This window comes from Microtus pennsylvanicus, chromosome 8, assembly GCF_037038515.1.
Source record: "Microtus pennsylvanicus isolate mMicPen1 chromosome 8, mMicPen1.hap1, whole genome shotgun sequence".
In the NCBI taxonomy this organism is placed as follows: Eukaryota; Metazoa; Chordata; class Mammalia; order Rodentia; family Cricetidae; genus Microtus; species Microtus pennsylvanicus.
The window spans coordinates 16,502,837-16,567,668 of record NC_134586.1 but is presented as its reverse complement, the minus strand read 5'-3'; the positions used below and the strand labels follow the sequence as shown (position 1 = coordinate 16,567,668).

Sequence of the window (64,832 nt, the reverse complement as noted above, 5' to 3'; positions counted from 1 at the left end):
TCTCCTGAGTAAACTGGGAGCCAGGGGACCTTGGGAGAGGGTTGAAGGGGAGGTAAAAGGTAGGGAGGGGAGCAGAGAAAAATATAGAGCACAATAATAAAAAAGAATTATAGGCAACTAAGGAATGCTCTGAGTTAGTAAAAACAATCTTCCCAACAATAATTAGTGTGCCCTAAAATCATATACACAAAAGTAACTTTATACTGACTGATAAAACTATATTTCTATAAGTTAGGAATATATATGTGTACCATGTATGTAACAATGACTAAAGAAATTCAGGTTAGATGCTCTGAATTTGAGGAAGGACAAGGATAGACACATAAGAAGGATTTAAAGTAGAAAAGAGATTATAGTGTTATCTCAAAAGTAAAAAGTAATTAAAATCTTTGCAATGTAAAAAATATAGATACAAACATTTCTGATTGATTGAACTATCTAACATCTATGCAAGTATATATGTATCTATTAACCAAGCATTTGTGTATATTTGTATCTATATTTATAAAAATTTATTTGTGATATTGACAGCTGAACTTCTAGTGACAAGGTAATTGGGGAAAGTAAATAAACTGGATAAAAACAGTTACTATGAAAGAGACAGAACTGTGTTTGACCATGACTTGATCTTAAATCTCAATCTAACCTGACTGTTGTACATCAGCATATTAAGATTTTAGTTTTTGGGAAGCTGTAACATAGCTATAGAGTCATTTGAGTCATGTATGGTCTCCTACATGCTCACAGAAAGGCATTTTATTCTCATTATAACTCTATACCCTTACTGAAAAGAAATAATAAATTATTTGTACCAACTTGAAAACTAAGCAAAAAAGACAGTTTCATTATTTTGCTCAGGACTTCTCTGCCTATGGAGTACATATTTATACTGCTCTGTGAAAAACCATTATTTTGACTTTACTTCAAAATTAATTTAATGTGCAGTCCAATTTTAAAGGTTTTGGTAAATTTGTATACTATTATAATATTTATTACAGTATTTGCTAGATATACAAATTATAAGAAATGGCATTTGAACTTTCTTACAATGATATTACAACAAAGCTTTCCCAGTATTCTTTCTTTTTTTCTTTATTATATACTTAATTATTTGTTCCCCTACTCTCTCTCTCTACATAGAATTTTTCTTTCCCTTCTGCCACTTCCCAAATAACCAGCATGGAGACTCAATATTAATTATAAATCCTCAGTCAATAGCTCAAACATATTACTAACTAGTTCTTGCAACTCAAATTAACCCATATTTATTATCTAAGTTCTACCATGTGTCTCATGGCTTGGTAACTCAATTCATACACATCCTGCCTCCTTTGTGTTTGGCTGGTGACTACTGAGAGTCTGCCCTTCTTCTTGCCAGTGTCCTCCTTGTCTGGCTCTCCAGCCCAATCTTTTCCTGCCCAGCTATAGGCCAGTCAGCTCTTTATTAGACAATGAGAGTAATACATATTTGTGGTGGGAGCACATTCTTCTCCTTCAGCCAATAACCTTTAAGAAACCAGACCACTTGAGTATAACCTCTTATAGTTTAAAAAGCAGCAGGAACTGTGAGCCTGCTCTCTTGTTTCTGGCTCCCATTTCAGCTTCTAGATTCTGTTTCCTGCTTGCACTCAGAAGACTGTTGTTTAGGATGGTGATCTGTAAGTTTCTCTCCCTAAATAAATAACCCTTTTTATAATCAACAATTCTGAACTGGTATGGGATTGTTTTACGGCATCATCTGGCATCCAATGTTTGGTTTTACAATCCTCGGCTCTACTGTTGTTGCCAGCTAAGAATGCATCCAGCTTGGCATGAGCACACCCTCAGCAGCCACAGCATGTGCGTGAAGCCAACAGTTCATACAGAATCTTGCTCCAAGGCTTTTTTACAGGTCAGTTCTTGTTCTTTTCTCTTTACATGCCTTGGATTGGCTTCAGGTACCCACACAACCTACCTTTTGCTTCCCACCAGGGTGCACCACAGACATTTCGGTGAGTCAGCTGTTCTGCAGCATTCTAACTATTTGTTTGCTTTTGCCTATTCCATTGTTCTAAACATCTGCATAGCACACAGTCAGTGATTTATCTTTCAGCATTTCACTCTAAACTCAGAATTCAGATGAGCCACATGAATTCACATGTACTGCTATGCCCTGCTGACTTATTTTTGGAGGTTGCTAATTTAAGGGGGCAATATGTCGAAGAATTTAACCATCCAAGGTTTCAATAGCATCTTAACTTACACCATGTGTGAGTTTTTATAAGACTTATATGACGTCCCTTCTATATCACTATTTTTGTTTCTGGGGATTAGTTTTGTACTCAATATTTTTTCACAAAAATATGGTTTGACAATATGGGTAGGAATTAGGCATTTTTAGAAATGGTATAGTCTTTTCAGACTGAAACCACACTTCTCAGGAAAGAGGTTGGAAATCTGAAGAAGTATATGTCCAATTTAACTAACAAAACTCAATCAACTGTGATACTTTTGGAAATGGTACAGACTGATAGTAATTTATTTAAAGGAAGATTCAGCACTCTAGAAAAAGAAACATTGATTTGGCACATTAGACCCATTCAATGGCAGTAGGTGCTGAAATATTATTTGAGAGTATTTGCACTGTTGAATGTCTTAATCAGACTCTCTCAAAGGGGTATGATAGATTGATTGCTAGAATATATCTCCAGGAACGTAATATGCCTGATATAAAGATTATGTCCAAGGATGAGACATTGTCTCTACTAGACAGACTTCATAACTTGGAATCCTAAATGAGGGGTTTAGAGCAGACCACTGGACAGGAGATCCAGATGATACAAAATGCAGTGGTAAACAGACTTGAAAAGATTGAGGAAATTATCGAAATTGATGACCAGAAACAAAATGTAAAAAGGCAAAATTTAACCTTGTCGATATGTAAAAATCTCTTCCATAGCTTCCCCAGAGTTCTTCCTGCCTTTATAGTAATAACATCAGAAAATTATCTGACTCCAAATTCCCTAAGGTTGTCAAGGAATGTGCATGGGAGCCCATACATATGACTGATCAAAAGGAAATAAAAGAAGCAATTATAGCTTATGGACTACATTCGTATTTTGTTAGGGAAATGGTCAAATGTGGGCTTTCGGTAGCAAAGCCATGGCTAAAAATTGCATTTAGTTAATCTCAGCAGTCCTATAAAGTGGACCACATATGCTTTGGAGGTGCTATTCAAAAAAGAAAGTGAGAAATTTAAGGCAACAAGGAAAAGCAAAAGGACTTGAGATTTCTTTAGTTCAAATTCTAGGTGAAGGACTTTACTCTGATCCTCAGTATCAAACTCTTTGTAATGACCACACCTTGTCCCTATGAACCACAGAAGCTTTAAAGGTTTAGAACCAAGAAAGAAGTTGAATCATATATTAGGGTTAAACAGGGTCAGAGAGAACCTTTTAGTGATTTTTGCAAAGACTAACTAGGGCTGTACAAATAGGGGTAACTGAACTAGAAGCTAGATGTATAATAATTGAATCTTTAGCTTATGATAATGCCAACAATGAGTGCAAACAGATCCTTGTGCCTTTAAAGATCAGTTCAGCACCCATGAATAAATGTATTTTGCATACAATGAATGTTGACTATGATACTGAAACATGGGTAGGAGAAGCAATTTCCAACGGTAAGATAAGACATCAGAATACCAAATGTTTTCATTGTAGTAGAATGGGACATCTGAAAAAAGAATTGTAGACAACTCATTCCTATAAATAATGCCTCCTCTGGGAATGGCAGAAATAGCAGGACTCAGCCTTCAGGTTTATGTAGGTGGTGTGACAAAGGTCAACATTGGACCAATGAATATAGGACAATGACAGATAGACAAGGCAACCTATACCATTGGAAAACACTGTGGGGGGCATCTTTCAGGCCCCCATGATGAATATGGTTCAATCATTCCCAGTTACAGTGGAGAACGTGTCTTGCCAAGAAAATTAAAAAATCCAATGCCTAGTGTAAAAAGCAATACTGGTCTAAATAATGGGTTAAATGTGGAGAGTGAGTTAAAAACACCAGAAGGACAGAGGAAATGTATATTTTGACAGACTTCTATAAATCATCAAAAACCAAAGCTAAGAGTTTGTAGAAATGGCATTTTTATTGAAGGCTTATTAGACACAGGTGCAGATGTATCATTACTCCAGAATCTTGGCATCTGAATTGTCCAGTTCCTGGGAACTGAGACCCTATCTGAGGTAAAACAAAGCATGAGATGGGTAGAATACATAGTGCCATCAGGGCAAATGAGAAAACTAAGGCCATATATAGCCGATAATGCAATGAATTTGTGTAGTCATTACCTATTACAGCAATGGAATACCCAGATTAACATTCCTGCGGCCCCCAAAACTTATGTTTCTGAAGAAAATACTAGTAGTTATTACAGATAACAGACACCAGCCATTCAGGCTGTACAAGAACACAAAGCAGCTGATAAACCTTCAGAGGTACCCAAAGCCCTACCTTTAAAATGGTTAACTGAGAAACCAATATGGGTTAAGCAGTGGTCTCTAGCTGAAGAATTCAAGAAGTTCTCTTTATGAGGTTAAGTCTATCACTTTGGGGATAGTTGCTCTTAATTTCTCCAAAGAAATTAGCACAAGTTCTTTGCCATGATTCCTTGTCTTCCAGAAGTTTTTTTTTTTTTATTTTATCAGTAGTAAAATGCACTATAATTTCTGCTGGGACTATAACTATTAGTTGACAGAGTCTCAGTTTACCTTTTATAATTACTTCAGAGACTTTTCCACATTAGTTTTTAATTTTTTACTTGGTTTATGTAACATATAATTTGTCAGCCAGCCATTGGAAATAACATGTAAGCAATTTCCTAGGTCTATAATTTACTATTACATGGATGATATTTTGTTATCTGATTCAAATGCAGATACTTTAGAAATAATGTTTACATTCTCCATGCCTGTTTTTGTCTATATCATATTCTTCATTGAATATATGTATATAAGAATGATGTTTAAGTTTTTCATGACGAACAATAGATTTTCCTACAGATCCTTTTCCTGCAATGATCTTTGACATTTTTAGGAAGAAGATGGGGCCCCAAAGCAATAACTCTACCTAGTTGAGATGACACCATGATGCAGACAGAGCTACTATAAGACCACTTCTTTATTTGGGTACCAGCTGCTGAAATGGTGCACCTTCTCATGAGATTTGGCCATGACTCCAAATAAGAACTTTGAAGAGAAACCTATCTAACAATTGCTTGGAAATTGTTGGCAACTATACTAGACAGTAATTTTGAAACTTAACCATTACTTTAATTTTGCAGGATCCCATTAAGAGAACATTGCCCCCATGAAAGCGAGAAGCAATTCTAGGAGATGACCTCCCCTATCCCAAAAAAGTTTGTCCATAGGGTTGGGAACACTGTTTAGAGGTTGTTGATTATCACTTGTATTAGATAAAGGGTTGGGGTGAAAACTATGTTTGTTTAAAAAAGGTAGGATAGTAATAGTATGAATACTTGTGAACTATTACTTATGGATAATTTACATTGGTATAATTTTGTATCTTGATACAAGTTCAAAATATATGTTATTTTTGTTTATTTGTACACCTATACAAAGTTATCTTGTCAGATTGTATATATGTATGTTATTATCTCTGTTTAGGACATTGTTTATACTGATACAACTTTTAGGTTATATTTTTATATTGCATAAAATATTATTCCTACTTAGACAGATACTTATATATTGTTTACATTTTGAGATCACTGACCCCATTTGTTGCCCATTTCTTTACAGGTTATTTAATATTCTGATATGAAGTTTGAGTCTTTAAGTTATAAAGGTGTTAATTATTATAAGTCAATAGTTGTTAATGCTTGATGTACATACAGTTAGACCAATAAGGTTCTTTAGAGACATAGAGATTATACTCTGTATAGATAGGTAATCTTCAACCATTTCAAGGTTCTGCAGAATATGGTGTTTAAATAACTTAGGGTTCTTTTGACAGGAGACATGATTACTTCTGACAGCACCAATCTATTCCCAAGAGAATGTTGAGCACCAAAGATTGATATATGACACTCCCACACCATAGCTAACTCTTACACCTTAATTTAACCCATCTCCATTAATCTATGCATCACCACAAGGTCGTGGAATACCAGCAAAGTTTCAGCATGTCTGTTTCCGGTAGCAGTTTCATGTCTTCTGCTCTAACTCCTCCTTCTTTCTCCCAGCATTCACTTTAGTTTTCCCCATCTACTTCTATTCCCTGTGCAGACCTAAGACAATTCTTTATTAATCAATGGTATTCACAGCATACAGAGGGAAATCCCACATCAAGCAGGCTTTCTTTTGGGTCACCAACCAATTCCCAAATAAAGAAATGGATAATTAGTGTTATTTATGAATGCTTAGCCTTAGTTTATGCTTGTCCCACTAGCTCTTATAATTTTTATTTAACCTATGTCTCTTCACCTACATTTTGCCTTGAGAATTTTTTACTTTTATTCTATATGTCCTACTTTATGTTTGTCTGTATGGCAGTTGCCAGGCTGGTTGAGCCCAGGCATCTTTCTTTCTCTCTAACTTATTCTTTTCCCTTTTTTCTTGAGCCTAGATTTTCCCCTCCTTCTTATTTTATCTTCCCACCAGCCCTCCTGTCTCTCTGATGCCTAACTATTGGCTGTGCAGCTCTTTATTAGACCAATCAGGTACCTTAGTCAGGCAAAGCAATACTTATTTACATCATTAAATAAATGCAACATAAGCAAATGCTTTCATTGGTTAATTAATAAAGAAACTGCTTGGCCTGATAGGTTAGGGCATAGGTGGGTGGAGTAAACAGAACAGAATGCTGGGAGGAAGAGGAAGTTAGGCAGACACCATGCCTCTCCTCTCCAGGGCAGACGCAATGAAGCAAGTTGCCAGGTCAGACATGCTGAATCTTTCCCAGTAAGACTGGTGCTACAAAGATTACTAAATATGGGTTAGGCAAGATGTGAGAATTAGCCATTAAGCGGCTAGAACTAATGGGCCAAGCAGTGTTTATATGAATATAGTTTGTGTATTGTTATTTCGGGTGTAAAGCTAGCCTTGCAGGAGCCGGGCAGGACGAAAAGCAGGCCTGCCCGCAGCTCCTTCTACAAAGCTAGAGCTAATGGTCCAATCAGTGATTTAAATAATATGCTTTCTGTGTGTTTATTTTGGGAGTCTGGTCAACTGGAAAATGAATAAGCAACCATCCTTACAACACCTGCTACTCACTGGCTGTGCAGTTCTCAACAGAATCCATGTGAGGGTCATGTGCATTGAATCCATGGTCATGATTTCTATTAACATTCTGGTTCCTGAATTCTTATATGAACAGACAATAACTGTGATATCTGAAAAGTAACAAACTTTTCTGTATTTTTCCTAAAAACTATTCCAAAGTCATGGACACCACGTGATCAGTTTTCTAACAAAAACAGCCCCATTTCTCGGCATCATAAAATTTCTACATTAGTAATGTTTTTATTGCTTTGACAATATTACTGACATAAGCCTACTAGAGAAATGAAAGTCTTGTTTTAACTTGCAGTGTGAGGGTATAGGTCATTCTAGTGGTGAAACCATGGTGATAGGAATGGATAATTTTATAACAACAGAAACATGACTGCTTGTTCTATCTTTTTAGATCAGAAAGCAGAGAAAAAAATGAACATACTCAGATGGTTTTCTGCTCTCCCCCTCTTTCTATTTCTTCCACCCAGAAATCCATTTTGTGGAATGGTGGTAGCAACATTTAGTGTTAGTCCTTTGACTTCAGGTTATTCTCTCTTAAAAGCCTTCACAAACATTTTAGAAATGAAGCCTCACTGAGGAGCAAGGTGTTTATTAATCCCATTAGGCTGAAAATGGATGTTATCCATCCTAATATGCATACACTATGTCATTTCACAAGTACTTTAGTGTTCATATATTTTTGTGCCCATTGACAATAATGGAACCAATACTTTGACATACCAAATGATCATTGTCTATTCAATTATAATTTAGCTAAAAATGGGAGGTAGGATATCTGGTTAACACTTTTAACAATCTTTTTAATATTTGCCATTTTCTAGCTATGAAATGCAGGATGAAGTGCCTATGGTATATTTTAATTTCTTTTTTCCTCAAAGTGATGTTTTTTTCATAATTAAACGTGGACAACATTGCCTAGTATTCTGCATATAGCATACTTAAGCATTTTCTTCCCCATAATTTCTATTTTTAAAGGTTAGTTTCCAACCATTTCTGTCAAATAAAATCATTTTACTCACTTGCCTTCTATTTTTTTTTACTAAATGCATTAACAAATGTGAATGTTCCATATTTCGCTGAAATTTTCAAACATCAGTTAAGACTGCACTATAGTTCAGCTCTAGTTTGAGAATTGGTTGAAATATGTAGTCTTGATTTGATTTTACCAACGATTAAGTATCATTTATTTTCCAAATTCATGAAATATTCTTATTATTTATATTTTATTAATGAATGATTTAATTTTGACAAAGAACATATAATGTAAAACAACAAATCTATTAGCTAGAACAAGACCTTTTGTACTCAGTAGTAGCCTATACAAAAGTACATTCTTCCTTGAAATTGTTGTGTATTCTTTACTGGTAAAGAATTCTTTATTTATAAAGTTTATTAAAACATCATTGACAAGTTTTATCTCTCTTTTATTCTATAATTCCATTCCCTTTACTCCCTCCAAACCCTACCATATACCCTTGTTAGTTCTTAAAATTCATGACCTTTTTTCACTAGTTATTACTGTATGCATATATGTATAGTCATATACATATATATTCCTAAATATAAACTCTTCAGTCTGTACAATGTTACTTGCATGTGTCATTTTGGGATGATGTAGCCTATTCTGTGAACTTGTAAAATAATTAAATTTTTGTTGGTTATTGAGCTAATACTTTGTTAAATTGTAATAATTTTGGTCCTTTATTTTTGAAACTAAATTTTATGTATTTGTTCATTTTGTAAATTTCACTAGATCTTTGAAAATATCATAAAGTAAGCATCTACATTCACCCCCTTCCATAACTCTACCCAGATTCAGCCGCCCACTTCTCTACCCACAAGTTTTATGTCTTCTTTTATGTTTTTAACCCTTACTAAGCACAATTTGTGCACTCATATATCCTTGAATATATGGTCTGCCACTGGCTTGTGGTTGGTTCATAAGAGGCTATATTCTTTTAAGAGAATGTCCATCTCCCCACAAGCAATGATTGCCAAGGATCCTTGATTTGGCTGTGGGCCTCCATTCCCTCTTCCCCTCTCCATGCTGGGATTTGTTCTACTTTGAGCTTACATGGGTCTTGTATCCATTATCACAGCTACTATAAATTCATAGCATCTGCCCTACAGTGTCCAGAAAACAGTTTCCTTGAAGTCATCCACTTCCTCTGGCTCTTACATCTTCCTTCCTCAACCACTCCAATGATCCCTGAGCATTATGAGAAGGGCATGTGGTAGAGCTGTCTCATTTAGGGCTGAGCATCCTACAGACTTTTATTCTTTCCTCCTTGACCAGGTGTAGGCCTCTGTGTTAATTGCCATCTATTACAAACAGATGCTTCACAAATGGGGGTTGAGAGATGCATTAATCTGTAAAGATAATCACGAGGAGCTGTTTTATTACCATGTCCATTTAGCAATTTAGCAGAATCAGAGTCCTTGGTTCTATGGCCTGTATAGCCTCAGGTTCTTGGCCTAAAAATGGTGTGAGGTCTGCATTTCATTTTGCCGTGCACCAAAGCCCCCGTCTGTGCTCTATGCGCTAGAACCCAGTTAGTGAGCTTCGGGCAAGGGGCTGGAGGTTGAGAATACACACACAGAGACAGACCGACACACAGACCTTCCAACACTGGTACCAAAAACCCATCTTTAATAGCATCATGGAGGCTTAAATACACTGCAGTCAATGGCCAACAGGTGAAAATTCCATCCTCTGATCCTCTAAGCTAGGCACAGCTTTTAGTAACTTCAATTAGAAGGCTCTAGACAGGGAAGAGCAGCTGAAGGCGAGGACTTAATTGGTCCCAGCACATTTTATAGTGAGGAACTTATATTCAGCCAGAACATGCTTCTGAGACTATTAGACAAGTTGGCATCTCTTTGCCAGAAGAGCAGTATCTCATACTGTGAAACTTGCCCTTATAAAGGAAGTTTTCAGGTAAGTATCAACTCAGTCTCTTGATGTTTCATCTGAATTTGGCAGTCTTTCCATTTATTGTGTTGGCTGGGCATTCCCAGATAAATCATCCCACAACTTTGTCAAGTTTTTTTTTTCTTAAGCTGTCTGCTAGCAACTTAAGACCCTTCTAAGTCTTTTTAGATCTAAGAAACTAGGTTTCCTCTCATGAAAAGTCACTTAGTCAAACATGTATAAGGGCTAAAAGATTATCTACTAATTTAATATAAAAATCAGCATTTATATTTAAAACACTCATGTTTTATTTTATGTCATCTGTTTCTGTTTAACTGTCTGCAAACAGTGACAGAAAAATAAAAATAGATATCATTTCTTGACATGTTATAGTTTTTTAACAGATAAACAAATGAAAGCATTGCATAAGGAGAAAAAAGAAAGAACCATACCAAAGCAACAAAGAAAAGAGGAATTTGAAAGAATTTATATATTTGATGAATTACAAGTCTCATTTTTAAAATATTCAATATGTCTATCTTCTCCCTAAATATTTAAACAGCGTTGAACACACATACACATGTGATGCTTCCTTCTCCACATCACTCTTGCACCTAAATCATTTTAAAACGTCTGATTTTCTTTATAACTTCACTTACTAATTTTGTTTACCTCGTTTTTGTACTATTTAATTAGTACTAACAGTATGTAAGCCTAGAAGACATTCACATTTATCTAATATAGATCACTGACAACTTCCTCTAAATTTCTTTTCCTAAGACAACCTGGTTGCTTCAAACCTAGTAAAATATAGGTGTGTGATGCCATAATGAGTTTTGCAATTTCTAAGTTGACTCTCATGTTTTAAATGATAAACTGAATATTTTATTTCTACTAATCCATAACTTATATGTCAATTCTTATATAATATTTACTCACAGTTTCTATATAAAAATACATTTTAAGTGTGTCCTAGTTTGCTTTCTAGGGATATGGTAGACAGCATGACCAAAAGCAACTCGGAATTGAAAGAATCTATTGCAGCTCATTGTTATAGTCAATCATGAAGGGAGGGCAGGGCAGGAAATGAAGGCAGAAAGTGATTCAAAAGCCATGAAAGAGCACAGCTTACTGGCTTGTTTTCCATGATTTTCTCAGCTTGATTTTTTTTTATGCAGCCTAGAACCACCATTCCAGGGGTACCACTGCCCATAGGAATTGGGCCTACACATATCAACCATCAATTAAAAAAATACTCCACTGACTTTCCTACTGCCCAATTTGATGGAGGTGTTTACTCAGTTGAAGTGTGTTCTTTCAAGATGATCCAAGCTTGTGACAAAAAAAACTAACCAGCACAGTATTTAAAATTACAAATTCTACTTTAGAAAACACATGTAAATACATATCCTATATTTAGATTTCTTGTTCTGACATGTTTAAAAGGAATTAACTGGTATAAAATTAAGGTTTGCTATAATCATTTCTTGCATTCAACTGATCTACATTTATACAATTTTAGTATCTAAAAATTAACATATTTTATATGTTCTAGAAAGACTGTGGAATGCTTAGATAACATTTCTTCAAAATACTCTTTTGCAAGTTGAAAAGAAAACATACATTTTTTTATAAAATTCAGAAACTGAATAAATTTAAATACAGAAATTTTTGTGATCCAATGTTCCTTTAAGGTATGCAGGATGATCTACACAAGTAAGTCCTGGTTCTTTGCACCTCAGGGTCCCTGTCTTCCTGCCTGCATCTTAGCCACAGCAGCACAGAGAGGGAAGCCTTTCTCAGCTTAGTATTTCCCAGAATCAGGATACAGGGGTGCACCGATGGAAAAGCAACTCTTGAAGACTGTGTGAACAAAAGTAGCATCTCTTTTTCCAGAAGCAGAGACCCCCAAACGTTAGCAATAAGAGACAGAAAGAAAAAGACATACAGAAGGAGAGAGGCAATCATTATTTGCAAGGTTCTGATGTGTGCCGTGGTGCTGGCGTCTCTGCATCCTTGGGCACTGTGCTGCATCTTCCTCAGATGTTTCCACAGGGAGAAGATGAGGAGGAGAAAAGTGACCAGGGACACAGCAAAGGGTATGAATGCAAACATGGTGTTTGCAAATAAAAACCATAACGAGGAATGTTGTAGGTTATTCAAACTCAAGTTGTAAGACTTATTTACCTTATACTCAGTCATCAAGATGTTCTCAGGTAAATTAATAACTATAATATTTAAACACAAGAGAAACGAAGACACAAACAATGTCACTCTCACCACTTTTTTCGCTCTAAGCTTAATATAAAAGAAAAGAGTGTTGGAAAAATTTGCTATCTTGAAAAAGCAAAAGATGCTTAGACTTGTAGCAAGCCAGAGACTAAACTGGTGGGATGCTGTCCAGATACTGTGTATTATCCCAACCATTATTTCATTTATCCACTCTCCTGGATAAAGCATAGATATACACCAATTCAGTAATACTAACCACAGCAGCACAATTCTGGAGATGGCCAGAGCCGTGAGGATCTGATCCATTGAAGAGATCTTTCTTCTCTTGACCAAGTCTATGACGTTCACCACTGCTATGAATACATTTCCAAAGTTGCCAATTACAAATTCCACACTCAGAATGACTGTAAATGTGTTCTTCAGGACACCACTCATCTTCCAGCTAATGCTCCAATTTCTGTTGTCACTGCTTAAGATTTATTAACATATCTTACAAAAATGCTGTGCATATTCAATTCTCAAAACCCCATAGTATGTTCCCTTAAACAGTGTTCAAGTCTAATACCAAATGAGCAACTAGGACTTGGTAATCACTTCATACTTTCCAAAATAAAAGTCTTGTATTTTCCCTGACAGCTGTACTGAGCTACATCCAGACGTGGTGTGCATTACATACAACAGGCTAGAGACAATGCAAATTTTGATGAAGGAAAAGCTGATCTCGTGCACTAATATACAAATAAAGATATACTTATTTTCATCATTTTGCTCAGATCTCTTAGGTATTAATCTGGTACTGAGTATTGGGCAAATCACATAGAAATTCTATCCCCTATATAGGGCAGCAAAAATCTGAACTTGTGCCTAGGAATTCCTTAGTACCACATGTCTTTAAATACCTTGAACCAGCTATGCTCCAGACCTATGCACATTATGTAAATCATTTCTAGAAAGCTGTCAACAATAAAATAATCTTTGAAAATCATATTTGTTAAAAGCTCAGTGCTGAGAAAATACATATTCATCATTTGATTTTATGAAAAGGTATGCACATGCCAATATCCATACACATTTAAACCCAGAGTCCATACTTTTTTCTACTGTGCAAAAATTTATAATTCATGTGACTCATGCATGGCACTCTGATAATTTTAAGGTGCTGTTTGTTGTTTAAAAAATGGTAGCAAATGTCAATCATGGAACATTGATTGCAATCATTGTGTAAATTAAGACTATTGTGTGACTGCATGTGAGCATATGTGTGAATATCCTTCTAGTTCCAGGAAGCAATCACTAAGATGAATAATCTACATACACGGAAAGAGTCTTCCTTTTCCTCTGCCCCTTGTAAGTTATATTTCTCCATAGACACCAAGGATCTATAGTTTTATCCACCTTCCTTTTATTGTTCCAACATCAATTCAGTTGTCTTTACTAATAGGCACCAAGGTACATGAGATAGACAGCCTCACAAAATGTGAGACATGTAGTGTTTGTGAGTCCTTCTTCTTCAATAGCTAATACATAAGCAAAGGTCCAATAATAAAATATTAACAGTACATAACAAGATGACAGAAAAACATGTATAATAGTTATTCTACTGTTTATGATTGATCACACCTTCAGTTCCTTGAAATAAGATTAATTTTGAAAAAAAAAACTGATGAGAGACACAGAGAAAAGATTTAGAGCTAAATAATCAGCCATACCCATTTCTGTAAATGTGCTTAGGCAATCACTTATAAGGAGACTATATGAGATTAATTTTCTTTCACTTATTGGAAAGGCATGAGGAGACAAAATAGCAGGGAAGCAAGAGTAAAATTTTACAAAAAATACTGAAAAAATATAGACAAAAAATTTTCATCCATGTGAAAACAAGAAGCTTCCTTTTACTTGACTCCTTCCATGAGCTAAAAATGAAGTCTGGAAAAAAAAGACAAAAAGAAATGTAGACAATCTTGCTGTTGAGGTCCTGTAGAATAAATGTTGAGATGGCAGATTCCTGGACTTCTCATCTCTAGTCTATCGAGGGCACATTGAACACTGAAGGCCTTCCTTGAGCCCATCACTGCTCCTTTGATTCTGAACAGGAAATGCTACATTTAGGTTCCACCTGAATAGCAGCTTCTGTAGGAAATTAGTTTTCTTTCCATGTCATGTGAGAAAGTGACAGCTTGCATTTCCTCAGACAGAAGTGTCTTAAGCCATTTATAAGCTACTGTTGTATGTAGGTGTCTTTACAAGACACTTGCATTTCTTGTTCATTTATTCACCCACAAGAAGCTTCATATATTGACTATACCAAGTGTTAGTAATCAAATTATAAAGCAAACCATTCCTTGCTGTGATTCCCCAAATATCGCAAGCCTTTGCACTGTTCTCCAGCCACTTTGTGGACATCTGCATACATGTAGGGAGGAGAGAAAGTCCTGAGTGAGTGAAGTCATGAGTGAATGTGCATTGTTGACCATGGGCACAGTCAGGTCAAGTATTCTAATGCTTCAGCTCCATAGGAGCAGCAAAGTTTTCCCCAAATCAGGCTGAGATGGATGGCAAAGGTTTCCTTGGGAGTCTCAATGTGACTAGTATGTACAGATGTAGCAACTGCAGCTACCTCTTCCTGGATGTTTACAGCCTGAGACTGCTCACTTGCAGAGACCTCCTATCAAGACTAGACAACCCCTCCTCTGTATGGAACATAATGAACGCGCTGACATTTCTTGTAGAGTGGTCGTAGTTGTCTCTCTGTCAGAATGTATACACCCCACCTATCCTTAGGTTTTCTGTACACATGTCAGATCTATCTACTTTCTCTCACCACTGATAGTCAGTGTTACTCACCTGGGATGTGAGTTATGGCATGGACTTCAGTGAAATACCAGTGTTTTCATCAAAATCAGCTTTCAAACCCTGAAAAGTTACCTAAAGATCTATTATCATCCTAACACATGTGTCAGAAGTGGAATCAGAATCAAAGGAACTGTAAGGCTGATGATGTATTGGTTACCAAGAAGTGCCCAAAATTAGAGATTTATAAGTGAACTAAAAGTAAATAAAGCCAGAGGATTTATTTAAGTTTCTTTACATGGAAAATACGTTACATGTGCTCTCTCTCCTTCTGCTCCTGATTTGGACCTTGAGATTTCAGTCCGGTGCTCCAATGTGGGTCTCTGTCTCTGTCTCCTTTCATCACCTGCTGAAGGTTAATATTCAGGAGGATGCCTATATGTTTTTCTTTGGGTTCTCCTTATTTAGCTTCTCTAGTATCACTAATTATAGGCTCAATGTCCTTGGTTTATGGCTAGAAACCAAATATGAGTGAATACATCCCATGTTGCTCTTTTTGGGTCTGGCTTACCTCACTCAGGATAGTGTTTTCTATTTCCATCCATTTGCATGCAAAATTCAAGAAGTCCTTGTTTTTTATTGCTGAGTAGTACTCTAATATGTATATATTCCATACTTTCTTCATCCATTCTTCCATTGAAGGGCATCTAGGTTGTTTCCAGGTTCTGGCTATCACAAACAATGCTGCTATGAACATCGTAGAGCATATACTTTTGTTGTATGATAGGGCCTCTCTTGGGTATATTCCCAAGAGTGGTATTGCTGGATCCAGGGGTAGGTTGATCCCGAATTTCCTGAGAAACCGAAACACTGCTTTCCAAAGTGGTTGCACAAGTTTGCATTCCCACCAGCAATGGATGAGTGTACCTCTTTCTCCACAACCTCTCCAGCAAAGGCTATCATTGGTGTTTTTGATTTTAGCCATTCTGACAGGTGTAAGGTGGTATCTTAAAGTTGTCTTGATTTGCATTTCCCTGATCGCTAAGGAAGTTGAGCATGACCTTAAGTGTCTTTTGGCCATTTGAAGTTCTTCTGTTGAGAATTCTCTGTTCAGCTCAATGCCCCATTTTATAATTGGGTTGGTTAGCCTTTTGCGGTCTAGTTTCCTGAGATCTTTATTTGGAGATCAGACCTTTGTCAGTTGCGGGGTTGGTGAAGATCTTCTCCCAGTTAGTGGGTTGCCTTTGTGTCTTAGCGACAGTGTCCTTTGCTTTACAGAAGCTTCTCAGTCTCAGGAGGTCCCATTTATTCAATGAGGTCCTTAATGTCTGTGCAGCTGGGGTTATACGTAACCCCATGTGATGAGCATTAAAATGTTATGAACAATATAGATTATAACCACATACATGTGTCTTCTCATATTAACATATTGCTGACTCATTTTTCATTTCATACACCCCAAAATTTATAAAAATTTATCCAAAAACACATATAAAAGATATTCAACATGCATTTATATTTATTAATTGAATAAAGGAATGAATAAAAGGCTCTAAGAGAGTAAGAAAATCTATTCCAAGAACATACTCTACAATTTGAAAATGGTTTTCAAGCAAATATTTTCTAAAATAAAATTTTCTTTTACTAAAGATTTAACATTTCATGTAGAATGTATAACCATGCTCTTATTTCCGTGTCTCAACATCTGCTTCTAACTAACAATTTTTACCAGTTTCACGAATTTATCTTTTATTTCTGACACATAACCAGGTAAATCCTTTCCCTCATCAAGAAGAATTCTTTTTGAAAAGGACAGAGATCATTATAGAAAACCACAACCAATTAAAATGCAGAGTTGTGAATGCCAGTCCCAACTCACACATCTACAAAACATTCAAGCACCTGAAATTCAGGGATCATTACAAGGAGAGGGGGTAGAAAGATTGCAAGAGCCAGAGAAACTGTGTTTACTCTGAGATTGTGTCTCCTAGAAATATCAGAAGTTATACCCATAAAGTCTTATCAACATGACTGCCTAAACATGATGTGAACAAGGAAAACACCAGTAATCATGCTCTCATAGATGGGTAAAATTTCACAAGACCTTATGTCCAGACAGACAACTACAGACAACTAAGCAATGATAAAAGTCGGATCAATAGTCTTCTCAAGAGAAGAACATACCACTTGGTTATCCAAAACCAAATGGTATGCCCTGAAAACATACATGCAAGTACCACCATATATCCTGATAAGTTTATAAACACACACACACACACACACACACACAATGATGATTAATGAAAGTGAGGGCCCTTGAATTTCAAAGAGAGCAAAGAGGGGTATATGGGATGATTTACAGGGAGGGAAAAAGGGTGAAATTATTTAATTATAATCCCACAAAAATATTTTTTGATTATGTGTATAACCAACAAATCACATTTAACTAATAAATATGTTCTGAAAATTCTTCATTTGAAAGAAGTAACAGATAGACTACTCAAAGAACAGTCACAGCCAGGCAAAGTGGTGCACAGCTTTAATTCCAGCACCTGGCAGGTAAAGGAAAGCAAAGACAGGTAGAGCTCTGTGACTTCATACCCAACTAGTCTACCTAGTAAATTTTAGTCCAACTAAGGCTACACAATGAGATTCCTGTCTCTAAAACCCAAGAAAAATAATGAATAAAAAAATGACATAGTCCTATTCTAAATTTTTTAAATATTATTTTTATATGCATTCAGGTTATTTGAACTTTCAACAATCTTAATTTATTTCTCATTTCTAATACAACAGTTTTGTTACAACTTCTATATTAAAATTTTAGTATGGGACTGCTTAGTGTGTGTGTGTGTGTACATGTGTTTTTCTCAAGCATAACATAAACATCCCATGTCTGTCTTGGAGTTCATCTAACCTTGTCCTGATACCAATTCATTGGAAGAAGCAGAACAATATAATGAAAACAAGGTCTATGGCAATGATAATGATGTTATCAATATGTCGTGCCAGGAGGATGACTCTAACCTGGTATTCCAGCAGTTACTCCCCAACCCTTACCACCTTGGGAGACTGAAGACCAGTGGTTCTCAACCTTCCTGATGCTGTGGCCTCTTAATACAGTTCATCATGTGGTGATCCCAAACCATAAAAATATTTTCATTACTACTTCATTACTATAATTTTGCCACTATGATGGATCATGTTCTGTGTGGAGTATCCTGAAGTGCTGATATACATAATTGTATTTGCTAGGGGTTTAATGCATTTAGTTAGTTCTTATTCCAAACATTTATTTGCAAACTTTAGTTTTATACGATAATTCATAATAAAAAATACTGAAAGATTATACTTATCAAATGATTTTTATTCAAAATATTTTCTGCACTTTACTTGTGTGTTACTTTATACACAATGAAAATTTCAACTTAATTTTTCCCCACAAGATTCAGTAATCTTAGATGTGATGGATTCAGATTGCATAATAATTTACAATATTCTAATCTTCTCTTTCGTGTTTGGCTTTGAGATTGTGTTTTAATTACATTTTCTCCTTTGCTTCCTCCTCCAAAACCACATATATACCCTTTCCCACTCCCTTCAAACTTGTGGCCACTTTTCATCTGTTGTTGTTGCATGTGAGCATGTAATTATATATGCATGCATACATATTTCCAAATATAGTCTGTTGAGTCCATATAATGTTAATTGTATGTATGCTTTCTGGAATGATCATTTGGCACTGGACAATGAATTGGTGTGCTCACCCCTGGGGAAGACCACCTCACCTATTTCTAGCTTTACTCAGCATCTATTGTTCTTTGTGTAGGACTGAGGACTTGGGAGCTTTTCCACATCCAGTTTGGCATGTTCATTGGTGTCCTCCTTGTTCAGCTGACATTTAAGTGGACATGTTCATGAGACTTAATTGATGAGACTAAATGAGTTTCTGATGTCACTAGTAGGGGACATAACAGCAAAGCAAAGTCCCTGATCTTCTGACTCTTATGCTGTGAGACAATGGTCTGTACCCTGTCATTGATATTTTAAATAAATGCTGATTGCCCACTAGCCAGGCAGGAAATATAAGCAGGATGATGAGGCAGGAAGTAGAGGTGGGGCAACAAGAATTCTAGAAAGAAAAAAGTTCTTTCTGCAGTAGTGACACAGCCTCAGAAGAAGCAGGATGTGACTACCTCGCCAAATAAGGTACTAAGCCACATGGCTAACACAGACAAGAATAATGGACTAATATAAGTTATAAAAGTTAATAAGAAGTCTGAGCTATTAGGCCAATCAGTTTATAACTAATATAGACCTCTGTGTGATTTCTTTGGGACTTAACAGCTGCAGGACCAGGCAGGACAGAAAACCTCAGTCAACACTCTTAATAATTTTTCTGCCCCCTCTTTCATATTATTCCCTGAGTATGGGGTGTGGGAGTGTTTTTTAGATGCATCCATTGGGACTAGGCTTCACAACTCTGCATTTCAATTGTTGTGTTTTGCTATAGTGATCTTAAACTGTTGCAAAGAGAAATTTTGATGAGTAAAGATTACATTTATCTGTGAGTATAGGGACAAATGTTCATAGATTGTTGTTAGGGATTAAGCTGATTTAGTAAATGGTTTTTTAGATTCTTCTCCAATAATCATGATTTCCTTAGCTATTAGTTGGTGAATAGTTAGCTAGTTTCTCAGGACCAGGCATGTTATGTCTCTTGTTGAGAGAATTTTAAGTACAATCTTACAGAATAGTTGGTTACTGCCAAGATATGTGTGCCATTACCAAACCCATAGGATTATTGTGTCCTGGTGGTTGTTGATGCGATTCACGGGTGTCACAGCTGGATAGGGATGTTAGTTTCCTCCCTCTTTTATCTTACACAGTGGCTTCTAGTACTTTGAAAACTAGTCCTCAAGGAGGAGGGTTATAGGTCAGTTACAACTCTGGGCTCTGGGCCCAGTTTCTAAGTGTGTGGTATCTTCAGCAATAAGGAGTTACCTTCTACCACTGGCAATAACCAAAGGTACAACTGAAACATACAATAGACTTTCTGTTCCAGGAGTCTTTTAGACTACCCTGGCTATTAGCTCAAAAGAAGACTAGTCATGGTTAACATTGGGGATTTTTCTAAGTAGTATTTGACTACTTCTTAGAGGGAGTGCTGCCCATCCAAATAACAAAATTTCTTAAAACTGCACACACACACACACTCATAATGTATGCATGTTTATATGTATACTGAATTTTAGGTTTCCTTATAGTCATTGGCATGTTCTTTGTGACTTTTTCAGCCCTCCATATGGTATTTTACCTATCGAGCTCCTCCTCCTATATTTGCCTCTCTCCTCCTTCCCTAAAAACCTCCCCTTTATCCCATTCTCTATGAGATCACTTGTATACTGCTATTCCGCTTTACCCTCCTCCCACTTTCTTTGTATATACCCCTAAAGGAACCCTACTTTTCCCATTTCCCCTATTGGATCACTTGTTTCTGTAAACTGATTGATCATTCTCAAGAATTTACATAATGAACGCAGGAATTAATTAGGGACCCAAGGTGTCCATATCTTTGGAATGGCATCTCAGCCACCGTAGCACAGAAAGAGTGGCTTGTCTCAGCTTACTGTTTCCCAGAATCAAGACAACTGAGTGACTTGTAGGAAAAGCTAATCCAGAAGAGTAGTCAAACAAAATGATCATCATGTTCTCCACCAATCCAAGGCTTGAAATTTCTACAACAATAAAAAGTAAATATATTACATATATAATCAGGAAGGAAAACCCAGTTTTCAAGGCTTTCATGTGGGCCATAGTGCTGGTGTCTCTGGATCTTTTGAAATTAAGCTGCATCTTCCTAATATGCTTACACAGGGAAAAGATGAGCAGGAGAAAAGCTACCAGGGACACAGTGAAGGGGATGAACATGAACACTGAGGCTGTGGGTAAGAAAACGTGCGATGAGTTGCTGAATAAAAAAAATCTGGAATGTAGTGTCAAATTCTTCAAACTATAAAACATGATTCCTTCAGATGAATTAATCCATAAGTGAATACATCCCACTGTAACTACAGTGTTTAAAAGCAAAAGGATCAGAGATAACAGTAATGTCACTAAAACCACTTTTTTAGCTCTCCACTTTAGGTAAAGAAAAAAAGAGTTAGAAAAATTTGCTACCTTGAGAAAATAAAAGACACTGAGGCATGTAGCAAGCCAGTTGCTTAAGTGGTTATTCACTGTCCAGACAATTTCAGTTACCATAAACATTTCTGAAGCCATGAACAAATGTGGGCACAGTATGAATAACAACATAAAAGTGAGCATGGACAACAAAAAACTGAGTCTGGAGAAGGCAAGAGCAGTAAGGATCTGATCTACTGAAGAGATATTTCCTCTCTTGACCCAGTCAATGATGTTCACCAGTGCTATGAATCCATTTCCTATGGTTCCCGTTGCTATTTCTATAAATAAGGTGAGTGATGAAGTAAACCATACACTGTTGTTCATGGTCTATGAGAATATGCTTCAATTTATAATATCACTATGCACATTTTTAAAAGCTTTGTATATTGGTTATTAAAAATTCAAAATATTAATTCTCTAAATTCTATGTACACAATACTGTGCAGGAAACATTTAAATGTGCCAGGACTTGGTTCATAATTTCTTCTGAAAATCTTGTTTCTTTCTTCCCAAAAATCACAGCTATTCTTCATCCAGACACTTCATGCCTTACATCCAGCAGTTTGGAGTTTTTTTTCAAATTGAGTGAAATGGTGAATTCTTATCTGTTCACATACAAACAAAGGTGAGTTTATTTGCATTATTTTCACTTTGCCTTATCTACACAGTTTAGTCATTCAAACTGAGTAAGTTCTGAGCAATACTATAATCCATATAGTAATTTAAAGGATTATGAATTAGTATATGGTACTTCCCAATGTGATTATTAATAAAGATTATTATTATTAAATATTATTAAATCAATGAACAGAAATGTTATTATACATACACACACAGATATACAAATACAGATATGTAAATCTATGTAGACATTGGTCAAAAATCTTGATACATAGTACTCAAATTGTCTTAAAATCTCTTTAGAGATTACTGCTTCTATGTTCATGTCACAGGGATTATACTAGTCCTTTTACTTTGCATCAATCAATATGCACTTGACACACATGCATAGGAACATATTTATGTAAATCCGTCCCCCTTGTGTTGTCATTCCAGCAATTCTCACTGATTCAATCACCATGCATCATCTAGGTCAGGCTTAGTAAAATAAAAATTTTGTTGTATTTATTTTACTTATTACAGGATTAATAATTAAATCTAGATCCTTACCCATTCCCTGTAACTGTTCTTACTGACAAGCTATATGCCTAGCCACCTTTATACTTTTTATTGTGAGAGAGTCTCACTGAGTTGTTTAGTCTGAACTTAAAAGTCAATATATAGTCTAGACAGGATTTGAACATGTGATCCTCTTACCTCCCAATTACCTGGGATTATAAACTGGCTTCCCCAAAGCACAGCTCCCTCATAGTTTTTTTTTTTATGGTTTTGTTTTTAACATTGTTTTACACAGAATTCTAAGTTACTATTACATGTAAGCAATGCAATTACTCAATAATCTTTGGGAATGTCCCTCCATGTGTAGGAATGAGGCACTTTTACATGGTCTCTGTTGCTGTTGTTAAGGTAAATAAGTTTCTTTGAACAGAAAGAATCCTCTTTAATCTCACCTCTTCCTGTTCATTAGGTTGATTCCTTTATGAGCGTCAAAGAACCAAAGCTTTCTATCCACCTTTCCTCACTTACTATATGCTCTGTAACCACCACTTTGGGCACTAAGGCAAATAAAACAGAATTCACAGCCTGGTGACGTGGTAAGTAAAAGGCATGCTACAGTCATCCTTATTTAAGGAGTTATTAAACTAAAGAAAATAATATATCATATGATGGCATACAACAAAAATAACAAGTCTCTTAATTCTCCAGAGAAACTTGTAGAATTCATTGTGAAGGACTGACTGACTCTGTATTTCCTATAGTCCCCTAAAATCACACTGTCCTTTATATTTTTTAAAACTAACAAGTGCACTACAGTTATGGGAAAGATATATTGATAATGAAACCAGGCCAGAATGGGCAAATTTTAAGGAAATAGTAAGAATGGAAATAAGCATACCATCAGTATAGAGATAGGATGCTCCCCTGTTAGTTCTCTGGAAGCACTGTAAAACGCCTGAGGTGATTTCCTTAACAAGAAGGAATTTTTGGCTCACAGTCCAGATGTTTCAGCTCAGGATCACTCGGCTCCACTGTTTTGGGGTCTGTGTGGTAAGGCAGAGCATCCTGGCAGTAATGGAGCAGAACTACTCCTGTCATGAGGCAACAAAGCAGAATGAAAGAATACAGTTGTAGACCTAATCTCACCTCTGGAGACACACCTCCAATAACTCAACTTCCTTCTCCTACTTTTTAAAGATGCCACCACTTCCTATACCACTCCAGATTAGCGGCCTAGGCAGTAATGCATGGCCTTTCATGGACATTTAAGACAAATATGCAATGGTTCTTCTGGCTTACTTCCTCCAGGTCATAAGGATAAGCTTTGAGAAGAAAAATGCAAATTCAAGCATAGGGGTTATCTGTGTGGAGTGAATGCTGATGGCAGAACTTCCTGGGCTTTCATAAAATAGCTGAAAAGTCTTGCTACCCTCCGCCCCAAGGCACTGGTCCTGAAGGAACACTGCATCCCTTCCACTCCGGACAGAAATACCTTAGATTATCACTTGAACTCCACATTCTGGGTAAGGACAGCCTTTTTCAAACAAGATGAAAATAGCTCCAAGGGTAATTTACAATGAGTACAAAAGTCAGAAAAAGTAAGTCAGCATGTCTGAGCTGTGTTTATCCATTTCAGAACCAGCATTATACGAAAGAGAAGTCATCAATGAGTTTTGTGTTAGGTGTGTCGTTCTTAACATGTTTTATATACTGCATGTACCAAACAAAGACAATGCAATGAAGAATCAGACATAATTTCCTGCGTATCTCTGGATATTGATCTCTGTTTCTAAAGTTATAATCATCTGCCTTTGTGTTGTTATATGTAATCTTTGAAAAGCTTCTGTATAAAAGCCATTATCATTGAAGAGAAAGAAGTAAATTTATTATGTTCTCTTTTATGTAGGTTTTTAGTAATGCAGCTTCTTAATGTAACTCATACAGATAAAGATAAATATGCGTTGTTTTACAATATAAATTTATTCATAAATATGCATCTATCTAAATACACAGAATCATAGTGAGAAATATGTGGGCAATCACCTTTTGCCCTGTGAGAGACTATGTATCTGTGTTCCTGGTAAAGAAAATATATGACAGCATATGGGCAGTAAGGCCCTCAAAACTGACTATAATCTAATTACTTGCACCCTGGGGCTCTGTTATGATTAAGGATAACAAGAAAAACCAGTAAGAGGCAGCTCATTTCTGTTTAGTGGCCAACCATAAAACCCAGGAGATTGCAATGTCCTGAAAAGCTAGTAATTTTTAATCACTGCTATCTGTATATCAAAGCTCTACTGAAAATATACTAAACTATATCACAAGAATGCCAAGGTATATAACCTGGGGTAACCAAAGATCCATGGTCACTTAGCATATAACAATGCCTGAAAGACGGGATTTAAAATCATATTCTCTGGGAATAACAGGCATGAGGCTTTGATTTAATTAAATATCTGAACTCAAGAAACTTTGTAGCCCACTAAATGGTTGTGGTAGTTTCTGAATATCAGGGCTCCTCCTTCAAAAGTTTTGCCTCCTGCCCAACCCAAGATATTTCTAATGCATTTACGTGCTTTAACTAGTCCTGAATGTATAGCTGAAATTTACCAATTTGACAACTAACAAACTCTCCTGTTTCTCTCAATATCCTGATCTGTGGAATAAATGGAATGATTATATACAAGATCAAAAGATCTTAAAGTCTATGAAATACTCAAGCTCTTTTATAGCCAATAATATACAGTCACTATAGACTCCAAGGAAGAAGACTGATTGCTACAACAGTCTTAAAAATTAGAAGAAAACATGTTAAATTTTATCATATTAATAGTGGGTGAACATATTTGGATGCTGTTATACCCAGATGGAATACAGGATAAATGCAGATTGGCATACATTTGCATTACCCAAACAAATGTCCTCCAAGTATAGTCATTTAGAAGTCATCATTAGTGCTGGCACTCTATACATGCTTCTGAGTTGATAAATGTCTCTTAGTGGATGATCAGGCTTAAGAATCTCATCACAAGGGCTGGAGAGATGGCTCAGTGGGTAAGAGCACTGTCTGCTCTTCCAGAGATCCTGAGTTCAATTCCCAGCAACCACATGTTGGCTCACAACCATCTGTAATGAGATCTAGCACCCTCCTCTGGCGTGTGGGCATACATGGAGGCAGAATGTTGTATACATAATAAATAAATAAATCTTAAAAAAAAAGAATCTCATCACAATTACCAAGGGTTTCTAAGAAAAGCAAAAATCTTCACTGCTTCATATAGGCTCTATCACTTTTGTTAGCAAACCTTTTGATTGCATTTGTGGGATTTTAATCCCAGAGATTGAACCCAGAACTTCATGCATGCCAAACACACACTTAGAGCTGCATCTCTAGTACCCTGCATCAAGTTTTACTGTTCATAAAATGTAATGCTCATCCAAAATATTAATTACACAATAATTTTATTATCAGAAGTAGAAAATTCTAAAAATATAAAATTAGATCCAAATTCATAAGAGGGGAGTTACAATAGATTCTATCATAAGAGGGGAGTTCCAATAGATTCTATCAGAATCCAGAGGAAAATTTAAAAACTTACATGACACAGAGTGGTAAAATATTGAGTAGTGCTTCTCAACCATCCTAATGCAGCAACCCTTTAATAAAGTCCCTTATGTTTTAGTTACCCCAATCATAAAATCATTTTATTTCTACTTCATAACTGCAATTTTGATACTGTTATGAATTATAATGTAAATATCTGACATGCAAGATATCTGATATGCTACTACCAAAAGGGTTACAATCCAGAGATTGGGAAAAGCTGATCTAGAAAGAGAGAATAAAAGTCTAGAAACATGACTTACCAAAATTAAAACAGTACATTATAAAAAAATTAAAGAGATTTATAGCAAAGAACAATATTGGAGCAATTATAAAATTCTTCTAGAAATAAAACCTATGTGATTGAATCACTAGAGTACTTCCAAATCTTTAAGAAATAATTTGTAGCAATAATTCACAAACTATTCCATGAAATGAAAGAGAAAGGACAGAATTTCCCTGATGCAAAAACTGGATAAGAATACAACACCAAAGAAAACTAAAGGCCAATTTCCCTAAAGGACACAGATGAAATAAATCTATTGCAAACCTTATTCAAGAACACCTTAGCAGGAGATGAAGGCAGGGAGATCTGAAGCTTAGTTAGTCATGAATACACAATGAATCTGAGACTAGCTTAGGCTACAGGAGACCCTTTTACAAACACAGATAAAGGTATTAGGTAGATTGTGTACAATAACCAAATTAGTTTCACGTGAAGGGCATATACCTCACTGGAAAACCATTCGCACTCTCATTGTTTTTATTTGGTACACTGCTTAAGATTTTAGCAAGCAAAATAGCTGAAAAGAAAGAAATAAAAACAGGAAAACAAGAAGGCATAGTATTTACATTTCCAGATAGTGTGAACCTATGCATAAAAACACTAAAGCCTCCAATAAGAAACTCTAAGATATTATACTTTGAACAAAGCACAAAACAAAAATAGAAAACTCCGCACACAAAAAACAGTAGGTGTCTGTATATTCATTAAAAAAAACCTTGGCAAAAAATTAATGCCATTTATATATAATACTTCCAAGCAAAATAAAATAGTAAATAAAATAAATCTAGTCAGGAAGATAAAAGAACTCTAAAGTGGAATACTTTAGATATTTAGATTTAGATCTAGATAGTAGTTGAAGAAGACACTAAAAGATTGAAAAGCCTCTCATGCTCAGGAATAAGTGAAATAAGATTGTGAAAAAGCTGTATCATCAAATGTAAATTGTAGATGTGTCGCAATTCCCTTTAGAATCAAGTTAAATTCCCAGCACAACTAGACCAATCATAAAGTTCACATGGAAACACAAATACCCCCAAATAGTTATAACAATCATTAGCAGAAAGCAGATCTGAGGTATCAGAAAACAATCTGAAACTATGTCATGCAACCACATTTTTAAAAAAACAGCCTAGTATGGACATAGACAAGACTAAACACTACATGAGTAAAAAATACACTCTAGGACATAAGACCTTAAATAAGACCTAATACATTCTAACATCTGGAGGAAAATGGGTTAATCACTTAAAGACAAATGCACAAAATCCTCCCTAAAAAGACTCCAATAGCACATGAAATAACTCCAAAAGTAACATATGAGATTATTTGAAATTAAAAAGCTTCTGACCATTGGCAGAGTAAAGAGACAGTACACAGTAGAGGAAAAAAATGCTGCCAACTATGTTACAGACAGAGTTAATCAAATGCATTAAGAACCTCAAAATGAACTCCCAACAAAATCATCCAACCAACAAATGGGTTAATAATCTCAGGACAGGGAAAACAAATGGCCAGTAAATACTTGAACAATTATTCAACACCCTCAGCATTCATAAAGTACAAGTTAAAACTGCTTTGAGATTCCATCTCACCCCAATCAGCATTTCTGTCTTCAAGAAAACAAAGGACAATAAATGCTGTTGAAAACGGAAGGAAAGGAGGAGCCTTTTATTTCTGCAGGGCTGGCCTAAACTGGTTCAGTCACTAGGGAACCCAGAGCTCAAAGCAATGAATACATATGACCTAGCCAAATCAGCCTAAACTATATAGTTGAAGGTCTCTAAGTCAATGAGCCACAGATAAACATGCATATTCACATTTATTGAAGTACTATTAAGCCGATTTATGTCTCTTAATGATGAATGGAAAAAGACAATGAGACAATAAAGCCAATGTCATTTTACACAACTGTAAAATAATAGAATTATCATACTTTCAGGAAAATGGGTGCAAATGTTGATTATTGTGCTAAGCAAAATAAGGAAGACTCATAAGACAAATACTCATATGTTTTCTCATACTCAGAATTTGATTAGATTTAAATCTATATGTATGTGTCTTACATATTTGTGTGTAGAAGAAAGAGAAGATAATTGGAATCATGATGTGAAAGCATGAGGAAAATATTTGGGTGAGGATGGAGACTACCAAATGGTCTTCAAGGGGTGGAAGGACAGAAGTGAAAGAGGGTTGAAGAAGAAAGATGCACAATGATGAGAATGTGTGAAAAACCCCTAATGAAGCCATTATTTGTGTGCAAGTTAAACTATTTTTAAAAGCAGGGAAGAAATACCACTTTGTTTATAATACAGTGAGCAAGAAGATACCACCATGAAAGTGTCATTCAGAGAAGACTTTGGAGCATTCAATCTTATATGGGATCTCTTCATCAAAGCCCACCCCACAAGGCTCAGGGAGCTCAGAGAGAACGGAAGTGGTAGAAAGATTGTAAGAGCCACAGGTGATAGATGACTCCAAAGACCATAGTGTTTTCTAGATGCAACAGAACTGATGCTCATACAAACTCACAGAGGCTGTGGTAGCATTCATAGGGTCTGCACAAGTTCATGCTAGGTGTCCTGGCATTTACAGGGGGATGTAGATGTGGAATATCAATCATAGTCAAGCAGCTACTTACAAATAATTCCCACTGGTAATGAGAAAATAAGTTTTCTCTAATGGTGTGTCCCTGGATATATTAACCATACTCCAAAGCATGCAGCATTACCATCAATAGTTGACCAACATAAAATTATATCCATGGGTCTTTTTCTTATGGACTTTTTTTTTGTTGTGTTTTGTTCTATTTCTGGCATTTGTCTCTTACAAATCAAGGAGATGCATCCTTTCCACCAAGGCTATATCTGACAAAGAGTCAACACAGGCCTATGACAACATCATTTTTCTTAACTCAGGATAAATGAATTGTTTGAAGATTAAATGGTACTAGTATCCCAGCATTTTAAGTGGACTGATCATTTGACAACCAATCAGAGCTCAACCTTGTATGAAGACACACAAAATAGAATGACAGAGAGCAAGTAAAGGAGTCCATGGTTTGCACAACCTTCCTGTGGACCATGGTGATGACATCTAAGAACATTTTGCCATGCAGTCTCATCTCATTGGGATGCTTGATCACTTAGTGGAATAGTAATGGGAAATGAACCAGGGATGTAAAGCTATGTAGAGTTTTGTAAGGTAAATAGTCGCAACTGACCATTTAAATAATACTCCTTCCAGCCAGCAGTGGGAGGCAGAGAAGCGAGTTCCAGGACACAGAGAACTCCTACCTCAAAAAAAAAAAAAAAACAAACTATCCTTCCTTTGGTCTTCTATGTTACATTTTCTATATATTTGTCTACCTGTGTTGGTTCATGTAAGTTTCGTTGTCTAGTAATGTTACCATAGCAACTTCAGAAAACAAAAGCACTGAAGTCCCCATAGCAGCAGAAGAATGACACCTTTCTATTTCAGAAGAAAAATGAGAGATTGGATAACTTGGCTATCTTAGTAGATGAAATATGCTGAGGCTGGTAATAAAGAAGGTATTTGAAGATTGCTGCTATCACAGGCAGGATGTATATCCATCTTCACTTGTCCATTTTATCAACCTGGGTGGACTATGTAAACTGGATGAATACCTTTGTTTTCATTTCTTCAAAGAAGCCAGTTAGGGGAACAGCCAGATTAGTGGGAATTCCATCACTGGGTAGGATTTTTTTTCTTTTTCCTTTTTGTTTTTTCTGCTGACAAGGTCAGAATGGTTTGCAGTACTATGGAAATGTTAACACAATTTCCAAAAGCAAATTCTGTCAATAGCCAGGTAAAATATGTGCTCATTAGTAGCTTTAAATTAGGAAAAACATGGAGCAAAGCCTAAGGAACTGTTTACAGTTTATAACCTCCTGTACCAAATTTCAAACAATACCTGGTTTGTGGGTGGGCAGTAAAGTCCCTGTGCTTTTACACTCTGTGCTTGATGCTAATGGGAAAGAAACATTTAAGTCAAAGCCAAGTTCACTTCTGGTTATATTAAATAGTATTATCCTCAAAGAGTTCAAAAGAACCTTGAATCATGCACCGCATACACTTACCACAGCTGTAATCATCAACAGAAAATGTTAAAGTCAAAGTCTTATTTGCTAGTATGCAAATAAAGACATATTCTCTTCTACTGTTTTGCAAGATTTTGCCTTCTCTAGTCTCTATGTAAATGGATATCACCAAGTACCATTATCTTAAAATTCAGCAGGGGTTGCAGGGAATGCAAAACGTGGTGGATGAGCCTCATTCCTCAGAGAATGCCATAAGTATTCTTCAACATCAATATATTTTACTTCAACTAACACATTGGCACTATGCATCAAAAATTAGGAATAGTTTTTGCATTTCTCTTAATGTTTCCTAGTTTTTTCTGGGATCTGCCAGGAAAGTTTTTTTATCCCTACAAGTATCTGCAGGTAGATTGTGTTTTTTGTATTATTTACAAGCAGTACACACACACACACACGCACACACACACACACACACATACACATCAGCAGCACCAAAACAATTCATATATTTCATTTGATTTCTGAAAAATAATTCTAGAGTTCTATACAATATGAATTATTTTCTGTAATTGCAAATAAAAAATGTTATTAAGCTCAACATGCCCTTCTTTCACAATCGAGAATGCTTACAGTTTCTTTAACTAATAATTCAAAGTACGTGTGTGTGTGTATGTGTGTGTGTGTGTGTGTGTGTGTGTGTGTGTGTGTGTGTGTGTGTAAATACCATACTGAGCATGTGGAGTTCTATTGACAGAAACTACACTTTCATTTCCCAGTTGCCCAGACCCAAATAATCATTTAAAAATTATATTAATTACAACACTGTTTGGCCAAAGGCTCAGGTATATTCCTAACTAGCTCTTACATCTTAAATTAACCCATTTCTATAAATCTATGCATCACCATAAGGCTGTGTCTTACTGGTAATATGTTGGCATCTTTCTCCTCTGCAAGATACATGACATTTCTTTGACTCCATCTATTCTATTTATCTCTGTTTGAATTTCCTACCTGGCTTTAGACTTCTAAGTCATTAGCTGAAACAGCATTATTCACCAACATATATATATATATATATACAGAATATATATATATATATATATATATATATATATATATACAGAAAAACATGCCACATCACCTCCCCTTTTCTGTCTAATTAAAAAGGGAGGTTTTAACTTTAACATAGTAAAATTACATATACAAAACAGTTATCAAGCAAAAATTATAGTTAAAATATTTAGTCCATTTACATTTGGCAAATTAATGAAAGTTATCTCATCTCTCTTATCTTAGTGGGTCTAAAGTTTTATATCTAATTTATCTTTCATTGTAACTAAAGAAAACTATAATAACTATCTTCAACTTCATGAAAGACCCCAGAAAGATATAATATTACCTAAGTAAACAGGAAGTGCATGGTAAGTAACTTTCAAAGTTCTAGAAATTACAGAGATATACCACTTCCTGAACAGTCACCCAAAGCTCTTGTGTAACACTGGAGCATCCATCTTTAGCCTATAGGCAGATAATATCTGATAGACTTTTCACTAAAGTAGGAAATTGAAGGTCTGTTCTGTCTTGTACTGGCAAAGTTTACCAGTTGCTTTCTTTGTTTCTTCTGTGAAGTAGGAATCCTGAAGGACAATTCTGCCTTCTGGAATGTTCAGAAGTCACTTTTCTATGGGTCCTACAGGTCCAGTTCATATAGCATACCATCAATCAGTCCAGGCAAGAGCAATTTCTTGCCCAAATAGCTAACCTTGTCACCCTGAAGGCAAATTCCATAATGAGTTTCTTCAGTGCCCATCAAACTCTTTGAAGTAATTGGTGCTGCCAGAAGAAGACATGTCTTACTGTTAAGAAAAGTCTAACTTTTGCCTGGCAGTGGTGGCAGACACCTTTAATCCAAGCACTCAGAAGCAAAGGCAGGTGGATCTCTGTGAGTTCGAGGCCAGCCTGGTCTACAAGAGCTAGTTCCAGAACAGGCTCCAAAGCCACAGAGAAATTCTGTCTCAAAAAACCAAAAAGAAAGAAATAAAGAAAAGTCTAAGTTCTTAAAACATTTTAAATGCCATATTCTATAGGTCTTTGAAAACTTTGAATAATACCAATGCATCTGAAATACATCTCTGTACACCTAGAAAACCTAACATGACTACAATTTGACTATTTATTATAGATGATTATCTACTAATCCATAATTTTTAATTATACATTATTTTTTTAAATTTATTTATTTATTTATTAAGGATTTCTGCCTCCTCCCTGCAACTGCCTCCCATTTCCCTCCCCCTCCCCCGATCAAGTCACCCTCCCTTATCTGCTCAAAGAGCAATCAGGGTTCCCTGACCTGTGGGAAGCCCAAGGACCGCCCACCTCTATCCAGGTCTAGTAAGGTGAGCATCCAAACTGCCTAGGCTCCCCCAAAGGCAGTACGTGCAGTAGGATCAAAAACCCACTGCGATTGTTCTTGAGTTCTCAGTATTCCTCATTGTCCGCTATGTTCAGCTAGTCCGGATTTATCCCATGCTTTTTCAGACCCAGGCCAGCTGGCCTTGGTGAGTTCCCAATAGAACATCCCCATTGTCTCAGTGTGTGGGTACACCCCTCGCGGTCCTGAGTTCCTTGCTCAGGAACACTATCCTGAGTGAGGTAAGCCAGACCCAAAAAGAGGAACATGGGATGTACTCTCTCATATTTGGTTTCTAGCCATAAATAAAGGGCATTGAGCTTATACATTATTTTTAATGAGCTGCTGAACTTGCTAAAGGTAAGACAGTCCTTTAGGGTTCCTGCTTCATGAAAGAGTCTGCCAGACATTCTGCAGGACACAGAGAAACATGACTGACAAACTGCCATTATAGGCAGAACTATCTTTGAAATTTCCTGCCTCATGGAAAAGTCTGCCGGATACTATGGGCCTGTAGGCTGAAGATTGGATGCCCCAACGGTACAGAAGAACTTTGTGTTACTGTTCAGGCAGTGAGATGTCTCTATTAATTATAAAGAATTTTCAGACACATAAATGCTGGAAGAAAAGGGAGTCATCTCCAGACTTACAACACAGACATGCAAGAAGCAACATAGGAAGTTTATAGATGAGATAAATGAGCCTGGGACTGCACATAGGTTAATATAAATGTATTAAGTTGTAAGATCTGGCTAAAGACTAGCTAAAGCTATAAACTTTGCTTTTATAATTAAAAATAAGTTTTTGGCTGGTTATTTGGAACTGGAAGGTGGAACAAAAACGTTTACCTACAAGTAAGAGAGCAATCTTGTATAGATACTTTAGAAAACTATATAGTAGTTTATCCGAAAATTAGGAATCATTTTACTTCAAGATCGAATGATATCACTCTTGGGCCTATAACTAAGGATGCTCAATTGTACCACAAGGGCATATGTTCATCTTCGTTAATAGAAATTTTATTTGTAATAGCCAGAAGCTGTAAACAATCTAGATGTCCTTAGACCAAAGAATGAAGAAAGAAAATGTGGTAGATTTGCACAACAAAATATTACTCAGCTGTTAAAAACAATGACATCATGAAATTTGAAGGCAAATCAATGAAACTAGAAAATATCATCTTGAGTGAGGTAACCTAGACTCAGAAAGATAAATATGGTATGTACTCACTCATAAGTAGATAGAAATTGTAAATTAAAAGATAAACATGCTACAATCCACAGATTCATAGATGCTATGTAACAAGTAGGGATCAAAGCTAGATGGAAATTCTAAAGGAAACCCCTTTTCTGTAGCATGGCTGGGTATTGAGCTCTGCTAATGAAGATCAAGTGGTGTAGAGATTATTATAAAAAGACCTCAGCAACCTTTGTGTGCTCACAATAATAATGAGGTTTTCCTCCACTAAAGTAATGGACATGTTTTGAAAAGGGAGATACTGGTACTTGGCCATTCTCTGGTAGTATGACAATATACTCAGTTCTTCCTGTGCTTAAGGGATTTGTGGGAAATCAAGCAGGTGTTTAGTCCTGTCACATTCCTCTATTTAATATGATTGCAGTCTCAGTCTTTCTAGATTCTAAGAGGTAAGGGATCATAAGGTGAATGGTCCTAAATAGATAGCAATTTGATAACGACTTTCAGATGTGAATAAGAAAAAGAAGAGTAGAGTCCCAGGGCCAAAGACTCAGACTGAACAGCAGTGAAATCAGTTGTCCTTGGCTTGGTGTATTCTGAAAGAAATCAGCAGGTTCTGCCTAATGTCACACTTTCATGTTCTTTCCCAATCTTATTTAATGTTAGCAATGCTTGAAAAGGTTAATGCATCCTGAAAGAAAAATATTATCTTGTATAATCCAAAACATAGTCTTTACTGTCAGTTCTTCTCTAATCTCTGTTCAATTTTGTCTGATGAACATATAGGTGATATTTAATTTATAATTTCCATATTCCAGGGAAGAGATGAGTGGGGAAACTCCTAAATATAACATATTGCACAACAGGCGAGAAGAAAATGACTGGTCCAGGTACCCAAAGAGGACATTTTAGAAATATACTAGCTTTTTTCACATATTATTAATAAGAGCTATTTGCAGTTAAGAAAAACTGACAGAGGAAGAATAAATCTCCCCAGGGCAATGCCCACTTACCAGTTAATCAGTTACCCAATACCATGTGGTCAGCCCCGAACTCATATACATAAGAACAACACTAAACTGATTCATCAGCTTTTATATCTATATCTACATCTGTTTGTATATGTATGCACTTCTGTGACTGAGTAAAATTAATTAAAATAGGTCATATATTTGAAGAGAGTATGGGAGGTGTTAGAGGGAAGACAGGGATAAGAAGAGAAATGAAAATCATGTAATATAGTACTAGTGTAAAATTTTTGTTTTTAAGCAGAAAAGTCCTTTTTAAAAGGTATAAAAATGAATTAAAAATAAGATCAAACTATAGAGTTCTATGGAACTCTAGAGATTAGTTTAGAAATGAAGAATTTGACTATAATTAGTGTAAAAAATTTCAATGCAAAATATGTGAGGATAATAAGAAAAATCAGTACAGAATATAAGTACAGGGCACAAGTTTAGTGGACAATATAAAGTGTCAAGACTGTGGTGGACAAAGTTCCCTTACTAAAGCTTAAACTTAGAAGCATATGAAGTGTGTCTGCATGGCAAACTAAGAATACAAGAGAACAAATCTTTTAAAGGCTATATTAGACCAGATAATCAAGTGCTGAATTTTTATTAATCTTTAATAGTGGCGGTGATGAAAGACATATTTCCTAAACAAATTAAAGCCAGTCTAATGAATCATTCTAAAATAAGTAGGACGAAGGCATGTTATAAGAAGTTTTATGATTCAAAACAAAATGATTCATTTCATGATTCTTGTATTCTGTTCCTCTAGATTAGAAACTCCGTTGTGGATTCCTTGGCTCTTTTCTTTAATATTTTTAACTCTATTAATGAGAACAAAAGATGTTAGCCCATATATATTTCACCAATGTAGCTCTGATGAAAGCTACATCCCTTTATGCTAGGATAATTGTTGTAACTGGGTAGACTGAAAGTCAATCTTGTGTTACTACTTGGTCATGTGCTATACTAATGCATTGATCATTACTTAATTTATGAGATCAATTAATAGTTGAGCATAAATTAGTTTCTGTCAAAGAAATGCGAACTCACAGTTACATTTAATTTTACAACTACAACAACCAAGAAAGAAAGTTATATAGTGATAGAATTTAAATTCTTATATTTGAGTCAATTGCTTGGAGAGTGTTCCTTCAACAATATCATTCAAGTAACAGTGCTGTATCCATATCCATTAGAAATGGCATACTGACAATCTCCTCCACACTGTATCCTGCTGTGATAAGAGCCAGAAGAGGAAAAATATGTGTAGGACATCCTGCTGTGACAGTCATGAGTTCAGTGGCATTGCAAAGGCACCATTCTTTTGCCACTTCATTAAGGGAGATTCTCTCAGCCTCCACCACACACTTTAGAGAAACAACAGAGTCTCCTCCAGGATGTGAGGAGTCCTATTCACAGTGACCCTGAGCTCACCTCAGAGCATTGATGCAAGTATGAGAATTTGGATATGGATGTTTGTGGCTGTGTTTGGGGAAAGGAAACCATGATGATGAGAGCAAAGGAGAATAGAAGGAGGTAACTGTGAAGAATTGACCTTTGTCCTCACCACACATTGACATGTTTTCAGTATTAGTATACATTTGAAATTGCACAAGAAAATACATAAATATGTAAATAAATATACAAAAACATAAATATGACCAAAACATTAGGAATAAGAGTTTTATTCCTTAGGAGATCCTGCTATACTGTCAGGTTGCAGGGGAAACAGCGAAGCTAGAGGAAGACTACTGTGAAGATACTGTCTTATACAAAGCAACATTCCTCAAATGTTTTCCTTTAGATTCACCACCTGTGACAACATGGGAAGAGAAAAAAAATGTTTAATGAAAGAAAGGTGTAAACAGACACTAAATTAAATACTGAAATATGTACAGTAAAACAGTGAGTGGGTCATGCCTTTAATCCCATCACTAGCTAGTTGGATGCAGCAGGATCAGGAGTTCAGTGTCCTTCTCAGCTACACAGGGAGATTTCAGCCAATCTGAGTTACTGGAGACTGTCTCAAAAGAATAAAAAATACAAAATATACGGGATTTTAGCTAAAATAAGCAGGTAATTTGGGGGTTGCCAGCAAGCAATAAAAAGTTGATCATTTAATTTGACATATGTAAGTGATACTTAAAATAGCAAGAACTTACCAAGCGCCTTACATCTTCCCCTCTTCCAGCAGAACAGTCTGATTGACCACCGTTTTCATAGTAGGATAGGTAGAAATTGAAAGTCACTTTACCCTGTACGATATTAGTGAGCTCTGGAGATTTGAGATTTAGCTTTTAAAGTAATCTGTTTTTATTTCTTAGGGGTCCAAAATGAAAAATCCCACCCCCTCACCTGTGTAACAGAAAGGAAAACCCAATTTTCTCATCCTTCAACTATTTCTTCATTTCCTCAGTCTTTCTTGATTCTCTAGAGCAGTGGTCCTCAGCCTTCCTTATGTTTTGACCCTTTATACAGTCCCTCAGATTGCGGTAAGCCTCAAAAATAATTTTTATACTATTTTATGCCTATATTTTTGCTGCTATTTTGTATTATGCTGTAAATAATTTTTGGAGATAGACGTTTGCCAAATGGATCATGACCCACAGGTTGAGAACTATTGCTCAAGTATCTTCTTGTCATCATTTTGATGTAAAGGAAAGAATGAGTACCAGAGCCCATTCACACTTCAGAAATCTGCCACCATCTTTAGTCCCAAGACTGTGAGCAGCGCAAACAAATTCATTAAGAGAGCCTTACAGGAGAAATGCTGCAAGATGAGGCCATGTGGGAAATGTTTGATAGTGGTTCCTCAGTGGTTGTAAAAAGTTTTTACAACTTCCTTCTTCTCCAGTGTTTTTTGTGTTTTTTTTTCAAAAACTTCAGTTTTGTGAACAAATGTGTGGACATAGGGATCTGTGTCATTTTTCTGTGCATTTCTGTACTCAACTGTATACCTCTCGTGATAAAAACAAAACAAACAAAGAAAAAAAGTGACCTATTTTCTCAGCAAATGCTGTCTGGACCACCACTCTGTTTTGTTTTGTTTTTTCTTCTCCTCCAGGATTCCACTGTACAGCTCAAGTACCTTCAGATTCCAGTGCTCACTTAAGCACAGGGCTCAAAAGAGCTTATGCAAACACACAGGCTACAAGTCAGTACAATGTCCCAAACTATCACAGACTATATCAATGCTACTAATAGTTTTTCTTAATTTACTTCCTAATTTTCAAACATCTTCTTGCTAAATTAAAGTAGGATAAACCTAATTTTGTCCATTTTAAGGAGATATTTTTCTCAGGAACACATATGTGAGATTTTTTTATATTATTGGTTTATGAAAAGAGGAGGAAAGCATTTAGAAAAATGTGAGAAAAGCGAGGTTGAAGAGACAGATAGGTCATGGGAGAACAGATTTAGGTGTTAAGATCAGAGAGGGAGCCGGGCAGTGGTGGCGCACGCCTTTAATCCCAGCACTCGGGAGGCAGAGGCGGGTGGATCTCTGGGAGTTCAAGGCCAGCCTGGTCTACAAGAGCTAGTTCCAGGACGGGCACCAAAGCTACAGAGAAACCCTGTCTCGAAAAACCAAAAAAAAAAAAAAAAAAAAAAAGATCAGAGAGGGAAAATAAGACTAGAGTCTTCTGTCTGCACCCATATAATCTGCTCTTTACCCATACAGAAGCTGATGGACTAATTCAGAACCCAGATGATCAGTCTCATGTGAGCATTCCCGAGTCATCTGCCGATATAAGGAATGAAGATGATAATTCGCAGCAGGAACAAGTATAAGAAAGTGACCAACAGCAACACTCACCTCTTTCTAGAGACTAACAAGAATATCCTCAACAAGAAAGCCAGTAGAAGGGACTTATTTCTTCTGGGAACGAAAACCAATCACTTAAGACTAAAGGTCATTATTCTCACACACACATTCATTAGATCTCAGTTTTTTTTAAACAAATGAAACCATTCTTTTAGACGTGAAACATGAGTGTTTCCAACGCCAACATTTATAGTAATCTAGGTAACAAGTTTGAATCAAATATACTTAGCATGAGTGACTTTCATTTCTTCATTCCTCAAACTGTAAAAATTAAATTTAAAAACATGTTGAAATGACATAACACTAGGCCCCATTTTTTTTTATCTGTATGTAGATATTCTGGGATAGTATCAAAAGACTTTAGCTTCTAACAAGGTCTCCAATGAAATTCTGGTTTTGAAGAACACAGGCCTCCCCTCAGTTGCCTTTTCCCCAACAATTCCTATTTGGCTTGAGTTGTTTTTCTCAATTACAACAGTGTCCTTTGCTTAATCATTTGTCTTCTATATTAACCTGACTTCCCACTACAAGATTTGCCTGCTCTTTTCTCACATCTACAGAGATCTAGGTTCCCTGGTCAATGATACCTCAGTTTCCTCTTATTCAACATGTTTTATTTTTCAATCAGTCAGTGTTCAAATTATTGCAGAATCCACCTGGCTGCAAAGGCACAAAATAAATTAAATATCATGCATCCACCTGTCTCTCCGATATTGTCAGTACAACTTATCACTTTTCACTCTTTTGGGACATCTTTAGAAGAAATGTTTAGCTTCTGCACGAAAAAAGTTATACATTATATGCAGATTTATAAAGTACTCATTTCAAAAATATGTTCTTAAATCTTACACATTACTTCAGAGATAGGCATATCAAAGTAGCAGCATTCAAAATTAGCTTACAAAACCCAGGAGCCTTCTTACATTTCCAAAAGATTTTTCTGAAAAAGAAATTAGGGAGAAAATCCTATTCAAAAACTCCTGCATTGCTTTAGAGAGCCATGGGTCTCATTTTTTATGCTCCCGTTGCTGTGTTTTTGTTTTGTTGGGTATATGCTTTGGCTATAACTTTCCTGTTGCTTATATTTTAGAAAGTGACTGAGAAGATAATGTCCTCAGAGACACACTTACGGGTAGAACACTGCAATCTTATCTGTACCTTTAATATCCCATCAGAATATCAGTGGGATGTCTAAAGAAGTTCCCTTTCTCATATCGGTGACACTGAAATTTAAGAACAGTATGAAGGACCTTTGGGATTGGACAACCCTTTCACAGGGACCACATATCAGATATCCAGCATATCAGATATTTACCTTACTATTCATTACCTTAGCAAAATTACCATTGTGAAGTAACAAAGAAAATAGTTTTATACTTGAGAGACACCACAGCATGAGGAAGTGTATTAAAGGATCACAGCATTAGCAACATTGAGAGCACTGCTCTAGACTATGAAGAATTTTGACAATTATGTTTAATAATAAAGCAAGCATTTCTGTATCTTTGGACCTGCATCTAGAGTACCACATCCCAGAAAGAAAAGCCTGTCTTAGCTCACTGTTGTAAGGATTTATAAAAAGAGGTATAGCCTAAGAGAAAAATCAAGTCCAGTTGCTTCAAAAAACAAAGCAATTGTATTTTTCTCCCAAATGTCAAGAGTTCCAAGCCTGTGAAACAAGTAGAAGAGAAAAAAACAGGACACAGAAACAGGAAGGTGACCAACATTAGCAGGGTTTTTCTGTGGGCTGGGGTGCTGACATCTCTGGACTTTGGGTGTTGTGCTGCATGGAATTCAGATGTCTCCACAAGTAAAAGATAAGGAGGTGAGAGAGGGATCAGGGCACAGTGAAGTGTATAGGCAAATGAGGCTAAGAATGTTGGACATGGCTATTTTAGTTGGAATTTTTGGACATATTTCCCTTTTATCCATCAATCTAGGCATCAATGTTTAAAAACAAAATCAGTCAAATCAATCTAGGCATCAGTGTTTAAAAATAAAATGAGCAGAAACACCAGAAGCATCTCTAAATGTATTTTTTATTTTATTCTCCACATTAGGCAAAGCAAAATAGAATTTGAGAAATTGGCAGTCCTGAAAAACTAAAAGACATTTGGGCATGTAGAGGGCCAGATGTTGAAATGTTTTCTCACTGTCCAGAAAATAGTAATGATTTTTATAACTTTTATAATCATTAAAGCTGGGTACAGTGCAGGTATCAAGGAAGCTGTGAGTAGTGACCACAAGATCTAATTCTGGAGATGGCCAGAGCAGTGAGGATCTGATCCACGAAAGAGATCTTTCTTTTCTTGACCAAGTCCATGGTGTTCACCAGTGCCATAAATGCATTTCCTCAATTTCCTATGATGAACTCCACTCTTACAGTCTGAACAATGTGACCTGAAGCACAGCACTCTCTGTCAGTAGAGGATGCTCCACTTTCGACTGAGCTGCTGAAGAGCTGTCAATCCCAATCCTCTAAAACACTATGTCCGTGTGATTCTTAAGAAACCGTAACACCACCACTTTTATGAATTCTCAGATACAAGGTCAAAAAATGCAAAGACTCACTGGTGAGTGGTTCATAATTTTCTTTACAGATATCTAGTGTTGTCCAAGACAGCCCACCTGAGTTTAATCCCCACACCCAGGCATTATATACAGCACCCTGGAGTTCTCTGCAGTTCATCCTGAAGAACACAAATCTCCTCTGCCTTCAACAGATTTCCGTGTCTGCATACTATTGTTTGGCTCTTTGGCTTATAGACAAGTAAAATTAAAAAAAAAATCTAACTCACACAACAGGCAATAAAATCTACCCTGACATATAGAAGACTTTGATTAACAGTGCAACCTGTGAGGGACCTATGCGTGTTTTCCAAAATTCTTCCTCCAAGCTATTAGAATTAACTGAAAATCTCATAGAAGTCATTATTCCTCAGGAGTTAGCACTAAAATACTAGATAGTTTTCTCTTTCACAGTCATGCATACACACGTGTACATAGACACACAACCAAAAATATAGTTATTTCGGTGTAAATATCCTTTATTTCTCACTTTAATAATCTATGTTTATCATTAATTAACATTTACTGTGAATCACATGCTTGCTTAGCAATATAGTAGTAATGTAAACATTCCCCAAAACTTTTAGCTATTTTATCTATACATTAAAAAATTCTTTTTTTTTTTTTTTAAGTTTTTCAAGACAGGATTTTTCTGTAGCTTTGGAGCCTCTGTAGATCAGGCTGACCTTGATTTCACAGAGATCCACCTGCCTCTGCCTCCTGAGTGCTGGGATTAAAGGCGTGTGCCACCACCACCTTGCTGCAAAGAAAATTCTGTTGTGAAAGAGAACAGACAGAAGCTTACATAAATGCATCTACACAAGATTCTTCTTCCCTAGTTTTGCTTGTTAGTAACTCATAGATATTCCGATACTATCCTCTTTTCTTCAGTTTGCTCCAGTACCCGTTCTGTTATATCAGTGTGAGCATCAAAGAAGATAGGGAATGATATACTGCCTAAGCAAGCCTAGAGATAGTCTGACTTGGGAGGGCATGGTTCATTGTAGGTAAGGACACCTCTGGGCTGGGAATACACACTTATATAAGAAAGCATACTGATCAAGCCATGAGCAACAAGCCAAGATGAAGCAATAATCTACTGCTTTAGTTAAGACACATAATTTTTTATGTGACTTCTGGGGATTTGAACTCAGGTCTTCATGTTTTGCATTAATTTTCTTACTCACTAAGGTATGTGTCCCCTCTTTTAATTTGTTGACTCTAAGTTGTATGTGCCCTTGCCTTATGAAAGTTCAGTGAAGTTCTTGTTTCTTTTTAATTCTATGACCAATTTCACGCAGAATGCCATGACAGTATATTGTTGTAATCATTCAATCATTTTTATAAAGACTGTATTGAACCATTTCTCAATTTAGGTCATACAAATGCCTTCTCTGGCACTTCAGGATATGGGATCTTGTCTTAATTTATTGCCTGAAAACACACAAACTAATATTGTGATCAACTGTATGTAGAGGAGGTTTCCAAATATCAATAAATTCCTTTACAGTTTTGCTTCATGGACATCTCAATGTCTATCAAATAGATATGGTTTGTTGTTGTTGTTGTTGTTGTTTTAATTTATTTATTTATTAAAGATTTCTGTCTCTTCCCCGCCACCACCTCCCATTTCCCTCCCCCTCCCCCAATGAAGTCCCCCTCCCTCGTCAGCCCAAAGAGCAATCAGGGTTTCCTGCCCCGTGGGGAGTCCAAGGAACTCCCACCTCCATCCAGGTCTAGTAAGGTGAGCATCCAAACTGCCTAGGCTCCCACAAAGTACATGATACCCTGGGATGAAGAAAGTATGGTTTGTTGTTGTTTTTTAAATCCTGATCCTGAATGTATCATTGACATACACTAATGTGGCAGCTAGCAAATTCTTCTACTGATTCTTAACTGAGGAATAATTATATTGTTACATATGAGATTGAACTATCTTGAAGGCTGTGAAGTAGTGTGTTACCGCAACCAGCAAAATTTAATGCCAATGCTCTTCAAGAAATGAGCCTGAAGCCGGGCGGTGGTGGTGCATGCCTTTAATCCCAGCACTTGGAAGGCAGAGGCAGGCGGATCTCTGTGAGTTCAAGACCAGCCTGGTCTACAAGAGCTAGTTCCAGGACAGGCTCCAAAACCACAGAGAAACCCTGTTCGAAAAACCAAAAAAAAAAAAAAACAGAGAAAAAAGAGAAATGAGCCTGATTACTACAACAAAAGTCTTAAAAATTATAGAAAACAGTTTTGAATGCTTCTTATATTAATATCACATTAACATTTTGGACCCTGTCATAACCAAATGGAACTCAGCATGAATACAAATTATCTTAGATTTGCATTGCCCTTGTAATGCTCTCCAGGTAATAATATACTCACTGAGCTAGCATCACTCTATCACGTTTTATGTAGATACTTAGTTGATGGATGTATCTTGATAAATGTTCATTCAAAAAAACATAAACACAATTGCTTTCTGTCTCAAAGATGAAGAAAATACTTGTTTTGTATCAGTGTTTTGTTACTTCTGTTCTGTTTTTTTATTCATTTGTGTTTGTGGGATTTTGACCGTGGGATGAAAACCGGTGATTCACCCCTGATAAACACTTTCTCCAACTAAATTACACCACCACCTCTACCTCTCAGTTTGACATTCTGCAAAATATAATGCTAATTAGAAATTTTAATAATATGATCATTGTTGCCTATAAGTACAAAATAAAAGATTCATAAATAACATAAAATATTCCCAACTAAATAAAAACCCAAATTAATTAAAGTAGACATAAAAGATAGATTTTTATGAAATCCAAAAGGCTTTTAGGAAATATTTTAAAATTTTATATTTCAAGGAATAATTGAAATATCTAGAAAGATTGATATCTCACACATTTTTTCATTAATCATTGTAAAATCTTAAAGACTTAATGATTGATGTAAAAATGTTACTAATATCAGTTCTTATACTTAGGTGGTCCATATTCAAACCTTTCTTCATACAACAATATACATATTTGCACCTTTTCTGCCAAAGCATAATTCTTTTTCCCATACTTAAGGTACACACAATTTCCCCAAATCCATAAAGTTACATACAGCTAGAAAACATGCAGTGTGTAAGAGTCTATACACACAAGATTGTTTTATTGTTTTATCCTACAGCCCACAGCAATCTTTCCTATCATTTCTTATTGTCTCACAGACATGGCCACCACTGCCAACAGTCTATCTACCTCTCCTCACAGTTCTCACAAGAGCCAATCTCCCTCTGTCTCCAAGCAACCAGTCTGTATGGAAATCAGAACCCTAAAATGAGAAGAGTTGTGGACAGAACAGGTGACCACTATTCCAAAACATCCTGATAAAGCACATTCATCTTGCAGAGGCCTCCTTCAAGGGAATGCCTTTGAGCCCCCTTAAACGTCCACTTCATTAAGAAATACAGAAACACATGATGTGTTTAAGTCTAGTTAGATAATGTTAACCTGGTTTGGACCCATTTCCTCCTGGCTAACCCCTTTCCTTTTTCCCTGCTTTCTCACTAGAGATCATACATAAAAAAAACTCTACTCTCTTTTGCAGGAATGATATTTACATCCAGGCCCTTTGGTGCTACCAACAAGTTTAATAGGATCCTGTCTGTCTTTATAATAGATTCTGTCTGAAGGCTGATCCATCTCTGACTCTTTTTCTATACTAATTTCTCCATAAAATCTAACACTTATAAACTGAATTTTCTATAGAATGTGGAAGTTGATTACTGATATGTTTTAGGGACCCAAGTTATCAGCATCTTTGGACCTGCACCTCAGCCACCAGAGCATAGAAAAGCATGCCTGTCTCAGAGGAGTGTTTCCCAGAATTAAGATCCAGGAGTGTACTGAGGGAAAAGCAATTCCTATACCAAATAAAAACAAAACAATCGGAGATTCCTTCTGAATGCCAGCCTTCCAGAATTGTAAAAGAACTGACAGGAAGAAAGAAGTATATAATAGCAGGAAGGTGACCACAGTTTGCAGGGTCTTTATGTGTGCTCGGGTACTGACATCTCTGGAGCCTTTGGCATTGTAATATATGTTCTTCAGATGTCTCCACAGGGAGAAGATGAGCAGGAGGAAAGTTATCAGACACATAGTAAAAGGGATGAGTGTGAACATAGCTGTGGTGATTAATATAAGCCTGTAAACCTGAGTATATTTACTTGAGATAACACTGTAGGACATATTTGCTTCATGACCATCAATCCAGACATCAAGACATCTGTTTATGACTAGAATGTTTAAAAACAAAAGGAGTAAAGATGCAAGTAGTATCACTGAAACCACTTTTTTAACTCTCCACTTTAGATATAGAAAAATAAAGTTTGAATAATTGGCTATCTTAAGAAAGTAAAAGATACTGAGGCCTGTAGCAAGCCAGATACTGAAATGGTTGGTTATTGCCAATTGTATATCAATTATTCTAATAAGATTTTTAGTTATAATTGTAGCTTGTTTCATCACATATATCAATACAGTTGTGACTATTGACCACAAAAAAGCAATTCTAGAGATGGCAAGAGCCATGAGGATTTGGTCCGTTGTAGAAATTGTTCTCCTCTTGACCCAGTTCTTGATGTTCACCAGCACTATGAATACATTTCCTAAACTTCCCATTAAGAGCTCGACACTTAAAATTATTATAATTATTGCACGTAGGACAGCACTCATTATAACCAATAAGATGCTGTGATTTTTACTACACACTTAAGGATCTGTCAATGCAATCTTCTAAAATGTTACTTCTATATAATTCTTGAAAATTCATAGCATCCAGCATAAACTCCCATAAACAATATCAAGCAACCATTCATTTACTACTGAGTTAGTTTTTAGTTTTGTTCACAAAAGTAAATACAATATAGGCTCCCACACATCATCCAGATGTCCTTGTAGTTGATGGCGATCGAAACACTGAATTTTTACGTCCTGTCATCAAAATAAAGATATTTTTATTTGCATTTGTTTTGTGTGCTATTTCTGTACATATTAAATCTGGATATCTTTTTTTCCTGGACCAGTGATACTGCACTCAAAAATCAAACAGACACAACAATATGAACTTCACTAAATACATCAGTATGATGTCTGTGCAGTGATTTATGCATATTTTTTACAGTTCTTATCATCAGTTGATAATCTCATATACACTTTACTCCTTCATTGGTACTGAGAATAGCAAGATATTTATTTTACAAGCTCATACAAAACTACTGTTTTTTCCATTTTTACCATTTTCGTACATATAGACAGAAACATACATTTTATGGAAATACAACTTCTCTTCATTCTTTATTTCAGTTATTCAAGTTGACCATTTACTTTTCACTTGTTTTTCACCTAACTCATACTTAATACTGTTACAATTGACAAGATATTCAATAAAATTCCTTCAAGAATAATCAATGCACTGGAAATATAACTACTTTGTAAACTTGTGATTCTTTTATCCCCCTGTGTGAACAAAACTAGAAACTACCCTACTGTGTAATAAAGCGGACAAGAGTTCAAATTCATTCAACTATACTGCAAGAACACTCTTCATTTCCTGTGTCTTTCCTGTTAGTACATCTGTCCCTGACACACACCACAGCAACAAGTTTCATATATTTCTCTCTGCACAGCAATGATATCTGCTCTATTACCTTCACTGTAGATCAAGGCAGACTCAGGATGATGCAGCACCTAGACTGGCAAGGAGAGCAGCATGACATCACCAGTCTCCAGGAGCTAAAGAATAGTCAAAGAAACAATGATGCCAATACAACCGAGTGACCAAGATAATATAGAAAATCACAACAAAAGCTTCAGTAAAATTCATGGGGTTGTATAGACTAGTAAACATAGCCCAGATTAAGTGGCTAACCCATGAAAGCCAGTGTGAGTTACATGCTAAGATAGTCTAAAGCAACAGAAAACTTTAGAGAATGAAGAAAAAGGACATGTATTACAATACATCCTGGGGAGCAAACTTAGCTCAGTTATTAAACAGTTTTGAAGGAAATTACTAAGAGGAAAATCATGACCATACCATAATTGCAGAGACAGGAAGATCGTCTTGGAGTGGCTACTTACATACAACAAGGAAGAAGAAAACAATGAAAAATGCAAAACACCCCAGGGGTGGGGCTGAGTAGAGTGGGTGCAGTTACTGGAACTTTACGATCCACTCTAGAAAATGATAGAATTCATATTCACTGGCAGAAAGCAACATTCAACCCAGGTACTACCCTGAACTTTTCCTTTCATCTTCAGCTCTGGATAGGAAGTATTTGAAGTTCCACCTGAATAGCAGTTCCTAGGAGAGAGGCTTTTACAGACAAGATGACAATAGCACCAGGAAAAAATTTACATTTATTTCTCTATAGAACAACATGACAGACCATTTCCTCAAAAAGAGCTATTCTCTCTAGGAATGGTTTTTATAAATCATGTATGTATATGTATGATTATATTAATAAATTTCATGTGTATTTTTCTGATTGACAAGTTTTATATGCTGTTTTATATGCAAGAAATTGAAGATGGTTTAACAAACCAATATTCAAATGATGTATCTCTGTATTGAGATCATTTTGTTTATGATGATAGTTCTTCATTTTCTTTTTAAAAATGTATTTTATTTTAAATTAGGTCTATTTGTATCAGTGTGTGCTCCTGGATGCCAGAGGAGTACTCTGAAGCTAAAATTGTGAACTGTTCAATATGGTGTTGTAAATTGAGTTCAGGTCTTTAGGTCTCCTTCTTTTCAAAAGGCATATGGATCTTAACCACTAAGTAATCTCTCCAGTCTCTCATATTTTGCCTTTATGTAATTAGACAAGATTCCAGATCACCATTGCTCTAATTTATCAGAATTTGAAGCAACATATTATGAAATTTATTTTAGTTTATTGTTTTATTGATTATATTTATTTCTTTAAATTTTTCATTACTATTTTATAATGCCATACAATGTGTTTGTATTATGTATATTTTCCTTTTCCAGATTCCTCTCAGATCCAACTTCACCTTCCTACATGTTCAAGTTTCTATTATCTATCTAAATATATAGCTCGCTAGCTAGCTATCATCTATCTATCCATCTATTTCTATCTCTTTATGTCACTCTCTTTATCTCTCTCCCTCTGCTTTTTTAATCCACCAAATCCACTTTGTGGTATCCAATATTCTTGTGTATAATACCTTCTGTGGTGTGTGGCTGACCTACCAGGGGTTACGTAATTAAAGAAAATTAATTTTCACTCTCCTAGAAGTTTTCACTAGCAAATAACTCCTCATTTCATAGCGGAACTTCATGCCCTCTCTCTTAAAAAAAAGAATTTTTTGACTGTAATAAAAGCTTTGGCTAAAACCAACTTAGGGAAGAAAGAGTTTATTTCACCTCTTGTCTAATTCTATATGTCATTTTCAGCATGTTCTAAAGTATGAAATTATACTTTTTTGGATACAGACAAATGTTTTTACCTTTTATATGTCTCACACAAATATATATATATATATATATATATATATATATATATGGAACATATATACATATTCCATGCTATTTGTTAATAATATTAAGATCTTCAAAAGTTTATTTCATGGTATAAAATTATATTATACTGATATTAAGAGTTCCATTTATATAGCCCATGTTCACATCCTTGTACAGCAACATGTACCCCTTCATATGGGACAATGATTTTTTTCACATAGAATTTTGTAAAATATACAAAGCTCCAATTGAGGAATAAACCATAAATACAAATGTAAACATACAGAATCTCTTAAGAATAGGTCTTCCTCCAGAATATAGGAAACAATCCCTTTCATAGTTTAAGGACCTGGGGGTTCTGCAACCTTGAGCTTGTACCTTAACCACCACATCATGGACAGAAAAGCCTGTCTGAGCTTAGTGTTTCCCAGAATTAGGACACAGGAGTGGCCTGATGGAAAAGCAAGTGTTGCACCATCAAGAATCAAATTGAATAAACATTTTAAATGGATATCATTTTTCAAAGACTGCATAACAAGTGCCAGAAAGAAAATAGTATATAGTGACAGGAAGGTGACCACCATTTGCAGGGCCTTTATGTGGGCTGTGGTGCTGACATCTCTGTATCCTTTGTTGTTGTCCTGCATGTTCTTCAGATGTCTCCACAGGGAGAAGATGAGCAAGAGTAAAGTTGTTAGGGACACAATGAAAGGTATGAATGTGAACATAGTGTTGGTGAGTGTCAGAAACCTAGGAAAGTGTCCATAGTCATTTGAATCAGAACTGTAGGACATATTTGCTTTATACCCATCAATCCAGATAGCAATATATGCATTTATGACTTTAAGATTCATAAACAAGAAAAGAAGAGACACCAGTAGTGTCATTAAAACAACTTTTTTTGCTCTCCACTTTAGGAAAAGAAAAATTGAATTGGAAAAGCTGGCTATCTTGAGGAAATAAAATATGCTGAGACATGTAGCAAGCCAGATGCTGAAATGATTGACCACTGTCCAGGAAAAATTACTTATTCTCAAAATTCTTCCACTTATCCCTAAGGATGGATACAGCTCATATATCAATAAAACTATGACCAGTGACCACATAAAAGCAAGTCTGGAGATGGCCAGAGCAGTGAAGATCTTATCCACTGTAGAGATCTTTCTTCTCTTGCCCCAATCCATGATGTTCACCAGTATTATGAATCCATTTCCTAAACTCCCTATAATGATTTCCACACCTAAAATGATTGGTAATATGTACTCTACAATAACTTTCATTGTTACCAAGAGATGTTACCAAGAGTAGTACAAGTTCTACTGTACTGCTAAAGGTTTAGTAATGTGATCTTCTAAAAGAACATGTCTATGTGATTCTTGAAAATTCAAAGCATAGTTGTTATGAATATCCATACAAAATGTCAAGCAAATATTAAATTTCATTAGTGGCTTGGTTTATAGTTTTCTTCACAAAAAAATAATATATTGTCCAAGACAGTTCAGAAGCACTTCATCTATGTCCGCCATACTTTACACGTAACAGCTGGAGGTTGTCTGTAGTTGATGCTAAAAGAAACAATGAATTTTCATTTGTGTCATCAAAAGTCTTATTTGTAGCGCCATAAATGTCTACTTATTAAATTTAGCTACTAAATTTCTAGGCAAGCTAAAATTCAAGGTGGCAAAAAATAAGAATGATGCTAAATACATTAAAATAAAAATTCTATGTGGGGGACATATTTTTATTTTCAAGGTTTTTCCTTAAGTTATTAGAGTTGCCTACTTATCTAATAGAGATAATTACTCCCCATGAATACCTTGTACTGATAATACTGATCATTTTTCTAGATGATGCAAGAAGGTGATGTATAATTTATTCTGCATGAAAATACAAATGTACACTAGTGGATAAATATAAAGTTAGACATACATCCTTTCATTTCTCTCTTCAGTAATTCCTATTTGCTATTAATGGATATTTATTATGCAACTAACTTATTCTGAGTACTATGGTGGTGGTTTAGACATTGTGTAAATTACTTTCAGGTGTAAATGATGCAATAAATATTCTGTAAACATTTACCTATTTTATCCATGAACAAAAATGCTTTGGAAATATCCTTGTGCTACTTAACAGACAATAAGGTTACATAAATCAGTCTACACCAGAAGATTCCCCCTCACTTTCTGTATCTCTCTTTGTAGTACATCCCATTTCCCCTGTCAGTACTAAGGAGCTTCATTTGATTCCAATATATGCTTCATTACCATCTCTGTAGGCAGCAATGAAAATGCATAATGGTGCAATGCCTAGGCAACTGGAAAATCGAGCATAGCATTAAAACATTCCTCAAAAGCTAAAAGATATTTTAAAAAAGCAATGACACAAACAGGACAAAGACAGAAGAAAATATACATCAAACACTACAATTACTTCTGTGATTCTACTGGCAAACACTGTCCAGCACTTAAGAAGTTGATTCAGCTAGGCGGTGGTGGCGCATGCCTTTAATCCCAGCACTCAGGAGGCAGAGGCAAGTGAGCGGATCACTGTGAGTTTGAGTCCAGCCTGGTCTACAAGAGATAGTTCCAGTACAGGCTCCAAAAGCTACAGAGAAACCCTGTCTCAAAAAAACAAACAAAAAAAAAAGAGAGAGGAAGAGGTTGATTTAGGAGGCTAGCAAGTCTGAAAACAGTCTGGTATACCTGATCAGATCTTTTCTCAAAACAATAAGAACAAGAACAGAAGTCGGTAGAGATTGCAGAGAAAGACAAGGAATGTTGCTTGTTGATGGAACACAAACTCACACAAACTCAGTCACCTGCAGGAATGCTGTGTAAAGAAAGTGATATTCTTACGATTGCCCCACAATTGAGGAACAGCCATACTGAGAAAATTAACTAACCTGCCTATTGAAATGTTAAGATAAAGTGCTAAGGAAGGATAGAAGCATAAGCATACCATCACTGCAGAGACATGAAGGTCCTCTTGGCGAGGCTCCTTCCTTACAACACTGAGAAGACAGAGACATGCAAAACACCCTGGAACGGGTGTGGAGTGAGTGCTGCTCCTGGAGCTTTTCTTTCTGAAAAGTGACAGAACTTGTACCCACTGGGAGAGTAGCAATCACTCAGGGGAGGTTCTCCAAGCACCTCCCCTGCACATTCTGCTCTGGGTGGGAAAAAGGGAAAGTTCCACCTGGACTGAAATTTTTGGGAAAGACAGAGTTTTGAAACAAGGAGAACAGCACCAACAGTTCCCACATAATTCATCTACAGAACAAATGACAGATCACTTCCTAAGAAGCGTGAGTGTCCCTGTAAATTTTATATTTACATCTATGGCATATATTTACAAATCAGTGTATTTCATATTTTGATTAGGTACAAGTTTTATTGACTTACTAAATACAAGTAATTGAAAAGGGTTTAGCAAATCTAAACTCTCCCTGTGTACCACTTATTTATGTCACTACCTATGAATCTCCAATGCCTATATATGTCTTTTAAATAAAAATCAATTGGACTCTCAATTATAACACTCAAATTTACCAAAAATTTGAGAAAAAGCATTGAAACTCCTTTCTCCCTATTTTTTAAATTAGTATTGATTTTAGTATAATATTTCAGATTTAAAGTAAATGGCGATTTCTAATGTAGCAAAAATATTTAAATATGTATTACAGATTGGTGGATGTTGATACATGATTGATGACAGATAATATAAGATAGATAGTTTATAAATATAGATATATAGCTCATACATGCACACGTATATATACAGATGATAGATTTAAAGAATCAACTTTGTTCATCTTTACAGAACTAGGTTCTCAGTAAGAAGACTATGTTACATGCCCAGCAAGGTTATCATAACTGCTTAAATTTTTTTTTTGTCTGTTTATCTTTTCTTGTATACATAGGTATCAACTGTTGACCACTTGATATTGGGCAACTGGTGTGGGAGGTTCTTCTGTTCATGTGTTGCTTTCATTCATTAATTAATAAAGAAACTGTGTTGGGCCTGATAGGACAGAACTTAAGTAGGAGAGAAAACAAAACTAAATGCTGAGAAGAGGGAGAGAGTGAGAGAAGCCATGGATCCTCTGCCTGAGATGCATGCCGCTTAGAATCTCCGGTAAGCCACAGCCACATGGCGATACACAGATTTATGGGGATGGGTTAAACTAATATGTAAGCGTTAGCCAATAAGAAGTTAGAGCTAATGGCCAAGAAGTGTTTTAATTAATATAGTTTCTGTGTGGTTATTTCAGGTGTACACTAGCCGGGTGGCCAGGACAAACAAACAGCTTTCCCCCTTGCAACAGGCAACCTCTCTGGAAGGTTGCTCCTGGAGAAGACTGATTCTCCTCTTTCATCAGATATTTACCACCCATAGTTCTTCCAACTAGAGAATAAGACCCTGTGACATTTCCTGTTCGTGTTGCCATGTCTACCGGGGTTGTCACTATCTTTGTCAGATAACAATATCGTTGAGAGTTCATGGGTACAACTTCTTCTCATATACCATCTCAGAGCAGATAAGAATTTTGATCCTTAAAATCTTTCTGTCTACTCATCTGTGATTTCCTCTAAGTCTTATTAGGTTGAAGAACCCAAAAACCCTTATTATATGCATTTTTAATCAACTTTTGATTTCTGAAATCTTCCCCATCAGTTTCAAAAAGAAACTCCTGATAAAGAGGGAGAGCTATTCTCATGGTATACGGATGTTTATTTAAAATATGCTTAGAAATTACATTGGTTTAGGAAAACAGCAGTAGAAAGTTCTCCTTTCCAAGTACCTCTTCTCACTCCCTTCAAGTCCACCAGTTCCCCATCCCTCCAGTCCGTTGTGCTAGCTAGTTTTATGTCAACATGACACAGGATATAGTCAGCTGGTAATAGGAAACACCAATTGAGAAAATGCCCCCATACGATCAGGCTGTAGGCAAGCCTGTGAAGCAGGCTTGTGTGTGTGTGTGTGTGTGTGTGTGTGTGTGTGTGTGTGTGTGTGTGTGTGTGTCTGTCTGTCTGTCTGTCTGTCTGTATCTGTGTGTGTGTTTATTGGGGAATGTCCAGTCCACTGTGGGTGGTACTAACCATTGCCTGGAGGCTCTGGGATCTGAAAAAGCATGGGATAAATCCGGACTAGCTGAACATAGAGGACAATGAGGAATACTGAGAACTCAAGAACAATCGCAGTGGGTTTTTGATCCTACTGCACGTACTGGCTTTGGGGGAGCCTAGGCAGTTTGGATGCTCACCTTACTAGACCTGGATAGAGGTGGGCGGTCCTTAGGCTTCCCACAGGTCAGGGAACCCTGATTGCTCTTCGAGCAGATGAGGGAGGGTGACTTGATCGGGGGAGGGGGAGGGAAATGGGAGGCGGTTGCGGGGAGGAGGCAGAAATCCTTAATAAATAAATAAATTTAAAAAAAATAAAAAAAAAGAAAACAGGCTGATCAAGCCAGTAAGCAACACCCTTCCATGGCCTCTATATAAGCTCCTGCCTTCTATTTTTTGCTTTGCTTGATTTTCTGTCCTGACTGACTTCCTCAGTGATGGACTACAATATGGAACTGCAAGTCCAATAAACCCTTTCCTCCCCAGCTTGTTTATGGTAATAGTTTATACTAAAACAGTAGTAAGACTAACTAAAATTTCCATAATCTAGTCTTAATCCTTATTTTATACAAACACATACACACATACAAACACATAAACACATACACAAATATATACACATAAAACATACACACAAAGACACAAGCATATATGCACATGCATATATATACAAAATCACATATACTTAAATACATACACATACAAACCTACATACAATTATGCATATATGTACACACAGAGACACAAATAAACACATATAAATATGCATACAAATGTTTACACACAAAACACACATATACACACATAAAGACACAAACACACAAATGTATACACACAACACATATTATACACAAACAGATGCATATACATAACACCATGTGGCAAAATGTAGACTAATATAAATGGGTTAATTTAAGTTGTATGAACTAGTTAGTAATAAGCCTGAGCTATCGACCTTGCATTTATATTAATATTAGGTTTTTGTGTGTTTATTTGGGAGTGGCTGCTGAGATACAGAGAAAGTATGTTTACACACAAATACAAATACACACACATATATACAAACATATATGCACATATATAGACACAACCACATACAATCCACACACATGAACACCCACTAACACACATATACAAACACACGAAACATATACAACCACACACATAAACATGTACAAACAACACAGCACACAGAAATACACATATACACAAACACATATGCATAAACACACATACATAAACACACTCACATACATATATATATATATATACACACACACAAATATACACACACAAAATTACACCACAAACAAACACAAACAACCTACACACTCATACAGGCACACAATGGATTCTGTTACTTAGTCTATTTAACTAGCTTGTGCTATTTAACAAGCTAATAACATTAATATTATGGTTATTATTGAAAGGTGTTTATTTATAGCTATCATCTCTGTCTTTGTTACTAACCCTATTTTGTGATTCAATAATTGCAGTTTTCTTTTCTGCAGAGTTTTGTTTTTATGTGAATTCCTCTCTTCAATCTGAAGTATTGTACCCAGTATTCTCCGAAGGACTGGTTTGGTTGACAGGAAGTCTGTGATCCTGTTAATATCATGGAAACTTTTTCTTTCTCTTTCAGTTGTGGCAGATAGATTCTCTGTTTAAATAATATGAATTAGGTTCATTAGTCTTTTAGAATTTTGAGCATGCTATTCCAAGATCTTCTGGTATATAAGTTTGCAGAGAGAAGTCAACTGTTATTTTGATGTTTCCTTCATATGTGATTGTAGCATTTCCCTTAGCAGTTTTTAATACTTTTTTGTTCTGATGTGGGATTCCCCTCTGTATGCTGTGGATAGCATTGGTTAATAAAGAAACCATCTTAAGCCTCTGATAGGGTAGAGTAGTGCTAGGCAGGGAAAACTAAACTGAATACTGGAAGAAAGGAGGCAGAGTCAGTGGGAAGCCATGGAGACATACACGCCGGTAGGCCATGGGCCTCATGGTAAAATATAAAATAATAGAGATGGGTTAATTCTACATGCAAGAGATAGATAGCCATATATTTAAGTAGTTGGCCAAGCGGTGATTTAACTAATACAGTTTCTGTGTGGTTATTTTGGGAGTGTTGGCAGCTGGAAAAGGAACAAGCGGAGGACAGCCAGGAACACACTAGCAGCCTCATACTACAAATTGGTGCACCAATGTGGCCAAATAAAATTTACTTAAAACCTGAGAGAACTTGAAAAGGAATCCTAGACACAAAATAACAGAGTTAATCATAGTTTGGTAGCAGCAACATGGATGGAGGTTCACATTACAGTTTAGTTATTCAGACCAAATCGACTTATATAAAGTCGACAGTGGCCTTTTACCTGCTCAAACATAGAACAAAAAAAAAAAAAATATCTTCTTTAGCTTACTCATGCACACCACACATTCCATACTTATGTTAATGGATATATGCATGTTACCTTTAAGAATTTGTGTGTTTGCAGAGCAAGGGGACCAAACACCAATGAAAACAAATGGCACGGCATAACCAGCTTTTCACAGTACCTATGTTGCAGTATTTTCAGAGTTCTGCATCCAGAACAGCTTCAATGCTGCTGGCTGAGTTGTCCAGCCTCACAGACTATTCCAACAAGGATTTAGATAAGTCTTGGACATTTCCTATTACACAGAAAATGGAAAACAAATGTTATAGCTAGAATTTGACCATTATTCCAACTTTCCCAGGATCCCCTAAAGAATCCAGTTTCCCCAGCCAACAAGAAGCAGTCTTGAGAACACAACACCTACATTCCCAAGAGGTGGGATGGAAGTTTATTTCAGTCAATTGTTGGATTATGGATTTTGATTTTTGTCATCACTTGAGGTGGTTGGTTACAAAATGTTACTGGTCATGGTCAATAAGAAAATTAAACAGAAAAAATAGAAAGCTAAGCAAAGGAGATTAGATTGAGAGAATATATATATATATACATACATACATATATATATATATATATATATATATATATTCGCAATGTCAATTAATACTTAACAAGTTGACACACCAAATGCTAGATTTACCAGGGGAGGCCAACCTGGCAAAGTCCTTGGGGTCATGGCTGTGGAAGATGGTTATTCATGCCTGTAAATTCTCTCATGAGCCACTTCATTTCTTCCCTAAGAACAGTTTGGGGTATTTTCCATTGCTTGTATGTTTATCTCATGTAAATATTCCATCTATTGAGTACACATATGGCTATGGATAGGAAGATGATTTCTGCTTAAATTAAACTTAATTCTTCACAATAGAAATAATCCAAGTGTATTTTACATAATTCAGACTAACATAGAAGAATTCTCAGTCACAAATACAGCTTTTACACAGACAGCTAATTTTAAACTCTAGAACAAATGCAAAGCAGGCTGGCTGGCCCTGGAGACAAATATCTTGTTGCCCCTAGAGACAAATACATGAGATCATTTTCCCAGGTGTTTTGTTGGTTCAAGGTCCGGATAGAAGCAACCTTTAGTAGATATACCTTTTTCAGTAATTGACTTTTTTTTCAAGTAATTTGAGTCTCAGTATCATGGTTCAGCCATTTGTTCACTGTCTAGGAACCCTTACCAACTTAGAGCTATGTGCATAGCCAAGTGTTACTTACTGACCAGTCAATGTGACATTGCTAGCCTAAAAGAAACCACTTGACTTGCCATATATTAAGAGAATTAGGCAGGCCCTGGAAATGTAACATAACTGTCCAGAGTTTGACTGGGGAAAAGAGCAGCAGAATTTTTCTTAAGCATTTGCTGCAGTTGTGGATTTTTTTGCAGCACCCTGGGTGCTGACTGTAGGCAGTCCCCATCCCAAGTCAGTAATACATATGAAGGTTGGAGGACAGCTATGTGGAGCCGATTTAATCATTGGGAAAGAGAATATAGATGTCTCAGCTGGTAAAGAGGCTTATCTGATGACCTAAATTTTTTTATAGTTTTGAAAATTGACTGTGTGGTGGAAATAATGGATAAATATATCCGATGTCTAAGTCTGTTTTATTTTCATTATGTGACTTTTATCTATGTTATTAAATGTTCTTATGTTAATACTATGATACAAACTTACACTCCCTTTTGCTCGTATACATACAGATAAGTACCTCACATATTACTCAATAATTTAAAAATCTTAAAATGTTAATGACTGATATGAAAATTAAGGTGATAACAGGTTTTTATATTTAAATGATCCATATCCACATCTTTTTTTGTATAGCAATATGGATTTTACATCTTTTTCTGTAAAAGCTAGAATATATTTGTCTAGCACTTAATCTATACAGCATGTTCTAGAATTTGTAAATTGGCATACAACTGGAGAATATTTAGAAAGCACAAATTTATACATATCTGCTATAGACTCTCTCCACTTCAGATGTTGTTGCTGTTATGTTGGGAGCATAGCCCCAAGCCCCTGGCCTGGGAGTTGCTTTGCTCTGGACTCCAAATCCCAGCATGCCTGGTCCTGACCGCCCCCCCCACACACACACACTTCCAGAGGAGAAACATGTGGTTTTTGGGTCTGCATATGCTCCCTGGATCCTGTCTCCCTGCCATGAGCTCAGCCACCTGAGAGTGTCATTCTTAATAGAACGATAGGCATTTTGATTTGGTTTGATTCTACCTAACTGTATTTCTTGTGCCTGTGGAGATGCCCTTTTCTTATCATATGGAGGTTCCACCAAGGAGCCTCAGTTTTTTCCTGAGGGGTCCAGGCCCCAGGGCCCGGGTCTGAGGCCACGCTGGAAAATGGGCCTTCCTGCACACCTGCTCTGCCAAACAAGTTCAGCTTGACTTGGTGAGTTTCCCTTTTAAACTGAATGCGGGTAAGGTATTGGGGTGACTCATTCATTTTTTGGGCTTTTCTTAGAGACATGGCCATGAGAAAAGTCTGAGTGGCATTAGCAGAGGCAGGGCCCTCTCCTGAGATGGGATTTGGGTGCTGAAAGATGTTCCCTCCCAATTTCTCATTTACCCCATATAGATTAAATGTATATTATGACTGACTCAGTGCCGCCTCTCCAGTAGACGCACTGCGATGGGCCGCGTCAGAAGCATGGATTTAAAGTGGAGGCGGTGGCGGGGAGGAGGCAGAAATCTTTAATAAATAAATAAATTAATTTAAAAAAATCCACTGTATAGAACCCACTGGGCTGCTTCCTGCCTTGGGGCATCTCATACAAATCTTTCTTTAGAATGCTTCCTTTGCTTACTGCATTAAATAAACTTCTGCTTAAACTTTCAAAAAAAAAAAAGTGGGTTTCTTACGTTTCCTAGCCAATTCCAAATACCTTTAAGTGGGCACTTCAAACCTTTTAAATTGTAACTCTCACTTAAAGCAAATTACACTCCAAGCCTGCATTTTTCAAGTTTGATGTTTTCGCCCTCCCCTTCCGCTGGTTTTTCCTCTTTTCATTGGTGATTTCACTCTTTGTCCTGCCTTTACTTCCATCTCTTTCTGTGTGTTCAGGTGCCTTGTCCTGCCTCCACTTCTCTCTCCATGCTTTCTTTCGCCAACCTCCCACTTTGTCCCACCCCCTACTTCCGTCTCTATGTTTTCATTGGTGCTCCTGCTCTTTGTCCTGCCCAGACTTCCGGCCCTCTGTGGCCTCAGGGGCGCTCCACCACTGTGCACCCGCTGTGCTCAAAGCCGGGCACCACACTGTGCCCATAAAGGCAGTGGAGTCCCAGTTACTCCTGACAACAGAGAGGCAGCCAGTTCCAAGAGCATACTTGCCCAAATGTGCCTGCAGTTTGCGGGATGGCACTTCCCTCACCAGTTGCAGAGATCTGGACCCTGGCACCGACCAGGCACTCCATTCTCCAGCTGTTCCCCTGGTGCTCTGACCGATGCTGCCACACCTTTCCCTATTGACAGTGAATCCATTTTTTCCCACCTATCCTTCTGCTCGCTCTCTTGCCTAGTAAGCTGACACAGGTCTCTAAGTCTGTTCTGTTTCTCTGTTGAAAAAAATGTGTCCACAAACTGTGTTTTTGTGTTGTGTATATATGTACTTCTAGATTACAACAGCTAAAATACCAAATAATAACACTTGGTTCTCAACTGCCTTTACAGACCTGAGACCATGGCATTTCAAATAAGAGCTTTTAACATAAAAACAAGCCAGCCTTTGCAGCACCCTGTATAAGTCCTCCAAGAAGACAAAGCATCCACACAAAAGCAAAAAGGCCTTTTGCTCAGAGAATTGATAAGCTTATCTGCCAAGCCAGGTAAGACATTCTTCCCCTCACAGGAAAAATCTGTGGGCCTCTCACACTCAACAGCTAATGGCAAATGTTGCCTGATGTTCTCCAAGGATCAGGAGAGGACTTGGGAATGCCTGCTGGCCAAAAGCTGTCTCGTTTTTTTTTTGTTTGTTTTTGTTTTTGTTTTTGTTTTTTTTTTTTTTTTTTTTTTGCTCATCTATTCCTCCTAGATCTGTCTAAAGGAATTTGACAATTCAATGTAAATGTTCTTTAACAGGCTTCATAGTCCAGGATTAACAGGTTTCAAACTTAAGAGTTTCAAAGTTCTCAATTTCCTCTAATAGCCTTCTACCAGTTCTCGTACAGGTTCCTAAAATGTTCTATTACTACACCGAAATCAAATCTGGTAAAATCCAAGGTTTTTAATTTTTCAGTTTTAAGCATAATTTTCAGGTTACTCCTGCTGCCTAAGCCAAAAACAACCTACAAAATGCTCCCATTTGAGAAGGAGAAAAGAAGAATGGTACAGAGTGAAAGGAATAGACAAGAACTTCTGGCTGATGAATGAAAACAGTTTTAAACCTTGCAAATAATTTTTCAAAATGGAATTACAGGCCATTTTTCTTTTATGTCTAACAGTCCAGACATCAGTTTGGGTTTTTATGACTACAGTATTTATAAATAAGAGTAACACAGATCGAACAATGTCACTAAAACCATTCTTTGTATTTCTACTTTAGATAAAGGGAAAAAAACATTTGAAAAATTGACTATCTTGCAAAAATAAAAGAGGCTGTGGTGTGTAGCAAGCAAGATACTGAAATGATTGATCACTGTCCAGGAAATAGTAATAATTCTGAGGCCTATTACACTTTTCATTGATGCTATGTAATGCCTATATGTGAAATCACTTGTGAATGCTGACCACAGAAAAATTACTCTGGATATGGCCAGAGCAGTGAGGATACTGTCCACTGAAGAGATCTTTCTTCTGTTGAGCACTCCATGATGTTCACTAATGACATGAATGTTTCCTAAATTTTCTATGTTGATCTTTACACTTAAAATAATTATTTATGTGATGTATAAAATAATACTCATTGACTCCAGTTTCTACTACAATGATGAAAATTTTTTATATATTCGAAAGTGTTATGTCTATATAATTCTTGAAAGTATATAGCATTCATGTTTTGAATTACTGTATAGAATACCAAGCAAACCTCAGAATTGTTTCAGAGTTGGGTCATAGTTTCCCCCACAAATTCCTTGTGCTGTGCTAGACACCTTAACTAAGCACATGAAGATAAACTGTCTTCAGTCTGACTATGGGACAAGGCCAGTTCCAGGCACCCTCTCCTCCACTGCCCAGGGTCTTAGCTGGGGTCATCCCCGTGGATTCCTGGGAACCCCTCCAGAGCCACGCCTCTTGCCAACCCCAAAATTGCCGTGCACCGTGTTGTGCTCCCCCCCACACACACACACATTCTATGCGCTAGCTTCGGGCAAGGGGGCTGGAGGTTGAGGAACCACACCCAGAGACAGACTAACGGACCTCCAATCACTGGTACAAAGCCCTTCTTTAATAGCACCATAGAGGTGCTATTAAATATCCAGCAGTCAATGGCCAACAGGTGAAAATCCCATCCTCTGATCCTCTAGGCAAGGCACAACTTTTAGTAACTTCAATTAGAAGGCTCTAGCAGGGAAGAGCAGCTGAAGGCTAGGTCTCCAATTGGTCCCAACACAAAATGGCTCCCTCAATTAAGATATTTCCTTCTCTGCTCCCATATCCATCTTTCCTCCATTTCAACCATCCCACTCCCCCAAGCTCTCCCAACCCTCCCCTTTATTCCTCCTGCTCCCCCTCTCCTCTTCCCTCTACCCCAACCCTATGCTTCCAACTTTTGCCAGGTGATCTTGTCTGCTTCTAATTTCCAAGTAGGTCTATATGTTTTTCTTTGGGTTCACCTTATTACTTAACATCTCTAGGATCACAAATTATAAGCTCAATGTCCTTTGTTTATGGATAGAATCCACTAATGAGTGAGTACATGCCATATTTGTCTTTTTGGGTCTGGGTTATCTCACTCAGGATAGTGTTTTCTATTTCCATCCATTTGCATGCAAAATTCAAGATGTTATTGTTTATTACCACTGAGTAGTACTCTAATGTGTAGATGTGCCACACTTTCTTTATCCATACTTCCATGGAGGGGCATCTAGGTTGTTTCCAGGTTCTGGCTATTACAAATAATGCTGCTATGAACATAGTTGAACAAATGCTTTTGAAGTATGATTGGGCATCTCTTGGGTATATTCCCAAGAGTGGTATTGCTGGATTCTGAGGTATATTGACTCCCAATTTTCTGAGAAACCACCACACTGCTTTCCAAAGTGGTTGCACAAGTTTGCATTCCCACCAGCAATGGATGAGCGTTCCCCTTACTCCACATCCTCTCCCGCATAAGTTATCATTTGTGTTTTTGATTTTAGCCATTCTGACAGATGTAAGATGGTATCTCAAAGTTCTTTTGATTTGCATTTCCCTGATAGCTAAGGAAGTTGAACGTGTCCTTAAGTATCCTTTGATCATTTGAACTTCTTCTGTTGAGAATTCTGTTTAGTTCAATACCCCCTTTTTTAATTGGGTTATTTCAAATTTTAATGTGTAGTTTCTTGAGTTCTTTATATATTTTGGAGATCAATCCTTTGTCTGATGTGGGGTTGGTGAAGATCTTCTCCCTGTATCAGACTGATGACTATCTTGAATATCACCATAGAAAGTTAGTCTGGCAATGGATGGAGACAGAGTTGGAGACCCACATCAGAGCACTGGACTGATCTCCCAAGGTCCAGTTGAAGAGCAAAAGGAGGGAGAATATGTGCGAGAAAGTCAGGACCATGAGGGATTCACCCACTGAGACAGTGTGCCTGAGCTAATGGGAGCTCACCAACTCCAGCTAGACTGGGAAAGAACGAGCATGCGATCAAACCAGACCCTCTGAATGTTATTGACAGTTGGGGCAGACTGAGGGGCCAATGATAATGGCACTGGGATTTGTCTCTACTGTATGTACTGGCTTTTTGGAATCCTATTCTCTTTGGATGCATACCTTCCTAAGTCTGGGTGTAGAGGGAGGGTCCTGGCCTTCCCACAGGGCAGGGTGCCTTGCCCTCTGTTAGCACTGGAGCAGGGTGGGATGGAGGGTGTACGGTGAGTGGGAGGAAAGTGGGAAGAGGGGAGGAAGTGAGAATTTTGATTTGTAATATTTTTAAAGTAATAAAAAGAAAGAAAAATATTTAAAAAAGAAAAAATATCTGTCTTATAACTCAGTCTGAAATTCTTTATAGTTGGTGAGGAAGGACACATTGAATTCTCGTGTGCTGTCATCAAAGTAAAAATACACTTATTTGCATGGTTGTTATGCTCTGCCTTTTGTGCGTATTAAGGCTACTTACTTTTTTCTTTACAAGGAATATTAGAGAACTCTGACTCAAATAACAATCAGCAAAATCTAAACTTGCGTGTGGAATAATAATCTCATTAAATACATCATACATACATAAGAGCATACCAGCAATACTAACACAGAGCTCTCATTTATTTAGATCCAAATACCTTACACGTTCCACTTTATTAATTCAGGTTCATCACTTACCACTTTCATACAACTAACTCTCATGTTTAGCACTGTTACTTACCATTGTTAAGACATTCTATAAGATCTCTTTCAACTGCAATTGATAAAATAATATAAATAACTATAACTAATTATTAGTTTATCAAGATGTATAACAAATATGAAAATCTTCCCATTATGTTGCAAAACTTACAGTGGTCTTAAGTGAATCCAACTATGCATCAAGAATCCTCTTCATTCTCTGCATACCTCTTGTTAGTCATCTGTTTATCCCACCAGGATAAAGGAGCCTGAGACATTACCAATTTCCTCCACTTTGTACCAGAACTGTATCATTTCTGAATGTGAACATCAAGGCAAATGCTGAATGATACATTGTGCAAATGGAGACTGCATATTTATTTCCCAGCCACCTGGATAAAATAATCACAAGAAATTATACTAATTACAATACTATTGGCCAATGGCTTAGCCATATTTTAGCTAGCTTTTACATTTTGAATTAACCCATAATTTTTGTCTATGTTTAGTCATATGGCTTGGTACCTTTTTTGACTAAAGCATTCTTATCTTGCTTTCTCTGCATATTTTTTTAGCAGAAAAGTCTTTAATCTGTTAAACAATATGGCTAGGATTAAAATTGTGGCTTTGGTTGCTGGCTCCACCCAAGTCCTTAGCTTTTTGAGAATCTAGCTTTGTGGAGGAGGTACTAATGGGAACCATGTTTATTGCCTCAACTCTGTGCAGTTTTAAAGATTCGTGCCCCCACCAAGAAGCCTGCTGCTGGA

At 36.5% G+C, this 64,832-nt stretch overlaps 3 protein-coding genes across 3 annotated transcripts; all 3 read right to left on the bottom strand.

Moving 5' to 3' along the window:
- Window positions 1-11,904: 11,904 nt before the first annotated feature.
- Window positions 11,905-12,882, bottom strand: LOC142855759 (taste receptor type 2 member 116-like). Its single transcript, XM_075982171.1, has one exon. The coding sequence runs from the start codon at window positions 12,880-12,882 to the stop codon at window positions 11,905-11,907; it is 978 nt and encodes a 325-aa protein (XP_075838286.1).
- Window positions 12,883-20,787: 7,905 nt separating this feature from the next.
- On the bottom strand, window positions 20,788-23,008 carry LOC142855758 (taste receptor type 2 member 123-like). Its single transcript, XM_075982170.1, is given in 2 exon segments — window positions 20,788-21,763; window positions 22,995-23,008. Coding segments are annotated over 2 exon segments (990 nt in total).
- A 26,349-nt stretch (window positions 23,009-49,357) lies between these two features.
- Window positions 49,358-50,302, bottom strand: LOC142855757 (taste receptor type 2 member 140-like). Its single transcript, XM_075982169.1, has one exon. The coding sequence runs from the start codon at window positions 50,294-50,296 to the stop codon at window positions 49,358-49,360; it is 939 nt and encodes a 312-aa protein (XP_075838284.1). The 5' UTR covers window positions 50,297-50,302.
- Window positions 50,303-64,832: the final 14,530 nt, after the last annotated feature.

What these genes read in the sequence shown, in the direction of transcription:
- LOC142855757 (XM_075982169.1), bottom strand. Translation starts at nt 50,296, where the DNA reads ATGAAAGTTATTGTAGAGTACATATTACCAATCATTTTAGGTGTGGAA.
- LOC142855759 (XM_075982171.1), bottom strand. Translation starts at nt 12,882, where the DNA reads ATGAGTGGTGTCCTGAAGAACACATTTACAGTCATTCTGAGTGTGGAA.